The 72,089-nt window shown below is 43.6% G+C and overlaps 3 protein-coding genes across 8 annotated transcripts in view; 1 reads left to right on the forward strand and 2 right to left on the reverse strand.

The window, feature by feature from the left end:
- The window catches only part of cib3 (calcium and integrin binding family member 3), an 8,019-nt gene extending 615 nt beyond the window's left edge, over positions 1–7,404 (forward strand). Inside the window, exons 2-6 of one of the 2 annotated variants that reach the window (XM_039003548.1) lie at positions 712–746; positions 1,270–1,381; positions 1,828–1,975; positions 6,294–6,489; positions 7,383–7,404. In XM_039003548.1, the coding sequence (XP_038859476.1) occupies positions 712–746; positions 1,270–1,381; positions 1,828–1,975; positions 6,294–6,489; positions 7,383–7,404 (513 nt within the window). The remainder of the gene's footprint in view (positions 1–711; positions 747–1,269; positions 1,382–1,827; positions 1,976–6,293; positions 6,490–7,382) is intronic. The other variant, XM_039003549.1, reaches the window with a different exon arrangement.
- A 21,274-nt stretch (positions 7,405–28,678) lies between these two features.
- Positions 28,679–32,419, reverse strand: LOC120056133 (ras-related protein Rab-8A-like). 2 transcript variants are annotated; one of them, XM_039004331.1, is made up of 7 exons: positions 32,260–32,419; positions 31,518–31,578; positions 31,283–31,343; positions 31,081–31,158; positions 30,852–30,941; positions 30,505–30,621; positions 28,679–30,402 (listed from the first exon to the last, which is right to left on the reverse strand). In XM_039004331.1, exons 1-7 carry the CDS (start codon positions 32,381–32,383, stop codon positions 30,313–30,315), a joined length of 621 nt encoding a protein of 206 aa, XP_038860259.1. In that variant the 5' UTR covers positions 32,384–32,419; the 3' UTR covers positions 28,679–30,312. The 2 variants fall into 2 exon arrangements, with proteins under 2 accessions (XP_038860259.1, XP_038860260.1); XM_039004332.1 differs by lacking the exon at positions 32,260–32,419 and adding an exon at positions 31,831–32,192 and having other exon boundaries at positions 29,855–30,402.
- Positions 32,420–32,887: 468 nt separating this feature from the next.
- Positions 32,888–49,137, reverse strand: LOC120056134 (tropomyosin alpha-1 chain-like). 4 transcript variants are annotated; one of them, XM_039004333.1, is made up of 9 exons: positions 48,762–49,133; positions 44,403–44,528; positions 37,698–37,831; positions 37,236–37,353; positions 36,547–36,617; positions 36,006–36,081; positions 35,142–35,204; positions 34,382–34,451; positions 32,888–33,408 (listed from the first exon to the last, which is right to left on the reverse strand). In XM_039004333.1, the coding sequence occupies exons 1-9, from the start codon at positions 48,873–48,875 to the stop codon at positions 33,326–33,328; spliced, it is 855 nt and encodes a 284-aa protein (XP_038860261.1). In that variant the 5' UTR covers positions 48,876–49,133; the 3' UTR covers positions 32,888–33,325. The 4 variants fall into 4 exon arrangements, with proteins under 4 accessions (XP_038860261.1, XP_038860263.1, XP_038860264.1 ...); XM_039004334.1 differs by lacking the exon at positions 32,888–33,408 and adding an exon at positions 33,417–33,974 and having other exon boundaries at positions 48,762–49,137; XM_039004335.1 differs by lacking the exons at positions 44,403–44,528; positions 48,762–49,133 and adding an exon at positions 38,663–38,923.
- Between the last annotated feature and the right edge of the window lie 22,952 nt (positions 49,138–72,089).

Below are 72,089 nucleotides of genomic sequence, written 5' to 3' on the forward strand. Positions count from 1 at the left end.
TAGTGGGTACTGTAAGTTGTGGATTGGGGTACTGTAATTAGTGAATGGGGGTACTGTAATTAGTGAATGAGACACTGTAATTAGTGGAAGGGGGTACTGTAATTAGTGAATGGGGTACTGTAATTAGTGAATGGGGGGAATGCATAGATACAAAACACAGGTCTTGGCACACTTCTTTTGCAGCTCTGTTTGCTAAGAAAACAGACACAGCAAACATAGAAACGGTCAAGTGCTTTTAATGTGATGTTATGGACCACAGCTGTGTGATCGTATTCAGGTCTAACAAACCAAAGCTAGTGAGACAACCATAGCACAATGTTTAATCTGAGCTACAAGTTACTTTCTTAAAATGAAAAATGAAATTCTAATCAAAACCTCTTGAATTGTTGCAGCTGTGAATCAATATTTTTTTATAGTGTTTTGGGGCTCCCGAGTGGCGCAGCGGTCTAAGGCACTACATCTCAGTGCTAGAGGCATCACTACAGACCCTGGTTCAATTCCAGGCTGTATCACAACCGGCTGTGATTGGGAGTCCCATAGGGGCGGTGCACAATTGGCCCTTGCGTCGTTAGGGTTTGGCCGTTGGTAGGCCATCATTGTAAATAAGAATGTGTTCTTAACTGATTTGCCTAGTTAAATAAAGATTAAATAAAATATATATATATTTTTTTAAATGTGTTGCTTCTAATTAGTCTGTTGTTGCATTTGCAGGACTGCACATTCTTCACAAGGAAGGAAATTCTAAGGTGAGAGGAAGCTCCTACATTATGTTTCGTCTTTGCACAAGGGAGCTAGTTAAGTAATCAGTATAACTAACTAAGCCTAGGCAGAATATGACACTTAACCACTGATAAGTTCTTAACCACTTCCAAATGTAGCTGCTTGGATTTTGTTCAGTTCTGCATCGTGAAACCTTTCACTAGGATGAAAGTTATTCTGTACACACACACAAACACACATGTAACAGTAGACTGGGACATACATACTGTATGTTATCTGAGCTCACATGTCAAAACAAAAGCCTGAGACCAACGCTTCTGCTTTACACATTGCTTAGGATGTATATACCGTATCTACTGCACAAAAAACCCCTGCAGTTTCAACAAAGTTGTTTACTAGGCTATAACAGTACATTTATCTTTGTTCACTTCACAAATTGACCTGTTTTTCTTTGAAATCTCTTATTATCTGATTTGATATAGAAAGTGGATATTATCCAGTCTGCACATCTGATATACTTCAGGTTCAACTTTCTTTCCCCTCTCCTAGACTATTTGACCGTTATCGAGACTTGGCACCACAGCTCGTTCCTCTCGACTACACAGACCAGCCAGATGTGAGGCTACCATACGAGCTCATTGGCAGCATGCCAGAACTGAAGGTATACCCTCTGTCCCGTGTTTGCACACACATATTAGTGGATGAGTCCCAAATGACAACTTATTCCCTTTATAGTGCACCTGTTTCGACCAGAACCCTATCTAGGGCATAGGGTACAATTTGGAATGTGTCTATCCATTATTAATACACAACTAATTGACAGCAGTCTCTGAACGGTTGGCTATATGTTATCTGACTCTAATAAACCACAAGAAGGCCAGGGCGACCTACAGGGCACTGAGTACGACTGGGTCCACTATGAGCTTTCTTTACATACACACATCTCCTCACAATGACAACAGCAGAAACAACTGATATCAATGCAGTACTCCTGTATTTCCTATCCTGTCTCTTCTGACTTATTCCCTGTGATTGTGTTAGCTCCCCCCAAGTGAATGTCAAAAGCTTTAGCTCAGCGTGCTAACACAGTCATGTGTCTCTCCTCAGGACAACCCGTTCCGCCAGAGGATCGCTGAGGTTTTCTCGGAGGACGGAGAGGGAAACATGACCCTGGATGACTTCCTGGATATGTTCTCCGTGCTGAGTGAGATGGCTCCACGAGATCTGAAGGCCTACTATGCATTTAAAATCTACGGTTAGTGTGTGAGATGTGTATGCCTTTAATAACATCTACCAGCAGCAGGTCAGAAATACTTCTGGTTTGCTCCCAAAGCAGTTTTGGTTATGTGAAACAGTCTGCGCAGCAAGAAATAATATAATTTTACATAATCAGCACCTTGATGTTTGGTATTTGAAATTTGTGTATTTTATTAGGATCCCCATTAGCTGTTGCAAAAGCAGCAGCTACTCTTCCTGGGGTTCCACACAGAACAGGAAACATGACATGATACAGAACATTAATAGACAAGAACAGCTCAAGGACAGAACTACATACATAGCTACATATTAATACATACACACAAACTATCTAGGTCAAACAGGGGAGAGGCGTTGTGCCGTGAGGTGTTTCTTCATCTGTTTTTTGAAACCAGGTTTGCTGTTTACTTGAGCAATAAGAGATGGAACGGAGTTCGGTGCAAAAATGGCTCTGTAATACTGTGAATTTCTTCTGGATTTGGGGACTGTGAAAAGATCCCTGGTGGCATGTCTGGTGGGATAAGTGTGTGTGTCAGAGCTGTGTGTGAGTTGACTATACAAACAATTTGGGATTTTCAACACATGAATGTTTCTAAATAGAAAGAAGAAGTGATGCAGTCAGTCTCTCCTTAATTTGTAGCCAAGAGAGACTGGCATGCATAGTATTTATATAAGCCCTCTCATTTCAATGAAGAGCAAGACGCCCCGCTCTGTTCTGGACCAGCTGCAGCTTAACTAGGTGTTTCCTTGCAGCACTGGACCACACGACTGGACAATAATCAAGATCAGACAAAACTAGAGCCTGCAGAACTTGATTTTTGGAGTGTGGTGTCAAAAAAGCAGAGCATCTCTTCATTACGGACAGACCTCTCCCCATCTTTACAACCATTGAATCTACAGTCGTGGCCAAAAGTTTTGAGAATGACACAAATATCCATTTTCACAAAGTCCGCTGCCTCAGTGTCTTTAGATATTTTTGTCAGATGTTACTATGGAATACTGAAGTATAATTACAAGCATTTCATAAGTGTCAAAGGCTTTTATTGACAATTACATGAAGTTGATGCAAAGAGTCAATATTTGCAGTGTTGACCCTTCTTTTTCAAGACCTCTGCAATCCGCCCTGGCATGCTGTCAATTAACTTCTGGGCCACATCCTGACTGATGGCAGCCCATTCTTGCCTAATCAATGCTTGGAGTTTGTTAGAATTTGTGGGTTTTTGATTGTCCACCCGCCTCTTGACGATTGACCACAAGTTCTCAATGGGATTAAGGTCTGGGGAGTTTCCTAGCCATGGACCCAAAATATCTGTGTTTTTTCCCCCGAGCCACTTAGTTATCACTTTTGCCTTATGGCAAGGTGCTCCATCATGCTGGAAAAGGCATTGTTCGTCACCAAACTGTCCCTGGATGGTTGGGAGAAGTTTCTCTCGGAGGATGTGTTGGTACCATTCTTTATTCATGGCTGTGTTCTTAGGCAAAATTGTGAGTGAGCCCACTCCCTTGGCTGAGAAGCAACCCCACACATGAATTGTCTCAGGATGCTTTACTGTTGGCATGACACAGGACTGATGGTAGCGCTCACCTTGTCTTCTCCGGACAAGCTTTTTTCCGGATGCCCCAAAGAATCGGAAAGGGGAATCATCAGAGAAAATGACTTTACCCCAGTCCTCAGCAGTCCAATCCCTATACCTTTTGCAGAAAATCAGTCTGTCCCTGATGTTTTTCCTGGAGAGAAGTGGCTTCTTTGCTGCCCTTCTTGAGACCAGGCCATCCTCCAAAAGTCTTTGCCTCACTGTGCGTGCAGATGCACTCACACCTGCCTGCTGCCATTCCTGAGCAAGCTCTGTACTGGTGGTGCCCCGATCCCGCAGCTGAATCAACTTTAGGAGACGTTCCTGGCGCTTGCTGGACTTTCTTGGGCGCCCTGAAGCCTTCTTCACAACAGTTGAACCGCTCTCCTTGAAGTTCTTGATGATCCGATAAATGGTTGAATTAGGTACAATCTTACTGGCAGCAATATCCTTGCCTGTGAAGCCCTTTTTGTGCAAAGCAATGACGACGGCACATTTTTCCTTGCAGGTAACCATGGTTGACAGAGGAAGAACAATGATTCCAAGCACCACCCTCCTTTTGAAGCTTCCAGTCTGTTATTCAAACTCAATCAGCATGACAGAGTGATCTCCAGCCTTGTCCTCGTCAACACACACCTGTGTTAACCAGAGAATCACTGACATGATGTCAGCTGGTCCTTTTGTGGCAGGGCTGAAATGCAGTGGAAATATTTTTTGGCGATTCAGTTCATTTGCATGGTAAAGAGGGACATTGCAATTCATCTGATCATTCTTCATAACATTCTGGAGTATATGCAAGTTGCCATCATACAAACTGAGGCAGCAGACTTTGTGAACATTTATATTTGTGTCATTCTCAAAACTTTTGGCCACGACTGTATATGTTTTGACCATGACAGTTTACAATCTAAGGTAACGCCAAGTCATTTAGTCAGCTCAACTTGTTCAACAGCCACACCATTCATTACCAGATTCAGCTGAGATCTAGAACTTAGGGAATGATTTGTATCAAATACAATGCTCTTAGTTTTAGATGTTCAGGACCAGTTTATTACTGGTCACCCATTCCAAAAACAGACTGCAACTCTTTGTTCAGGGTTTCAGTGATTTCATTAGCTGTGGTTGCTGATGCGTATATGGTTGAATCATCAGCATATATGGACACACATGCTTTATTTAATGCCAGTGGCAGGTCATTAGTAAAAATAGAAAAGAGTAGAGGGCCTAGAGAGCTGCCCTGCGGTACACCACACTTTACATGTTTGACATTAGAGAAGCAACCATTTAAAGAAAACCCCTTTGAGTTCTATTAGACAGATAGCTCTGAATCCACGATATGGCAGAGGCTGAAAAGTCAAAACACATATCCTTTTTCAACAACAGGTTATGGTCAATAATATCAAAGGCTGCACTGAAATCTAACAGTACAGCTCTCACAATCTTTTTATGATCAATTTATTTCAACCAATCATCAGTCATTTGTGTCAGTGCAGTACATGTTGAGTGCCCTTCTCTAAAAGCATGCTTAAAGTCTGTTGTTAATTTGTTTACAGAGAAATAGCATTGTATTTGGTCAAACACCATTTTTTCCAACAGTTTACTAAGAGCTGGCAGCAAGCTGATAGGTCTGCTGTTAGAACCAGTAAAGGCCGCTTTACCACTCTTGGGTAGCGGAATTACTTTGGCTTCCCTCCAGGCCTGAGGACAAAGACTTTCCTCTATGCTCAGATTTAAGATATGTCCGATAGGAGTGGCTATAGAGTCAGCTACCATCCTCAGTAGCTTTCCATCTAAGTTGTCAATGCCAGGAGGTTTGTCATTATTGATCGATAACAATAATTTTCCCACCTCTCCCACACTAACTATACAACATTCTAACTTGCAATGCTTTTCTTTCATTATTTGTTTTTTTTATGCATGAATACGATGGCTTACTGTTCGTTGTTGACATTTCCTGTGAAGTTCGCCAATGAAGTAATCATTTCAATAATTGGCAACATCAAATAGTTTTGTGATAAATAAGCCATCTGATTCGATTAAAGTTTTGCAGTAAGTCAGCCAGTCAGATGTGCAGCCAGACTTATTAGCCACTCCTTTTGCCCCATCTCTGTGAATGATTGATAAGGGCATTATAGAGGGGCCCAAACAGGCTGTATGGACAGGGCAGGCCTGTACAAAAAAGGCCTTGCACGGTCTGTGTTGCTAGAGTCCCCCTAATTAACTGGCGATGACAGATGATGTTTCATGCAGGCGGCTACGCAGTGACACGACCACGGTCATGGGTCAATAAAATGCAAAGGAAGGCTCTGTTTGGAATTGTTTAGTTACAGGACAAAAAAGGAAGTCTATGCTTCCCGAAAAGCACCCTAGCCTAGTGTTTAGAGCGTTGGGTCAGTAACCGAAAGGTTGCTGAATCGAATCCATGAGCTGACAAGGTAAAAATCTGTTGTTCTGCCCCTGAGCAAGGCAGTTAACCCACTGTTCCACAGGCACCGAAGACATGGGATGTTGATTTAACGCAGCCCCCCACACCTCTCTGATTCAGAGGTTGGGTTAAATGCAGGAGACCCATATCAGTTGTACAAGTGACTAGGTATCCCTCTTTCCCTTTAGGTCACTACTACTACCAGGGACCAAAGTAAGCTGTAAACTAAAAGAGGGGAATGTGAACTTTAATCTTTTACTGATCATTTGAATAATGACATCCTACTACTGTTTCTGTTCCTCCTCCAATCCTCTTAGACTTCAACAATGATGACTTCCTGTGTAAGTCTGACCTGGAGAAGACGCTGAACAAGCTGACGCGGAATGAGCTAACGGAGGACGAGGTCAGGATGGTATGTGAGAAGGTGATCGACGAGGCCGACCTGGACAACGATGGACGTCTCTCACTGGAGGACTTCCAGCACATGATCGTCCGTGCTCCAGACTTCCTCAGGTCTGTGACCTGACAAGGGAAAAGTTCAACGTTAAACTTGAATTGCAGTAGTTGTAACCTACCCAATGGTCAAGCGTTTTTTTTCTAGGCAGTTCATTCTAGGCAGTTCACTTTCATTTAGCCAAACAACTGGGAACTCAGAAAAAACATGATCTCTGACTGGGAAAATCATGACATCAGTGATCTTTAGGTCGGAGAAGTCAGAGCTCTAGGATGATGTCAGAGTTTTTTACTTGTAATTCTGAGTTGGATGACTGTTCAAAACAATTTTTCGCAGTTGGGTGTTGTCTTGAACGCACTGAAGTCGGAGGTTTCCCAGTTCTGAGTTGTCTTGAACGCACTGAAGTCGGAGGTTTCCCAGTTCTGAGTTGTCTTGAACGCACTGAAGTCGGAGGTTTCCCAGTTCTGAGTTGTCTTGAACGCACTGAAGTCGGAGGTTTCCCAGTTCTGAGTTGTCTTGAACGCACTGAAGTCGGAGGTTTCCCAGTTCTGAGTTGTCTTGAACGTACTGAAGTCGGAGGTTTCCCAGTTCTGAGTTGTCTTGAACGCACTGAAGTCGGAGGTTTCCCAGTTCTGAGTTGTCTTGAACGCACTGAAGTCGGAGGTTTCCCAGTTCTGAGTTGTCTTGAACGCACTGAAGTCGGAGGTTTCCCAGTTCTGAGTTGTCTTGAACACACTGAAGTCGGAGGTTTCCCAGTTCTGAGTTGTCTTGAACGCACTGAAGTCGGAGGTTTCCCAGTTCTGAGTTGTCTTGAACGCACTGAAGTCGGAGGTTTCCCAGTTCTGAGTTGTCTTGAACACAGTGAAGTCGGACGTTTCCCAGTTCTGAGTTTTCTTGTATGCAGCATAACTCATTCAGAACAAATTCTAACATGTTGACTTTTCTTCCACAGCACCTTCCATATAAGGATATGAAGACTTAAGAGATGCCATGGACACTATCACCATGGATCCAAACATGTTCTCTACCAAAGATGTTATAGGGACCTTTAAAGTGTGCACTATGCAGGCTTAGGCTAGTTGTTTTTTTACTTTGATGTAGGCCGGAGACAGCCCACTGACCTGTTGACAGCTGAATAGTCTATTATTATAGACCTATTGTAGCTATCAGGACAGGGCTCATTAGCTATGACGGCCAACAGTTGATTTGTATTCTCTTCTATGAAGGCTCAGTTACACCGAGCTATAAAATAAACATCTTCCCCCATATTTCACTGAACCATGTAGGGCCAATGGAGGTTGAGGCACTGGGCCAATGGAGGGTGAGGCATCTGTGTCATGGATGAATTAACACTCCATTATAAAATCATGGGTTCAGCTAACAGTCAATTGTCCTTAATCATTCTGGATCCATTAATACAATGTCATTTAAAGAGGCAATCTGGGATTCAAACAACAACAAAGCAGTCATGCACCCCAACTATTTGTTGGTAAACAGCTGAGGGATGGAGCTGGAGAAATGTAACCACTCTCAAATTCATAGATGGAGCTATGGATGCGAGGACTGACCTATCCCATGAGATCAAAATGATAGTTTCAAGCTATACCGTGTTTGTTTACAATTATATTGTTTACATTTTTTTTTTGTAAAACAAGCTTGTATTTGGGGTTCTGATGGGGTAAGACAGTCGAACTAAGCTCACGAGGAATGTATACGTTTATTCTTCAAGAATCAGTGACTATATATTATAGATTATACTATATATTATAGATTATACTATATATTATAGATTATACTATATATTAAGATTATACTATATATTAAGATTAAAGTCCAAAAATGTATGTACCAATTCCAGATGACCCCTTTGAAGAAAAACAACTATGACTCACAGCTCTTTAAAATAATTATATTTTATTCAATGAAAAGTGCAGATATCTACAAAACTGTAGATCAATTTCAATATGATTGTATTAAGTACAGTACAATTCAAGTAGATCTCTTCTCTCTTTTGAATGTGATATATTAAAAACAGCATTTTATATTTTCTTAAAATGTAATTTCTTTCTCATGGTGTACCTCACAATCGACAATGGAATAAAGATGTGGTCATTAAAACAGGAATGCACGTGATATGCATTTAGGGGTGAACTCTGACTTTTCCTAAACCTACATTTCCACTTAGTCATGCATTGGTGTCAAGTGGAATTTAGGATTCGCCACGTACTGACAGGAAGAAAAAGGAGGGATGGATAACACAATTTAGAGGGAGTTTTGACAGAAAATGTTTTGACTTAAATGACACACACCTGTCTTTTTCTACACTGTTGTAAGATGTCAAGCTATCAAAATAAAAAGGTAACAGTAGTCTCCTTTGTGCTCACCTCTCCTGTCCGTAGCCGCTGGAAGTCGTTAGGGAGTGGCTGTACTGCAATTTCTGCCGGGACTGAAGAGACCTATATCTGTCCACTAATACAGGACTAGTAAAGACACAGAGCACTACCTTTGTGAATTTTTTTCAACTAAATGTATTTGAGTGTTTATCAGCATTTGTAACTTCAGTCTGATAATTATCTTTACAAAACAGTTAATCTGATAATAGTTGTGGAATATAAAGGTACTTGCCTGATATATGTTTTCCAGTTTCTTCAAATACTTTGCAAATGCAACTTATTTCTATGTGTAAACTGAAATGGTCTATTCAGTCCTTTTCTATTTTAGTAGACACTCTTAAACAGAGCAACTTACAGTAGTGAGTGCATACATTTTCATACTGGTCCCCTGTGGGAATTGAACCCACAACCCTAGCATTACAAGCACCATGCATGCTCTACTAACTGAGCCACATTATCACATCACATTACTGTATTGGTCATTGTTTTTCTTCATGGTGATAGAAAGTCTGCAGGTACAAACCTAGATGATTAGCCTACTGCATGTACAATACAATAATGTACATTTACATTGTGGTTTGTAAGGATGGTAAATTAATACAGCACAAAAATTGGTTGTTTTCCATGTTATTTGATCAAGAAAAATATATGTTTTGTCTTTGTCTATAACTTTGCACCTTTTGATGTAAATGTTTGATGACAGGTTTATTTCTTTCTGGGTTCCATTAGAATGACATCACAGAGAAAGAGACATGGTTGTGTTCTTTCTGGATTCCATTAGAATGACATCACAGAGAAAGAAACGGGGTTGTGTTCTCTCTGGATTCCATTAGAATGACATCACAGAGAAAGAGACAGGGTTGTGTTCTTTCTGGATTCCATTAGAATGACATCACAGAGAAAGAAACGGGGTTGTGTTCTTTCTGGATTCCATTAGAATGACATCACAGAGAAAGAAACGGGGTTGTGTTCTTTCTGGATTCCATTAGAATGACATCACAGAGAAAGAGACAGGGTTGTGTTCTCTCTGGATTCCATTAGAATGACATCACAGAGAAAGAAACGGGGTTGTGTTCTTTCTGGATTCCACTAGAATGACATCACAGAGAAAGAAACGGGGTTGTGTTCTTTCTGGATTCCATTAGAATGACATCACAGAGAAAGAAACGGGGTTGTGTTCTTTCTGGATTCCATTAGAATGACATCACAGAGAAAGAGACAGGGTTGTGTTCTTTCTGGATTCCACTAGAATGACATCACAGAGAAAGAAACGGGGTTGTGTTCTTTCTGGATTCCATTAGAATGACATCACAGAGAAAGAAACGGGGTTGTGTTCTTTCTGGATTCCATTAGAATGACATCACAGAGAAAGAGACAGGGTTGTGTTCTTTCTGGATTCCCTTAGAATGACATCACAGAGAAAGAGACAGGGTTGTGTTCTTTCTGGGTTCCATTAGAATGACATCACAGAGAAAGAGACAGGGTTGTGTTCTTTCTGGATTCCACTAGAATGACATCACAGAGAAAGAAACGGGGTTGTGTTCTTTCTGGATTCCATTAGAATGACATCACAGAGAAAGAAACGGGGTTGTGTTCTTTCTGGATTCCATTAGAATGACATCACAGAGAAAGAGACAGGGTTGTGTTCTTTCTGGATTCCCTTAGAATGACATCACAGAGAAAGAGACAGGGTTGTGTTCTTTCTGGGTTCCATTAGAATGACATCACAGAGAAAGAGACAGGGTTGTGTTCTTTCTGGATTCCATTAGAATGACATCACAGAGAAAGAGACAGAGTTGTGTTCTTTCTGGATTCCATTAGAATGACATCACAGAGAAAGAGACAGGGTTGTGTTCTTTCTGGATTCCATTAGAATGACATCACAGAGAAAGAGACAGGGTTGTGTTCTTTCTGGGTTCCATTAGAATGACATCACAGAGAAAGAGACAGGGTTGTGTTCTTTCTGGATTCCATTAGAATGACATCACAGAGAAAGAGACAGGGTTGTGTTCTTTTTGGATTCCATTAGAATGACATCACAGAGAAAGAGACAGGGTTGTGTTCTTTCTGGATTCCATTAAGAAGACATCACAGAGAAAGAGACAGAGCAGCTATGAAAGATACTGCTCTTACTGTTCTTATTCATACCTTTTTTGTTGTTGCCAAAGATGAGATACTAAAAAGAACCTTTGCTCGCCCTACAGACATCTATACTCAGCAAAAAAAGAAACGTCCTCACTGTCAACTGTCAATTTTCAGCAAACTTAATATGTAAATATTTGAATGAATATAAGATTCAACAACTGAGAAATAAACTGAATAAATTCCAGATATGTGACAAACAGAAATTGAATAATGTGTCCCTGAACAAAGCAGGGGTCAAAATCAAAAGTAACAGTCAGTATCTGGTGTGGCCACCAGCTGCAATAAGTACTGCAGTGCATCTCCTCATGTACTGCACCAGATTTGGCAGTTCTTGCTGTGAGATGTTACCCCACTCTTCCACCAAGGCACCTGCAAGTTCCCGGACATTTCTGCGGGGAATGTCCCTAGCCCTCACCCTCTGATCCAACAGGCCCCAGACGTGTTCAATGGGATTGAGATCTGGGCTCTTCGCTGGCCATGGCAGAACACTGACATTCCTGTCATGCACAGAACGAGCAGTATGGCTGATGGCATTGTCATGCTGGAGGGTCATGTCACGATGAGCCTGCAGGAAGGGTACCACATGAGGGAGGAGGATGTCTTCCCTGTAACGCACAGCGTTGAGAGTGCCTGCAATGACAACAAGCTCAGTCCGATGATGCTGTGACACACCGCCCCAGACCATGACGGACCCTCCACTGCCAAATCAATCCCGCTCCAGAGTACAGGACTCGGTGTAACGCTCATTCCTTTGACGATATACGCGAATCCGACCATCATGAGACAAAACCGCAACTCGTCAGTGAAGAGCACTTTTTGCCAGTCCTGTCTGGTCCAACGACGGTGGGTTTGCGCCTTTAGGCAACGTTGTTGCCGGGGATGTCTGTGGTGAGGACCTGCCTTACAACAGGCCTACAAGCCCTCAGTCCAGCCTCTCTCAGCCTATTGCGGACAGTCTGAGCACTGATGGAGGGATTGTGCGTTCCTGGTATAACTCGAGCAGTTGTTGTTGCCATCCTGTACCTGCAGGTGTGATGTTCGGATGTACCGATCCTGTGCAGGTGTTGTTACACGTGGTCTGCCACTGCGAGGACGATCAGCTGTCCGTCCTGTCTCCCTGTAGCACTGTCTTAGGCGTCTCACAGTACGGACAATGCAATTTATTGCCCTGGCCACATCTGCAGCCCTCATGCCTCCTTGCAGCATGCCTAAGGCACGTTCACGCAGATGAGCAGGGACCCTGGGCATCTTTCTTTCGGTGTTTTTCAGAGTCAGTAGAAAGGCCTCTTTAGTTTCCTACGTTTTCATAACGGTGACCTTAATTGCCTACCGTCTGTAAGCTGTTATTGTCTTAACGACCGTTCCACAGGTGCATGTTCAGTAATTGTTTCTGGTTCATTGAACAAGCATGGGAAACAGTGTTTAAACCCTTTTACAATGAAGATCTGTGAATCTATTTGGATTAGTTGGACAGGATTCTGAAAAAGGGACATTTCTTTTTTTGCTGAGTTTATATATATATAAAATAAAATTCACCTATATTTAATAAATGCCCAATGCACAAATTTTGTGAGAAAGAAAAATATAGAAATATTGTTTTTTATTAATATATTTTTTAATGATTTTTCAGGGGGTACTTTGTGCGGTTACACTCCTGTCTACCAATCTTCAGTATCAAACACCTGGCATATCATTGCATTGAAAGTACCAACATTTGAAAAATAATTATAAATTACTAATGTTCTTGTCTCAGTGCAAGAGAAACAAATCCCATACTCTTTCTTTAAGAGTGCCATCAAATTTCACATCAGTACATTTTTAAACAAAGAATGTATGAATTATTTGCGGGGCAACTATTTCCCAGATATATAACTCTCAAAATAACACATGAAAGCAAACAAATACACAAAAATGCAGAGGTCCAAATGTCATAATGCATAGCTCCAAACTTCTGTTTCTACTCTCCTGCCAACTGCTTTTGGAATTGTCATGTCAAACGTTTGCAATGGCTTGACAAGGACCATATTTCCATTGCACATTTTTATGCGAGAAAACGTCAGATAAAAACTGTAATGACAGGCCTAATGGAAACATAACATTTTTAAGTAAACTTTCCGAATGTCAACAAAACTAAATATGCTAGAGGTGGGATTTTGGTGTGTCTGTAAAATGTTTAAATTATTTATTTAACTAGGCAAGTCAGTTAAGAACAAATTCTTATTTACAATGACGGCCTACCAAAAGGCCTCCTGTGGGGACGGGGGCTGGGATAATTAAAAAAATGAAAAATACAATATAATGTAACGCTCTGGGTGTAGTGGGTGCGAAGTCAGGCGCAGGAAGCAGAGAGTTCAGGGTAGTGCTATTTAATGCACACACGGCGAACATAAGCCACCCCACGAAACACAGGGCGCACACAAAACAAATGCCCCAAACACGGGGACTCAAACAGTCCGGAGAAAAACCCACGAACAAAACACGTCAACATCGAACGTGCTCAGAGCAACACAAAACAATCCCGCACAAAGAGCAGGCGGGCCTACTGGCTAACATAGCCCGACTAATCAGCCTACACACAAAACAGGTGAACCCAATAATCAGAAAGGGGGAAAAAGGGATCAGTGGCAGCTAGTAGCCCGGTGACGACGACCGCCGAGCGCCGAGCGCCACCCGAACAGGAAGGGGAGCCACCTTCGGTAGGAGTCGCGACATATAAATAAAGGACAAAACACACATCATAACAAGAGAGACAACATAGCAAGGCAGCAACACATAACACAGCATGATAGCAACACAACATGGTAGCAGCACAAAACATGGTACAAACATTATTGGGCACAGTCAACAGCACAAAGGTCAAAAATTTAGAGACAACAATATATCACACAAAGCAGCCACAACTGTCAGTAAGAGTGTCCATGATTGAGTCTTTGAATTTTGAGTGTTTGTTGCAGCTCGTTCCAGTCGCTAGCTGCAGCGAACTGAAAAGAGGAGCGACCCAGGGATGTGTGTGTGTTTTGAGAACCTTTAACAGAATGTGACTGGCAGAACGGGTGTTGTATGTGGAGGATGAGGGCTGCAGTAGATATCTCAGATAGGGGGGAGGGGGGGCCTAAGAGGGTTTTATAAATAAGCATCAACCAGTGGGTCTTGCGACAGGTATACAGAGATGACCAGTTTACAGAGGAGTATAGAATGCAGTGATGTGTCCTATAAGAAGCATTGGTGGCAAATCTGATAGCCGAATAATAAAGAACATCTAGCCGCTTGAGAGCACCCTTACCTGCCGATCTATAAATTATGTCTCCGTAATCTAGCATGGGTAGGATGGTCATCTGAATCAGGGTTAGTTTGGCAGCTGGGGTGAAAGAGGAGCGATAGAGGAAACCAAGTCTAGATCCAACTTTAGCCTGCAGCTTTGATATGTGCTGAGAGAAGGACAGTGCACCGTCTAGCCATACTCCCAAGTAATTGTATGAGGTGACTACTTCAAGCTCTAAACCCTCAGAGGTAGTAATAACACCTGTGGGAAGAGGGGCATTCTTCCTACCAAACCACATGACCTTTGTTTTGGAGGTGTTCAGAACAAGGTTAAGGGTAGAGAAAGCTTGTTGGACACTAAGTAAGCTTTGTTGTAGAGAATTTAGCACAAAATCCGGGGAGGGCCAGCTGAGTATAAGACTGTATCATCTGCATATAAATGGATGAGAGAGCTTCCTACTGCCTGAGCTATGTTGTTGATGTAAATTGAGAACAGCGTGGGGCCTAGGATTGAGCCTTGGGGTACTCCCTTGGTGACAGGCAGTGGCTGAGACAGTAGATTTTCTGACTTTACACTCTGCACTCAGAGAGGTAGTAAGCAAACCAGGCCAAACACCCCTCAGAGACACCAATACTCCTTAGCCGGCCCACAAGAATGGAATGGTCTACCGTATCAAAAGCTTTGGCCAAGTCAATAAAAATAGCAGCACAACATTGCTTAGAATCGAGGGCAATGGTGACATCATTGAGGACCTTTAAGGTTGCAGTGACACATCCATAACCTGAGCAGAAACCAGACTGCATTAGACATCAAGAAAGCCAGTCAGTTGATTATTGACAAGTTTTTCCAACACTTTTGATAAACAAGGCAAAATAGAAATAGGCCTATAACAGTTAGGATCAGCTTGATCCACCTTTAAATAAAGGAACAAACTGCGGCTGCCTTCTAAGAAATTGGAACCTCCCCAGAGAGGAGAGACAGGTTTAAAAGGTCGGAGATAGGCTTGGCGATGATAGGGGATGCAACCTTAAAGAAGAAAGGGTCTAAACCATCTGACCCAGATGTTTTTTGGGGGTCAAGTTTAAGGAGCTCCTTTAGCACCTCGGACTCAGTGACTGCCTGCAGGGAGAAACTTTGTAGCGGGGCAGGGGAAAAAGAGGGAGAAGCATCAGGGATAGTCGCATTAGAAGGGGTGGGAGATGAGGAAATGTTGGACGGGCAAGGAGGCATGGCTGAGTCAAATAGGAATCCCGACTTAATGAAGTGGTGATTAAAGAGCTCAGCCATGTGCTTCTTGTCAGTAACAACCACATCATCAACATTAAGGGACATGGGCAGCTGTGAGAAGGGTTTATTCTCCAGGTCTTTAACCGTTTTCCAGAACTTCTTGGGGTTAGACCCACAAAGAGAGAACTGCTCCTTAAAGTAACTAACTTTGGCCTTCCGGATAGCCTGAGTGCACTTATTTCTCATTTGCCTGAACGATAGCCAGTCAGCTTGTGTATGCGTGTGCCGAGCCTTTCGCCAAATGCAATTCCAAAGGTGGAGTAACTCTGCAAGATCACAGTCAAACCAGGGGCCGAACCTGTTTTTAATTCTCATTTTCTTTATGTGGGCGTGTTTGTTAACAATACCACTGAAAATATACCAAAAGAAGGTCCAAGCGTCTTCGATAGGGATCAAGCTGATTCTATACCAGTTCATGAAGGAAGGCTTGCTCATTAAAGTTTTTTATCACTTCCGCATTCAACAACCCGGTCGCATTCCACTTCGCTCCGACAGGTAGTATCACATTTCACTTCATTTCATTACAGTACAACGGTTTGATTTGTTTGATCTTAGCTAGCTACATAGCCGTCTTTGTATCAAAGATAATTGTGTAGTTTAGAGCGATTTTCTAGGTTAGCTAGCCAGCTATTTTCGTCCTTTTAACGTAACGTAACGTAATCAACACTGCTAGCTAGCCAGCTAGCCACCGAATAGCAGCACTGTAGAATCTATTACATTCAACGGAACAACTGAACGACTTGATTAGTGTAGTGTTAGCTAGCTACACAGTTGTCTTTGCTGTCCTTGTATCTAAGATAACTGTGGAGTCTAGAGCAATTTTCGGTTAATTAACTAGCCAGCTATTTTCGTCCGCCGCGCTGCCGTTCCCCTACCTAGTCAATACTGCTAGTCAACACTGCTAACACTGCTAACACTGCTAGCTAGCCAACTTCTACCGAATAGCAGCACTGTAGAAACTATTACATTACAACGGAACGATTTGATTAGTGTAGTGTTAGCTAGCTAGTGTTAGCTAGCTACATAGTTGTCTTTGCTGTCCTTGTATCTAGGACAATTGTGTAGTTAGACTAATTATCTGGCCAGTTACCGAGGTTACCTAGCCAGCTATCGAGGTTACCCAGCCAGCTACACTTTCAAACAAAGTCAACAACGCAGCCACTGCTAGCCAGCCTACTTCAGCAGTACTGTATCATTTTAATCATTTTAGTCAATAAGATTTTTGCAACGTAAGCTTAACTTTCTGAACATTCGAGACGTGTAGTCCACTTGTCATTCCAATCTCCTTTGCATTAGCGTAGCCTCTTCTGTAGCCTGTCAACTATGTGTCTGTCTATCCCTGTTCTCTCCTCTCTGCACAGACCATACAAACGCTTCACACCGCGTGGCCGCGGCCACCCTAACCTGGTGGTCCCAGCCCGCACGACCCACGTGGAGTTCCAGGTCTCCGGTAGCCTCTGGAACTGCCGATCTGCGGCCAACAAGGCAGAGTTCATCTCAGCCTATGCTTCCCTCCAGTCCCTCGACTTCTTGGCACTGACGGAAACATGGATCACCACAGATAACACTGCTACTCCTACTGCTCTCTCTTCGTCTGCCCACGTGTTCTCGCACACCCCGAGAGCTTCTGGTCAGCGGGGTGGTGGCACCGGGATCCTCATCTCTCCCAAGTGGTCATTCTCTCTTTCTCCCCTTACCCATCTGTCTATCGCCTCCTTTGAATTCCATGCTGTCACAGTTACCAGCCCTTTCAAGCTTAACATCCTTATCATTTATCGCCCTCCAGGTTCCCTCGGAGAGTTCATCAATGAGCTTGATGCCTTGATAAGCTCCTTTCCTGAGGACGGCTCACCTCTCACAGTTCTGGGTGACTTTAACCTCCCCACGTCTACCTTTGACTCATTCCTCTCTGCCTCCTTCTTTCCACTCCTCTCCTCTTTTGACCTCACCCTCTCACCTTCCCCCCCTACTCACAAGGCAGGCAATACGCTTGACCTCATCTTTACTAGATGCTGTTCTTCCACTAACCTCATTGCAACTCCCCTCCAAGTCTCCGACCACTACCTTGTATCCTTTTCCCTCTCGCTCTCATCCAACACTTCCCACACTGCCCCTACTCGGATGGTATCGCGCCGTCCCAACCTTCGCTCTCTCTCCCCCGCTACTCTCTCCTCTTCCATCCTATCATCTCTTCCCTCTGCTCAAACCTTCTCCAACCTATCTCCTGATTCTGCCTCCTCAACCCTCCTCTCCTCCCTTTCTGCATCCTTTGACTCTCTATGTCCCCTATCCTCCAGGCCGGCTCGGTCCTCCCCTCCCGCTCCGTGGCTCGACGACTCATTGCGAGCTCACAGAACAGGGCTCCGGGCAGCCGAGCGGAAATGGAGGAAAACTCGCCTCCCTGCGGACCTGGCATCCTTTCACTCCCTCCTCTCTACATTTTCCTCTTCTGTCTCTGCTGCTAAAGCCACTTTCTACCACTCTAAATTCCAAGCATCTGCCTCTAACCCTAGGAAGCTCTTTGCCACCTTCTCCTCCCTCCTGAATCCTCCTCCCCCTCCCCCCCCCCTCCTCCCTCTCTGCAGATGACTTCGTCAACCATTTTGAAAAGAAGGTCGACGACATCCGATCCTCGTTTGCTAAGTCAAACGACACCGCTGGTTCTGCTCACACTGCCCTACCCTGTGCTCTGACCTCTTTCTCCCCTCTCTCTCCAGATGAAATCTCGCGTCTTGTGACGGCCGGCCGCCCAACAACCTGCCCGCTTGACCCTATCCCCTCCTCTCTTCTCCAGACCATTTCCGGAGACCTTCTCCCTTACCTCACCTCGCTCATCAACTCATCCTTGACCGCTGGCTACGTCCCTTCCGTCTTCAAGAGAGCGAGAGTTGCACCCCTTCTGAAAAAACCTACACTCGATCCCTCCGATGTCAACAACTACAGACCAGTATCCCTTCTTTCTTTTCTCTCCAAAACTCTTGAACGTGCCGTCCTTGGCCAGCTCTCCTGCTATCTCTCTCAGAATGACCTTCTTGATCCAAATCAGTCAGGTTTCAAGACTAGTCATTCAACTGAGACTGCTCTTCTCTGTATCACGGAGGCGCTCCGCACTGCTAAAGCTAACTCTCTCTCCTCTGCTCTCATCCTTCTAGACCTATCGGCTGCCTTCGATACTGTGAACCATCAGATCCTCCTCTCCACCCTCTCCGAGTTGGGCATCTCCGGCGCGGCCCACGCTTGGATTGCGTCCTACCTGACAGGTCGCTCCTACCAGGTGGCGTGGCGAGAATCTGTCTCCTCACCACGCGCTCTCACCACTGGTGTCCCCCAGGGCTCTGTTCTAGGCCCTCTCCTATTCTCGCTATACACCAAGTCACTTGGCTCTGTCATAACCTCACATGGTCTCTCCTATCATTGCTATGCAGATGACACACAATTAATCTTCTCCTTTCCCCCTTCTGATGACCAGGTGGCGAATCGCATCTCTGCATGTCTGGCAGACATATCAGTGTGGATGACGGATCACCACCTCAAGCTGAACCTCGGCAAGACGGAGCTGCTCTTCCTCCCGGGGAAGGACTGCCCGTTCCATGATCTCGCCATCACGGTTGACAACTCCATTGTGTCCTCCTCCCAGAGCGCTAAGAACCTTGGCGTGATCCTGGACAACACCCTGTCGTTCTCAACTAACATCAAGGCGGTGGCCCGTTCCTGTAGGTTCATGCTCTACAACATCCGCAGAGTACGACCCTGCCTCACACAGGAAGCGGCGCAGGTCCTAATCCAGGCACTTGTCATCTCCCGTCTGGATTACTGCAACTCGCTGTTGGCTGGGCTCCCTGCCTGTGCCATTAAACCCCTACAACTCATCCAGAACGCCGCAGCCCGTCTGGTGTTCAACCTTCCCAAGTTCTCTCACGTCACCCCGCTCCTCCGCTCTCTCCACTGGCTTCCAGTTGAAGCTCGCATCCGCTACAAGACCATGGTGCTTGCCTACGGAGCTGTGAGGGGAACGGCACCTCAGTACCTTCAGGCTCTGATCAGGCCCTACACCCAAACAAGGGCACTGCGTTCATCCACCTCTGGCCTGCTCGCCTCCCTACCACTGAGGAAGTACAGTTCCCGCTCAGCCCAGTCAAAACTGTTCGCTGCTCTGGCACCCCAATGGTGGAACAAACTCCCTCACGACGCCAGGACAGCGGAGTCAATCACCACCTTCCGGAGACACCTGAAACCCCACCTCTTTAAGGAATACCTAGGATAGGATAAAGCAATCCTTCTGACCCCCCCCCCCCCTTAAAAGATTTAGATGCACTATTGTAAAGTGGCTGTTCCACTGGATGTCATAAGGTGAATGCACCAATTTGTAAGTCGCTCTGGATAAGAGCGTCTGCTAAATGACTTAAATGTAATGTAAATGTTATCAAGCGTCTATGACAAATCAGGACAGGTCGTTTCACTGAGCAGCCATTACAAACACAGGGTGTAAAACAGTGATCACTAAGGTCATTACAGAAAACACCAGACTGATACCTATCAGGATTATTTGTGAGAATAACATCAAGGAGAGTAGCCTTTTCTGGGTGTTTGGAGTCATATTTTGTGGGATTGGTGATAATCTGAGAAAGATTTAGGGAGTCCCATTGCTTTAGGACTTGGTCAGGTGGTTTAAGCATGTCCCGGTTTAGGTCACCTAGCAGCACAAATTCAGACTTAGTGTAAGGGGCCAGGAGAGAGCTTAGGGCAGGTAGGGTACAGACTGGTGCTGATGGAGGATGATAGCACCAAGCAACAGTCAACAAAGAGCTATTTGAAAGTTTAATGCTTAAAACCAGCAAATCAAATTGTTTGGGGACAGACTTGGTGGAGACAACCGAGCACTGAAGGTGATCCTTGGTAAAGATTGCCACTCTCCCACCTTTGGAAGATCTGTCTTGCCGAAAAAGATTATAAGTAGAAAGGTTAACATCAGTATTCAAAACACTATTCCTTAACCACGTCTCAGTAATGACCAACACATCTGGATTGGAGCTGTGAACCCACACTTTCAATTGATCCATTTTAGGTAAGAAGCTTCTAGTGTTAACGTGCAGAAAACCCAGGCTTTTACGAGAGCAGAAATCAGTGAAGCATATATCAGAGAACAAATCAGAATTGGGCCTATCAACTATAGATGGGCCAGGGAGTACATGCACATTTCCAGATATCATCAACAGTAATACAATCAGGGCACGGCAGAGGACAGGGAGAGCTCTGCAGTGCTGATTTATGACATCTGAATGTGCATCAGATGGCAACAATATCATATTGTACAGAAATGTCATCAAGTAACATGAATACAAAGATGGCGAGAGGTGATTAGCATAGGATGGGAGGCCAAAAGTCTGTGTAACCAATAGAGAGTCAGAGTCCCAAGTGTGGGAACAAACATAGTCTGTCGCAAGGTTGGGTAAAGAAAGTTTGTAGTCAACAAAGTATTCAGGAGTCATGAAGTAAATAGCAAAAAAGCAAAATGCACAATAATTAAAAAATATATATTAGTAAGTTCAGAGTCACTCGCCCCAACAGTGCCTGTGTTCTGGAGGCAAGCGAAAGCTCGGGAGAGAGGGAGGAGTGTGTTGGAGGTACCTGTACCAGACACAGGGAGACAGGCCAGGGCAGACAGTGAAGAGAGGGGGGGTTGGAGGTACCTGTACCAGACAGGGGGAGACAGGCCAGGGCAGACAGTGAACAGATTGCCAGGTGGAATCCAAGCAGCAGTGCAGCATGCAATGGGAGTAGGTGTCACAACCACTTGAGAGAAGCTTTTATTTCTGGAGGCAGATTTCTTGTAGAAAATGCCAGTGAATGATCTTTGAACAGCAGGAGGGGGCTTCTGAGGATGCTTCAAAGACTCCTGACACTTGTTGGGCCCAAAGGCCTTTTACTTCACACCTTAGTGATAATTTAATTTATATCTGGCTCAGTTCCAGGTTGGAATGGTGTCCTCAGGTCTCTGCTGTTTGTTGGCTAGAGAACCCTCCGTAATGCTTGGAAAAATAAAACCTTGGAAGCAGTAATCTCTCCGGTTAATCTTGGTCAAAATTAGGTTGTAGGTTTGGAGTTTTGATCTGGAGCAAAGGCCATGGTGTGGACTGTAGCATCCTACATACAGTTGAAGTCGGAAGTTTACATACACCTTAGCCAAATACATTTAAACTCAGTTTTTCACAATTCCTGACATTAAATCCTAGTAAAAATTCCCTGTTTTAGGTCAGTTAGGATCACCACTTTATTTTAAGAATGTGAAATGTTAGAATAATAGTAGAGAGAATTATTTATTTCAGCTTTCATTTCTTTCATCACATTCCCAGTGGATCAGAAGTTTACATACACTCAATTAGTATTTGGTAGCATTGCCTTTAAATTGTTTAACTTGGGTCAAACGTTTCAGGTAGCCTTCCACAACCTTTGCACAATAAGTTGGATGAATTTGGCCCATTCCTCCTGACAGAGCTGGTGTAACTGAGTCAGGTTTGTAGGCCTCCTTGCTTGCACACACTTTTTCAATTCTGGCCACAAATTTTCCATAGGATTGAGGTCAGGGCTTTGTGATGGCCACTCCAATACCTTGACTTTGTTGTCCTTAAGCCATTTTGCCACAACATTGGAAGTATGCTTGGGGTCATTGTCCATTTGGAAGACCCATTTGCGACCAAGCTTTAACTTCCTGACTAATGTCTTGAGATGTTGCTTCAATATATCCACATAATTATTTTTCCTCATGATGCCATCTATTTTGTGAAGTGCACCAGTCCCTCCTGCAGCAAAGCACCCCCACAACATGATGCTGCCACCCCCGTGCTTCACAGTTGCTTGTGAGCCTCACCCTTTTTCCTCCTAACATAAAGATGGTCATTATGGCCAAACAGTTCTATTTTTGTTTCATCAGACCAGAGGACATTTCTCCAAAAAGTACAATCTTTGTCCCCATGTGCAGTTGCAAACCGTAGTCTGGCTTTTTATGGTGGTTTTGGAGCAGTGGTGAGCTGCCTTTCATGTCATGTCAATATAGGACTCGTTTTACTGTGGCTATAGATACTTTTGTACCTGTTTCCTCCAGCATCTTCACAAGGTCCTTTGCTGTTGTTCTGGGATTGATTAGTACTTCTCGCACCAAAGTACGTTCATCTCTAGGAGACAGAACGCGTCTCCTTCCTGAGCGGTATGACGGCTGTGTGGTCCCATGGTGTTTATACTTGCATACTGTTGTTTGTACAGATGAACGTGGTACCTTCAGGCGTTAGGAAATTTCTCCCAAGGATGAAACAGACTTGTGGAGGTCTACAATTTCTTTCTGACATCTTGGCTGATTTATTTGGATTTACCCATGATGTCAAGCAAAGAGGCACTGAGTTTGAAGGTATGCCTCAAAATACATCCACAGGTACACCTCCAATTGACTCAAATGATGTCAATTAGCCTGTCACAAGCTTCTAAAGCCATGACATCACTGTCTGGAATTTTCCAAGCTGTTTAAAGGTACAGTCTACTTAGTGTATGTAAACTTCTGACCTCAACTGTATATACCTGCCTAAAAATAATAATCTAATCTAATCCAAATCTATCCTTTTGCAATGAGAGAAATGTTGGTGGAAAAGATTTTACGAGCAAATATGGATATAATAACTATCATATCAATACACATTTTGGAGTCACGCGATTACATGCTATTTGTCCTCCTACTATGACTCGTCTTCGAGAAAGCATGCAGTTTATTAGGCTAGAGATTAAATACATTATGAATTTAACAGGGTGGTGAAAGTGTACAGTGATGAGCTTTCCAATAAATATCGAGGGTCTTATTCTGGTGACATGGCCACTGACGCTTGGCTGCCATTTGACAAATAAAAATAATCTCGGTCTTTTGTCCAGAATAATCTCATGCTGTAGGCTATACTCGCACTGTATCTGCGAGTTGTTGGCTAGAGTGCACGTTCTAATACCAGTGGGCATTCGCTATACAACACAACATTTTTAGTTTGAAAACAATCAGTAGAGTTGATAATGCGATGGAAACCCATTTCACTTGTAAACTCAGCAAAAAAAGAAACGTCCCTTTTTCAGGACCCTGCCTTTCAAAGACAATTCGTAAAAATCCAAATAACTTCACAGATCTTCATTGTAAAAGGGTTTAAACACTGTTTCCCATACTTGTTCAATGAACCATAAACAATTAATGAACATGCACCTGTGGAACGGTCGTTAAGACACTAACAGCTTACAGACTGTAGGCAATTAAGGTCACAGTTAGGAAAATTTAGGACACTAAAGAGGCCTTTCTACTGACTCTGAAAAACACCAAAAGAAAGATGCCCAGGGTCCCTGCTCATCTGCGTGAACATGTCTTAGGCATGCTACAAGGAGGCATGAGGACTGCAGATGTGGCCAGGGCAATAAATTGCAATGTCCGTACTGTGAGACGCCTAAGACAGCGCTACAGGGAGACAGGACGGACAGCTGATCGTCCACGTAGTGGCAGACCACGTGTAACAACACCTGCACAGGATCGGTACATCCGAACATCACACCTGCGGGACAGGTACAGGATGGAAACAACTGCCCGAGTTACACCAGGAATGCACAATCCCTCCATCAGTGCTCAGACTGTCCACAATAGGCTGAGAGAGGCTGGACTGAGGGCTTGTAGGCCTGTTGTAAGGCAGGTCCTCACCACACACATCACCGGCAACAACGTTGCCTATGGGTACAAACCCACCGTCGTTGGACCAGACAGGACTGTCAAGAAGTGCTTTTCACTGACGAGTCGCGGTTTTGTCTCATGGTGGTCGGATTCACGTTTATCGTCGAAGGAATGAGCGTTACACCGAGGCCTGTACATGGTCTGGTGGTGTGTCACAGCATCATCGGACTGAGCTTGATATCATTGCAGGCAATCTCAACGCTGTGCGTTACAGGGAAGACATCCCCCTCCCTCATGTGGTAGCCTTCCTGCAGGCTCATCCTGACATGACCCTCCAGCATGACAATGCCATCAGCCATACTGCTCGTTCTGTGCTTGATTTCCTGCAAGGCAGGAATGTCAGTGTTCTGCCATGGCCAGGGAAGAGCCCAGATCTCAATCCCATTGAGCACGTCTGGGACCTGTTGGATCGGAGGGTGAGGGCTAGGGCCATTCACCCCAAAAATGTCCAGGAACTTGCAGGTGCCTTGGTGGAAGAGTGGGGTAACATCTCACAGCAAGAACGGGCAAATCTGGTGCAGTCCATGAGGAGGAGATGCACTGCAGTACTTATTGCAGCTGGTGGCCACACCAGATACTGACTTTTACTTTTGATTTTGACCCCCCCTTTGTTCAGAGACACATTATTCAATTTCTGTTAGTCACATGTCTGTGGAACTTGTTCAGTTTATGTCTCAGTAGTTGAATCTTGTTATGTTCATACAAATATTTACACATGTTAAGTTTGCTGTAAATAAACGCATTGACTGTGAGAGGACGTTTTATTTTTTTGCTTGAGATTATTTTCTATTCAGCACATTGAACTGTTTTTATGTGCACTACATCAATCACTCAGTCTTTTATCAGGAACTATTCAATTTGATGGAAACATCTCTGGTGGGAAAATGCACGTATTGTTTTTATGTAGATTTTACAATATTCACATGAAAATCTGTCCCTAATTGGATGGAAAACTAGCACAAACAGATCTGGGACCAGGCTAGGTCCAAACCGGGAAGAGTATTAGTTATTATTAAGACATGGTTGAGAGGCGAGTGCAGCAGCAGGTCCCAGTACAGTAGATATAGAAAAAGGTGCAGGCTAGTTTAAAGGACACCCCTCCTGTCAATGTTGTACATGTATTATCATCATTTTAGCCTGGTTCCAGATCTGTTTGTGCCCCTGCCAACTTCACTGTCAAGCTAAACATGACGAAGACAAGGAGTTGGTATTATAAACACAAACAGACTGGCACTCAGGCTCTTTTTAACTCTTCAAACACAGACATTTAATAGAACAGGAAGGGACAAACTGGGAAGTGTTGGGGGTAAGAGGACTCAATGGGTAAACACTGTATCAATGTAGAACACAAGCAATGCTAGGTGTGTCTATCACATATACACACCATTTTATCCTAGCACTTCCAAAACATAGCCAAAAATATCACACTGTTTTTCAATGGATTTTTTCAATTCATAACTAAGGACATTTCTTTCAACGCATTATTCCAATGTTATAAACAGCGGCTGGTGGTGATATGCTGCCACCTAGCTGTCAAACAAGGTACTGACCCCCCCCCCAAAAAAACACACGACCACATGAAACCAAGACTCACCACAACAGACTAACAAGACCTTGATGAAGTTTTAGCTTGACTTCATAAGCCAAGAGAACGTCACATTTAGATTATACTCAAATTTGTCAGGGCAGTAACATACAACTAAAACCCTTTTACTAAACTGATACCAGGGCCTGTATTCATAAAGCGTCTCAGATCAGGATACTGATCTAGGATCAGTTTTGTCTTTAAATCATAACGAAAAAGACAACCTTATCTTAGGTCAGCATTAATATTCAGAGACATTTGTGACAACAGGCCCTGAACCATAGAACACAAGTCATATCAGAAGTAGCAAAGGAGAGGAAGCCATTTATAAAGGCGTAATAGACAAAACTAATCTAAAAATGTATCTACCAACCATTACCATAATCCAACAGATCACGTCATTCAATTAAATGGACAAAAATATGCTTGTCCTATATTGCAAAACCTACCACTTGGCACAGACTACACACAGGTTTACTGGTAAAGTGCAAAGGGATGGATTGCATTGGATCAGAAGGGGTTTGTCTGTTTGTCCGTCCACATTGTAACATGGTTGTTTGTACTAGCAGACAGCCACTCCAGTTTAGAGTAAATACGCTGACTGTTTCACTAGCTAACTACCAAAGACGTCATATAGCTGGGAATAAACATGAGCTTATAAATGGATGTTGTTGCTGTAACTTGACTGAAAAAAAAAAAGAAAATACACTATCGCAGCTTTCAAAATGGCACCCTAATTTCTATACAGTGCACTCGTTTTGACCAGGTCCCATAGGGCTCTGGTCAAAAGTAGTGCACAAGAGAATGGAGTGCCATTTCAGACACTACTTATCAGTCTGTCTCTCCACTACCAGGAACCAATGCTCAGGTTGGCTACGTGTCAACGCTCTATTGGCCTCAAACTCAACTCTGGATCTCGAAGCCAGTTCTACTGCATTTTCATTTTCATCATTGTCCTCAGGGACTGATTTAGACCTGGGACACCAGGTAGGTGTAGAACAGAGGCACCGGACCTCGTAGGGTAAGAATTGAATGCCCCTGCTCTACTGGGTCACATCAACAGATTTCACACAAGAATGTTCTAGAGTAGAAAAAGTAGCCCCAGGCGTTAAGAGCATAGCTGTGGGAAGCTAATAGGAGACTATTAAAGGCCCAGTGCAGTACACTTGTGAATACACACACACATACATACAGTACCAGTCAAAAGTTTGGACACACCTACTTATTCAAGGGTTTTTCTTACGTTTTTTTTTTATTATTATTATTTTTTTTACATCGTAGCAAAATAGTGAAGACATCAAAACTATCAAATAACACATATGGAATCATGTAGTAACCAAAAAAGTATTAAATCAAAATGTATTTTAGATTCTTCAAAGTAGGCAGCCTTTGCCTTGATGACAGCTTTGCGCACTCATGGCATTCTCTCAACCAGCTTCAATTAACAGGTGTGCCTTGTTAAAAGTTAATTTGTGGAAATAATTTCCTTCTTAATGCGTTTGAGCCAATCAGTTGTGTTATGACAAGGTAGGGGTGGTATACAGAAGATGGTCTTTTACCAAATAGGGCTAAGTCATTATTTTGGCAAGAACAGCTCAAATAAGTAAAGAGAAATGACAGTCCATCATTACTTGAAGACATGAAGGTCAGTCAATTTGGAAAAGTTTCTTCAAGTGCAGTCGTAAAAACCATCAAGGGCTATGATGAAACTGGCTCTCATGAGGACCGCCACCGGAAATGAAGACCCAGAGTTCCCTCTGCTGCAGAGGATACGTTCATTAGAATAACTGCACCTCAGATTTCAGCCCAAATAAATACGTCAGAGTTCAATTAAAAGACATCTCAACATCAACTGTTCAGAGGAGACTGCGAGAATCAGGCCTCCATGGTCAAATTTATGCAAAGAAACCACTACTAAAGGACACGAATTAGAAGACTTGCTTAGGCCAAGAAACACAACCAATGGACATTAGATTGGTGGGAATCTGTCCTTTGGTCTGATGAGTCCAAATGTGAGATTTTTGATTCCAACCGCCGTGTCTTTGTGAGATGCAGGGTAGGTGAATAGATGATCTCAGCATGTGTGGTTCCCACCATGAAACACCGAGGTGTGATTTGCTGGTGACACCGTCAGTGATTTATTTACAATTCAAGGCACACTTAACCAGCATGGCTACCACAGCATTCTGCAGCAATACGCCCTCCCATCTGGTTTTCGCTTAGTGGGACTTTGATTTGTTTTGTTTTTCAACAGGACAATGACCCAACACACCTCCAGGGTGTGTAAGTGCTATTTGACCAAGAAGGAGAGTGATGGAGTTCTGCATCAGATGACCTGGCCTCCACAATCACCCGACCTCAACCCAATTGAGATGGTTTGGGATGAGTTGGACCACAGAGTGAAAGAAAGCAGCCAACAAGTGCTCAGTACTTCTCCTTCAAGACTGTTGGAAAAGCATTCCAGGTGAAGCTGGTTGAGAGAATCCCAACAGTGTGCAAAGCTGTCATCAAGGCAAAGGGTGGCTACTTTGAAGAATCTAAAATATATTTTGATTTGTTTAACACTTTTTTTGGTTACTACATAACTATGAAATAACACATGGAATTTTGATGTCTTCGCTATTATTCTACAATGTAGAAAGAAATATACAAATAATGAAAAACCCTTGAATAAGGAGGTGTGTCCAAACTTTTGACTGGTACTGTATGTATGTATATAAAAAATGTCTAAATATATTTTTTAATTCTCCTTTTTCAGGGGTATGGTTAAGAGGCTGTGTGTTTGTGTGTGTTCAAGAGAACACCTGGGACTGGCAGTAAACAAGTCAAACACTTGGATTCAGTACAATAACTTTGTTCAGGAAGAGAGGCCTGTTGCAAGCCTCTCATGTATAGAATAGCATCAAATTATTATCTTGGAATGTAAACAAAACGGAATATCATTCAAATTGAATTTTCTTTTAGTCTGCGTAATTAAATTATTTTGCGATCAATCTTTCCTGAAGGATTGTGAATCTTCAAGTCATATTATATTCATTTAAAAACTCTTGTTTCATCAAAACAATAAGCTTATCAGTCTCTGGCTCATGTTAACAATGTGGCTAGGGGAAGAGAGGCCTACAAATAGTATATAAACATCCACACATCATGTTCCCAATTCCAAACCTTTGGGTCATTCAAGCGATTCTAACTGAAAAGTAAATGGGGCTCCAACTTTGGCAGGTGTGAAAAATGGAAAAATGTTGTATGTACATAGAGACTAATGTGAAACAGAAAGAAGAGCCCATCTTTTCTGTGTGACATGTCATTTGAACCTTCTTTTAGAAAAACAAGTGGTGTTTTCACCGGTTGGTCAGTCTGTCCGACCCGTGGTGAGAGAAAACAGGAGGTTGGTGGGCCGCTGGAAGAACAGCAACATTACCAGGTGTCACGGGGCCATTGTGGATGGAGTCGCGGTCACAGTACTCCAGCTACCCCAGGGCGTGATGTTGGGAGAGGTGGACAGTGAGGGAGAGAGAGAGCAAGAGAGGCAACTTGTCCTAATTCTCTCCTTACCAATTACCATTGGCCCTAAGTCTTCGATGTTCACGAACAGCGAGCTCCAAAAGTATTGGGACAGTGACACATTTTTGGTTGTTTAGGTTCGGTACCCCAGTGCAGACTGTCAGCATTAATTTGAGGGTATTTTCATCAATGTCAGGTGAACCGTTTAGAAATTACAGTACTTTTTGTACATAGTCCCACCCCATGTTAGGGGACCTAAAGTATTGGGACAAATTCACTTAAATATTTATTAAAGTAGTTCAAAGTTAAGTATTTAGTCACATATTCATAGCACACAATGACTACGTCAAGCTTGTGATTCTACATATTTGTTGGATGCCTTTTGCTGTTTGTATTGTGCAGTCACTTTTATTGTAAATAATAATAGAATGTTTCTTAACACTTCTACATTAAATGTGGATGCTACCATGATTACGGATTATCCTGAACGAATCGTGAATAATAATGAGTGAAAAAAAACTACAGATGCATCCAAAGTGCTGGAGTACAGAGACAAAACAACCTAAAATGTGTCACTGTCCCAATACTTCTGGAGCTCACTGTATATGCAAGGTGTAAACAACTGCATATATATATTCAAACACTTCAGATACACAAACATCTAAGGGTTAGGGCCGAGGGGAAGAGGTGGGGAGTGAATTGGGACTGGCTGAAGGGAATAAGGTAGAAGGAGAGGGGGTGCTTGGAACAAGCACAGTCCAGTTGTGTCCAGCCAGCCAGCACCTCAGCATATCCCAGCCAGGGCAGGCGGAGGGTAGGTAAGGCCTTTGGTATGCATCCCAAATGGCACCCTATTCCCTACATAGTGCACTACTTTTGACTAGAGTTCTATGGGCCCTGGTCAAACATAGCATACTATATAATGAATAGTGACCCATTTGGTATACAGCCATGGTCTGGTCCTCACAGTAGGGCACAGCGGAAGAAGCTGCTCTTCTTCTGGGGCTGAGAGATCTTCACCTTGTGGCTGCTCCCCTGAGGACAGCTGCCCTCCTGCAACAAAGATGGACAGTTCACTTTTTCAAATCAATGTCCAGCATTTTTTAAATCTTTTTAAAAAGTTCCTTCTAAAAACCTAAATGAGGTTGAATTTACCAATTTTGTGTCCATCTTTGATTTGATGTCTCTGGCAAGTGTCAAAAACGAGTTTTCCACATTGATGTTGGCCTTTGCACTGGTCTCCATGAACTTAATACCGTACTCCAACGCCAGCTGAGAAATGGGGGGAGTAATGCATTGACTGTTGTTACTATCATCATTTCTACACACTTTCTATCTGGTTTTGGTAATTCAAGCAGGTCTTTGTTGTTGTTGTTGTTGACCTAGACAACATGGTAGGGCTTAAGCTTGAAAAGTGCTCTATACCATCCAAGCCCTTTAATGTCGTACGGTACACGACCAGAACGGAGCTGGTGATTCATCACGATTGCAGCAGAACTCACCTTCTCTCCCCTGTCTTTGGACACCTGCCGTTTGTCATTGATGTCACATTTGTTACCGAGGACCATCTTTTCAACATCAGCCGATGCATGCTAAGGAGATAAGAGTAGTTTAACACTACAATACATACAGTATACTACATACGGTTGGCTTTGACAAGAGTACACTGAATATTTACTAGTCAGTATGGTATTCGTGTTGAAAACAGAATAGAACTTTAAGCAAACATACCTCCTCTATATTCCGTATCCAGTTCTTTATGTTTTCGAAGGACTTCTCGTTGGTGATGTCATAGACTAGCATGATACCCTGTGACGAGAAACAATGAAACGTCAAAATGAAAGACTACGACCAGAAAGTCAACACCTCAACGTTGTGAAGAAGACGACACATAACAAAATATGAAAACGTAACAAGCATGTTGTTTACCCACCATCGCTCCTCTGTAGTACGCTGTTGTGATTGTTCGAAATCGCTCCTGCCCTGCTGTGTCCCTGCAAAAACACAGTTAGTTAGGCCTTGCCAAGTTACATAGACAGTCATACATTTCCTTTTCGAATAGTTACCCAGCTATAACTGCAAGGCAAAATGCTTTGGGTGTAAGCCTACACGTTTTCTTTCCTGTACGAAAAGCAGTCGTGATGCTCGAGGTGACATGGAGGGCTTACCATATCTGTAACTTTATCTTCTTGTTGTCTAGTTCTATCGTTCTAATCTTAAAGTCAATGCCTACAGGAGAAACATAAGATAAGAGGGGAATCTTGAAATTAGACACCTAGCCATTACACACAATAGCTATGACTGTAGCTCTAGTTATACCCCAATCAATGCAATACAAAATGTAAAAGGAGAATGTTCATGTTAATGTGGCATCAATAACTAGCTGCCAGGCTAACAAGCTCTAAAGCTAACTAGCGAGTTCGTTAAATAAGGTTAGCTAAGTTATTTGTACACAGTTATGAACATTTAGTGGCTAGTTACCGTTCATAACGGTAGCCAGAGCAGATAGCTAACGTTAGCTTGTTAGTTTGGATTTCAGCTGCGAGTTACAGAGGTAAGCAACGTTAGCGAGTAGGGCTAACTGTTAGCTAGTAACGTTACTAGTAAGCTACAGGAAGTTAGCCAACAGGCTAGCATTCAAAATATACCTAACGTTAGCTAGCATTAGCTATATAGCTTGCTATAATGTCCGTAGTAGCTATTACACAGCTGATGCCATTGTTACTCGTCACCTAGTCAATATAATGCAATGCGTTTGTAGCTAGCTAAATCAGCAAGTTAACTTGAATCAATTTCGCCTAATAAGCTACAGTTAACAGCATATACTAGTAACGTTAGCTAGCTGCTTTCTGGTCGGGATGACTGTCGTTTTGTAAACATTGCATTGTGGCTAACCAACGTCACACCTACCTATGGTGGAGATGAATGTGGAGTTAAAAGCATCCTCTGAGAACCTGAACAGCACGCAGGTCTTCCCGACACCGGAGTCTCCGATTAGCAGTAACTTAAACAAATAATCGTATGTCTTCGCCATACTTGATATTGCGGAAATCCCGCCCGGCGAAAAGCTGCGCGCTGCCGCGTAGTTACAGGACGGCGACGCCCCCTTCTGTCACGTTATGACCTTACTCCTCCTCGAGAGGTCAGTATCCCCAAAAATTATTATGATTGAATGACTAATTCAACGTTTATCACACCTACTAGCAAACATAACATTGTGATGTAACATATATGTGTTCATTATTTTAATCAAACTCCGATTGCTGATTTATTACACAAAATGTCCACAGACAAACATGTGCATGAGCACCCATGCACACACACTATGTCTTACTATATTTGTGAGGACTTTGGGGACAAACAATTGATTCCCATTCAAAATCCCATTTTCCCTAACCCCAACACTTACCCTAATCCCAAAAATAGCCTTTTTACAAGTGAGACCCAGCAAAATGTCCTCACTTTTCTGAATTTATGTTGGTTTACTATTCTTGTGAGGACTTCTGGTACACAGTATAGTAAAACGTACACACACAGATTAAAAGTTGTATTATACATTTTTATTATAGCTAACCACAGACATTTCAACCCCCAAAATGTGTTGTTATTTTGCAGAATATGTCTGTGAAACAACTGGTCCATGGTAGCTATACAACTGATACAAGCATTCCTATATAGAGTCAGAGAGGAATCTTTGATAGTGTTTTGGCATCCAGCTACAGCTGTCAGTATATGCTCATTGTACTTATGAACTGTACTCATGACAGTAGGAAAGGACGTCAAAACATAAAAGTTACCGGTAGTATACTAAAATAGAGAATGAAAAACAAGAATTACAAATAGTGGTAGGAAAGTACATGTCTTTTCACGGTTGAGACGTTAAAACTGGACATGCCATTAGAAATATGGCGTTTAAAAAAAAAAAATCATGGAATGTTGATTCTTCTTCTTTGGCTTCTAATTATGTTTAATTTCTTTACAAACTATTCAGCTCTATCAGTGTTTGGTCCAGGACTTGATGCATATCCAAGTTTTCTTCTTTTGCACTGGATAAATGTTCTGTAATAAAAAGTTGTAATATTCAAACTTGAGAAATTCGGTCCCCTTTGATATCTCTTTATGAGATTTACTGGGACACAGACATTGCGAAGACAAAACGTGTAATGACTGCACCTGTAAACTGTTTTGTTGTTCTTTAGTTGATAGTTAAATAAAAATAAATATTGATCAGCAGAAAAGGAGAGGATAAAAGCAGTAAAGTTGAGGTAGCAGATTTGCAAAGTAAGGATTCAAGGAGAGGAAGTGCATAGAACAGGTCAAATTTTATTGAAACTTTGATTTTACAGAAAAGGTCTCACAACAAGACAGAAAAGGCACGAAGAGAAGATAAAATAAGAGAATGCAATAGAAGAGAGGAGAAGATAAGAGAGGCGAAGAGAGAAGAAAATAAAGGAAGGGAGGAAAAGAGAAAAGACGAGGCGAAAAGGTGAACGCGTCCCATTTCGATTGGGCATAAGTGAAGTGTGAAAGGTTAAAGGTAATCTATATGGCGGTCATGTCAGTGAGGGCATGGTCCAGCTCCTCACTGATGGCCTTGTACTTCAGCTTCTGAGAGTACAGTTCATCTAGAGGTCAGCAGATCAGAGGAAATGAGCAGGCGTGGCAGGATGCAGCAGGGTCAGAAGAGCAGAGAGAACAGCACAGAGACCATAGAGGAAAAGGGGAGGGAGACAGAGAAAGAGGGGGAGAGCGAGAGAGAGAGGGGGGGTGGAGAGAGAGAGGGGCAGGGAGAGAGAGATGGCAGGGAGAGAGAGACAGAGAAAGAGGGGGAAAGAGAGAGAGAGAGGGGGGTGGAAGGAGAGAATAAAAGAGGGAAATTGAGAGATTAGGGTCAAATAATAATACAGCAGTAGAGAGAAAAAAAAGACAGTCTAGAGATCAGTGTTAAATCCAGATTGTTTGACTATGCTCTGAGGAACCACAGTGCGCATAGACATAAACAGCCATGAAATGCACTGTGTGTGAACTGTACCTTCTAAGTCATCAATGGTCTTTTCCAGTTTAGCCACCGATCTCTCTGCAAACTCAGCACGAGTCTCAGCCTAGAGAGACAGGACAGAGGACCGGTTATAGCCAGTAACGACAGATATCCGCTTACACACTATATGTGTGAAATAGGACCAATATACACGGAGTATAACAAACATTAGAAACGCCTTCCTAATGTATGAGTTGCATCTCAAGCGCCACACAATTGGCCAAGCGGCGTCTGGGTTAGCGGAGGGTTTGGCCGGGGTAGGCCGTCATTGTAAATAAGAATTTGTTCTTAACTGACTTGCCTAGTTAAATAAAGGTTAAATAAAAATATAAATAAAAGTTTGGGAGCCGAAGTCTATCCCTCTTCGTTGGGTCATTGGTCAACAGTAGGGATTCTTCAATGAAGTGTGTGTTGTCGTTCAACGATAGACGACTTGTTATCAGTTACATTTTTCCACTGTGAAATACCAAACATCTCAATTCGATGTAAAATTGCGCAACTATGACGTCAAAATTAAAGACAGATTTATCGAGTTATCTTCGATTAATTCAGACTATTTTAAAGGAAGTGCATACTGGCTACGGCGTCTCAAGATGGACAAACAGTACTAGTGCCGTTTTTTCCTCGTTTTTCAAACAATGGTCTTTTAAGGGAGTATGTGAGCACACTTGTTCGGTTCGCTTAGCCGAGTTCGGCTGGGGCATGCTGAAGCCTTAAGGACAACATGCCACCACAGACAGACAGCTGTCCTCACCTCTTTCAGTTTGTCACTCAGCACTTTGATTTCGTCCTCATACTTGTCTTCTTTTTCTGAATACTGCAGAGACAAAACAACATATTTATTAAATGGAACTAATGTTACATGTCATTAATATTATTCAGTAGCAGATTTCAGAGCTGATATTTTGCAAAAGTATCGTTCAGACAGGGCACGAAGAAACAGAACAAAATGGGGGCAGAGGACACTCACCTTAACAGACTGAGCCTCTAGGGACAGAACAAAATGGAGGCAGAGGACACTCACCTTAACAGACTGAGCCTCTAGGTGTAACAGTATAACTTTAAACCGTCCCCTCGCCCTGACCTCGGGCGCGAACCAGGGACCCTCTGCACACATCAACAACAGTCACCCACGAAGCATCGTTACCCATCGCTCCACAAAAGCCACGGCCCTTGCAGAGCAAGGGGCAACACTACATCTAGGTTTCAGAGCAAGTGACGTAACTGATTGAAACGCTACTAGCGCGTACCCGCTAACTAGCTAGCCATTTCACATCCGTTACACTCACCCCTTTCAACCTCCTCCTTTTCCGCAGCAACCAGTGATCCGGGTCAACAGCATCAATGTAACAGTATAACTTTAGTACGTCCCCTCGCCCCGACACGGGCGCGAACCAGGGACCCTCTGCACACATCAACAACAGTCACCCACGAAGCATCGTTACCCATCGCTCCACAAAAGCCACGGCCCTTGCAGAGCAAGGGGCAACACTACTTCTAGGTTTCAGAGCAAGTGACGTAACTGATTGAAACGCTAGTAGCGCGTACCTGCTAACTAGCTAGCCATTTCACATCCGTTACATAGGGACAGAACAAAATGGAGGCAGAGGACACTCACCTTAACAGACTGAGCTTCTAGGGACTTGAGGTTGTTAGTTACATTCTTCAGTTCTTCCTCCAGGTCACCACATTTACTGTAGAGGAGGACAGAGGGAATCAACTTACATCAACAAGGCAATCTTGGCCCAAGGTTGATTTGACACTAGCCTGCAGGGGTGGGCAATTCCAGTCCTCGTGGGCCTGCAAGTTGTTTTTCAACGGGACCTCCTACACATTTTTAAAAATGGGTTTTATAGTAAAGACATGTAATTTTACATGCCATACTATTTATGGCCAGACAGCATCAGATACATGGGTTATCCATACTGAGACAGAGGGGGCGCTGTTTTGCTTGCTCAGATGCTTTATCTGAGATTGACGCGTCTTCCTGTCGGCTCGCATCTCGGTCAAATAAATTATCAATATTTACATACTTTATTTGGACACGCAACGATGTACGTTAGGGTCGGCCAGGCCCCCTAAGGCCCGCCCCTAACGCCACCCTGTAGTCTGACTAACATAGTGGACACACATCTAGTGTGATGAGTATTGGTACTTACAGCTCAGAGATCTCTGCTCGCTCTTCGGCCCTCTCCAGTTCCCCTTCTAGGATGACCAGCTTACGAGCAACCTGAAACAGAACAGCACAAACCATGGGTCAGAAGGGATCTCTTGGAGACTAAATTCAACATGAAATCAATAATCGTGCCTCATTACATTGACTCATCTGAAAATGTATGATGTCATGAACGGCACCTGAGGTCTTCCTGACTACAACAACTAACCAAGAAAAACTCTGTGTTATACTGGTTATGACCAGCTATACTAGGGCCTTACGGATTAGACCCAGAGGTTTTCCTGGTCAGGGGAAACTCTTGGCCTAGTGGTTAGAGTGTTGGGCCAGTAACCAAAAGGTTGCTGGATCAAATCCCTGAGCTGACAAGGTAAAAATCTGTTGTTCTGCCCCTGAGCAAGGAAGTTAACTCCACTGTTCCCCCCTGGGCCCCTGCACCTCTCTGATTCAGAGGGGTTGGGTTAAATGCGGAAGACACATTTCAGTTGAATGCATTCAGTTGTACAACTGACTAGGTATCTCCCTTTCCCTAATAACAAACTATGCTGTGACTCCAGGGTGAAGTTTTCACTGGGTACAGATCTAGGATCAGCTTCCATTTAGTGGGGAAAATGCAAAAAAGACCCAAGATCAGCATCTAGGGTCACCTTCACCCTACTATTCTGTGATTCTTACCTCCTCGTACTTCCTGTCAGCCTCCTCAGCAATGTGCTTGGCCTCCTTCAGCTGCATCTCCTGGATCTCCATCTTCTCCTCATCCTTGGAGGCTCGGTTCTCTATCACCTTCATGCCTCTGGAGCAACAGCAACACAGGGTTAGCTACAGTATAACCTACCGTATGTGAAGACCAAGAAAAATGGTAGATAAGCTATCTACCTGTAAGCTAACTCTGTGATTCCCATTATATCAAGAATAACTGTGTATAACTACACCCCCACCCCCCCTCCATACAGAGGAAGTCCGCAAAGTGTGGAGGCCACTTTCTCCTTTGTCCAAAAGAAACACAATCCCTCCTTATACCAGTCCATACCCATAGATAAACATGGACCCATAGAAAAGCACTGTAGCGCTGTCCTATCTATATAATGACAGAGCAAATGGTGGGACAATGGTGACTTTCTGTAGTCCTGATCTGACCTCTCACTCTCGTCAGCAGCCTTCTCTGCCTCCTCTAGTTTCTGCAGGGCAGTGGCCAGCCTCTCCTGAGCCCTGTCCAACTCCTCCTCCACCAGCTGAATCCTACGGTTCAGAGCAGCCACGTCGCCCTCCGCCTGCAGGGGGGGGGGGGGGGGGGGGGGGAGGGGACGACACAGGTCACAGGTCATGATAAAGATCAGAGGAAACAAGACAAAAAAAAGAATAATAAATGCCCAATGGTACAGAACAACAGGTGATGAGGTGAAACAGGGAGCCTGCAGATTGCCTGTCGTCACTGTTCATCAGTACTCAAGTCAGTCCTCAACCCACACTGTGTATTACCCAAGAATAAAGGACTCGTTCAGAAGAATAGGGGGAATCATGATGGGAATGGTTGAATCTTGGTAAATTGTACACGCCTGTGCAACATCCCCTCCTCAACAACGTACTGTAAACAGTCAGTCAGTGTGAATAGTTGGCTGTCTGGGATGGCTGCTTATCAATCTGCTTCCTGTGAGACGCCCATTGTAAAAGATAACCCTGACGTCTGTCTGTCTGCTTCTCTCCTGGCTGGTCCCTTCATTCAATAGGAACAACTAACCTCTGCTTATTCAAGACAAGGCATTTGACAAGCCTATCATTGTTAGCTATTCAATATAATGCTATAACAAATTAGGGGGGTAGCCACGACTGGGACTCAAATCCGGGTCCAGCAACTGTCAAGCCAAGAGGGCCAAACCCCTTGATGAGGTCTCTAGGTGTTGGGTTAAGGTCGCAACATCACCCTTCCTTCCGACATTACAACCAGAATATGAATGAACTCAATACATGCCTCACTGACTGACTTTTTAGTCGATATAATTTTAGACTACTTTAAATGTGTTTCCTGCTAAAGAAGAACGGAGGAAAAGTAAAATAAACGTGGCAAACAGGTAATGATAAAACTGTAGCCACAACATTCTCACGTTTTCGCGCAATTCCCGTTCATCGTCCAACTGTTTCTGTAAAAGTATCGTGTGCTCTTCTGCATCGTCCGCTTGCTGTTGAAGCGCCTGGATTTTCCTTTTCACCGCGTCCAATGATCCACCTGTCATTATCGAACTAAGTGATCGATCTAGCCTACTAGATATACTGTAAATTGGATATCAATTTTAAAATACGTTTAAGAAGTAGAGGGCAGGGAAACGGGCTGGAGGTTTCAGGAAAGTTATGGCTGAAATCCTCCAATCCCGAGCAGTCTCAGATGACATCATGATTAGATTAACCAGAGGGAGGGAGGTTTTCGTGCATGAAGGTCCTGATCTTTGTTCCCATGAGAGGGTGTGGATTTATTGCTGGTTTTAATGTCTATGGTTTTTAGCTTTCACTTCAGTTTCAGTGCAAGGTGTGTGTAGGTTTATGTCTGCAGTTATGTACACCCTGAACTGATTAGAGAGAGAGAGCGAGTACGCGAGATAGAGAGTATGAACTTCTTTAGAACTTCTGTGAGTGTAATGTTTACTGTTAATTTTTATTGGTAATTTCACTTATGTTTATTATCTACTTCACTTGCTTTGGCAATGCTAACATATGTTTCCCATGCCAATAAAGCCCCTTGAATTGAATTGAGTATGCTAGAGAGAGAGAGTGTGTGTGTGTGTGTGCAGGGCCTGGATTAATGCAGGGGTTTACCGGGCTGAAGCCCTTGAATTGAGTATGCTAGAGAGAGAGTGTGTGTGTGTGTGTGTGTGTGTGCAGGGCTGGGTTAATGCAGGGGTTTACCGGGCTGCAGCCCCTGGGCCCAGGCCCTTGGGGGGCCCAAGAGGCAGCAAAAAAAGAAGAAGAAGAAAACAAAAATGATTAAGAAAATATATTAAATAACTGATTCATAAAATTAAATACAAAAACGCATAATAAATAATATATTGGGTAACTGATTCATAAAATTAAATACAAAAACGCATAATAAATAATATATTGGGTAACTGATTAATAATAATAAAAAATGTATAATAAATAATATATTGAGTAAGTGATTAAATCAAATTTAAAAAACTGCATAATAAATAATATATTGTGTAACTGATTAATAAAATAAATAAAAAACTGCATAATAAATAATATATTGGGTAACTGATTAACAAAACATAATACATAATGAATAAATGTGACTGGAAGTTTTATCACAAGCACATACAAGTATCTGCCAAAATAAAGGAAACACCAACATAAAATGTCTTAACAGGGTGCTGGGCACCACGAGCTGCCAGAACAGCTTCAATGCTCCTTGGCATAGATTCTACAAGTGGACCTAAACTAAATGTTGCTTCATTGTCAGAGTAGCCACTCATTTCAGTAAAAAAAAAAACCCTGGGGCCTATGATTTCTTAATCCGTCCCTGTGTGTGTGTGTGTGTGTGAGAGAGAGAGAGATTCATATAAGTGCATAGTAAAGTAGGTGTGATGGGCAAAGTAAACTTATCTCTAAATATGGTTTCATATCTGTAAAAACAATCTTTATAACATGTATACTGGACAAAGAAATGGTTGGAATGTTAACTGATTTATTTGCTGAAAAAACCTGAAGCCATTGGACGGCAACACATTCCACAGGCTAGTGTTTCCTATCCTTCTTTCTCCTTCTCCCCTGGAGTTGGATGACACGGATCTACGGTTGAATATGAACACAGGAAGAAGATCAATCATTCTAATCATTCCAATCAAATCAATGCGCCGAATACAACAGGTGTAGTAGACCTTACCGTGAAATGCTGACTACAACAGGTAAACTTACCGTGAAATGCTGACTTGCAAGCTCTTAACCAACAATGCAGTTTTAAGAAAAATAAGAGTTAAGAAAATATTTACAAAATAAATTAAAGTAAAAAGAAAGTAACACAATAAAATAACAATAACGAGGTTATATACAGGAGGTAACGGTACTGAGTCAATGTGCGGGGGTACAGGTTAGTCGAGGTAATTGAGGTAATGTGTACATGTAGGTAGGGGTAAAGTGACTTATCCTGAGGGGGAAAAGGTGTTGTTGTGCCCTCTTCACGACTGTCTTGGTGTGTTTGGACCATGATCGTTTGTTGTGATGTGGACACCAAGGAACTTGATGCTCTCGACCCGCTCCACAACAGCCCCGTCGATGTTTATGGGGGCGTGCTTGGCCCACCTTTTCCTGTAGTCCAAAATCAGTTCCTTTGTCTTGATCACGTTGACGGAGAGGTTGTTGTCCTTGCACCACACTGTCAGGTCTCTGACCTCATCCCTATAGGCTCACCGTTGTCGGTGATCAGGCCTACCACCGCTGTGTCGTTGGCAAACTTAACGATGGTTTTGGAGTCGTTCTTGGCCATGCAGTCATGGGTGAACAGGGAGTACAGGAGGGGACTAAGCACGCACCCCTGAGGGGCGATATTAGCGTTGACATTTTCAGTCAAAACACCTCAAAATAAGACATGGTATCAAAAATAAGGTGAAACGAGCTGAAACGAGCCACTTATGATTCCCCACAGTTTCTTGTCATTCTTACTAGCAATCTGGCCATTCAGAATCACAACATGTTGACTGTGTCTGTGACTGTGTCTGTATCTGTGTCTGTAACTGTGTCTGTAACTCTGTGTCTGTGTCTGTAGCTGTGTCTATGGTACTGTGTCGGTATCTGTGTCTGTAACTGTGTCTGTGACTCTGTAAATGTGTCTGTAGCTGTGTCTGTGACTCTGTAACTGTGTATGTGACTCTGTAACTGTGTCTGTGACTCTGTAACTGTGTCTGTGGCCATGTATGTGTCTGTTGCTGCAACTGTGTCTGTAACCGTGCCTGTGACTCTGTGTCTGTAGCCGTGTCTGTAACTGTGTCTGTAACTATGTGTCTGTGTCTGTAGCTGTGTCTCTGTTATTGTGTCGGTATCTGTGTCTGTAACTGTGTCTGTGACTATGTGTCTGTAGCTGTGTCTGTAGCGGTGTCTCTGGTATTGTGTCGGTATCTGTGTCTGTAGCTGTGTCTGTGACTCTGTAACTGTGTCTGTAGCTGTGTCTGTTGCTCTGTAACTGTGTCTGTGACCGTGCATCTGTCTGTTGTTGTAACTGTGTCTGTGACCGTGTCTGTAGCCGGGTCTGTAAACGCGCATGTGTCTGTTGCTGCACCTGTGATTGTGTTTGTAGCTGTGCATGTAACTGTGTCTGTGGCCATGCCTGTAACTGCATCTGTAGCTGTGTATGTAACTGCGTCTGTAGCTGTGTCTGTAACTGTGTCTGTAGCGGTATCTGTAGCGGTGTCTGTAGCGGTGTCTGTAACTGTGTCTGTGGTCTCCTTACCAGAAGCATTTCCAGTATAGTCTTCAATAGCCACAGCAGTGTGAGGTTCTCTGTTTGTTTTAGCTGCATTCCTCACATTTCTGTGTTGCTGCATGTGGGTAGTGGAGCTGAGAGCTGAGGCTGAGGATGTGTCCCAAATGGCATCCTAGTCCCTATACAGTGCACTACTTTTGACCAGAGCCTTATGGGTAAATATATATATATATATATATGAAATAGCAGCCCCTGAACCTTTGTTTCAGACCTGGGAGAAGACCGTAACGCAGTTTAGTAGATGCTATCTTTGAGAAAACCTCATAGAGAGAGAGGAGACTGTTGATTTTGTTCATATATGGGAGTGAAGGTTGGAAAGTCACATTGACTGTACTTCGTTGATTTATTGAGTGTTTCTGCTGATGAAAGAGACCCTGCTGGGGTCTGAGGGAAGGCAGTTGGTTGGGCTGTTGATGAAAGAGACCCTGCTGGGGTCTGAGGGAAAGCTGTTGGTTGGGCTGTTGATGAAAGAGACCCTGCTGTGGACTGAGGGAAAGCAGTTGGTTGTTTCTGTTGATGAAAGAGACTCTGCTGAGGGAAAGCAGTTGGTTGTGCTGTTGATGAAAGAGACCCTGCTGTGGTCTGAGGGAAAGCAGTTGGTTGGGCTGTTGATGAAAGAGACCCTGCTGTGGTCTGAGGGAAAGCAGTTGGTTGGGCTGTTGATGAAAGAGACCCTGCTGTGGTCTGAGGGAAAGCAGTTGGTTGGGCTGTTGATGAAAGAGACTCTGCTGTGGTCTGAGGGAAAGCAGTTGGTTGGGCTGTTGATGAAAGAGACCCTGCTGTGGTCTGAGGGAAAGCAGTTGGTTGGGCTGTTGATGAAAGAGACCCTGCTGTGGTCTGAGGGAAAGCAGTTGGTTGGGCTGTTGATGAAAGAGACCCTGCTGTGGTCTGAGGGAAAGCAGTTGGTTGGGCTGTTGATGAAAGAGACTCTGCTGTGGTCTGAGGGAAAGCAGTTGGTTGGGCTGTTGATGAAAGAGACTCTGCTGTGGTCTGAGGGAAAGCAGTTGGTTGGGCTGTTGATGAAAGAGACCCTGCTGGGGTCTGAGGGAAAGCAGTTGGTTGGGCTGTTGATGAAAGAGACCCTGCTGTGGTCTGAGGGAAAGCAGTTGGTTGGGCTGTTGATGAAAGAGACTCTGCTGGGGTCTGAGGGAAAGCAGTTGGTTGGGCTGTTGATGAAAGAGACTCTGCTGTGGTCTGAGGGAAAGCAGTTGGTTGGGCTGTTGATGAAAGAGACCCTGCTGTGGTCTGAGGGAAAGCAGTTGGTTGGGCTGTTGATGAAAGAGACCCTGCTGTGTTCTGAGGGAAAGCAGTTGGTTGGGCTGTTGATGAAAGAGACCCTGCTGTGGTCTGAGGGAAAGCAGTTGGTTGTTTCTGTTGATGAAAGAGACTCTGCTGTGGTCTGAGGGAAAGCAGTTGGTTGTGCTGTTGATGAAAGAGACCCTGCTGGGGTCTGAGGGAAAGCAGTTGGTTGTGCTGTTGATGAAAGAGACTCTGCTGTGGTCTGAGGGAAAGCAGTTGGTTGGGCTGTTGATGAAAGAGACTCTGCTGTGGTCTGAGGGAAAGCAGTTGGTTGGGCTGTTGATGAAAGAGACTCTGCTGTGGTCTGAGGGAAAGCAGTTGGTTGGGCTGTTGATGAAAGAGACTCTGCTGTGGTCTGAGGGAAAGCAGTTGGTTGGGCTGTTGATGAAAGAGACTCTGCTGTGGTCTGAGGGAAAGCAGTTGGTTGGGCTGTTGATGAAAGAGACTCTGCTGTGGTCTGAGGGAAAGCAGTTGGTTGGGCTGTTGATGAAAGAGACCCTGCTGTGGTCTGAGGGAAAGCAGTTGGTTGGGCTGTTGATGAAAGAGACCCTGCTGTGGTCTGAGGGAAAGCAGTTGGTTGGGCTGTTGATGAAAGAGACCCTGCTGTGGTCTGAGGGAAAGCAGTTGGTTGGGCTGTTGATGAAAGAGGCTCTGCTGTGGTCTGAGGGAAAGCAGTTGGTTGGGCTGTTGATGAAAGAGACTCTGCTGTGGTCTGAGGGAAAGCAGTGGATGTCATTCCACGTGTTCTTTTTCTGACCTGATCTCTCTAAATGATCAGGAAAAATGAATGATGTTTAATCTTGGGTCTTTTGATGACACAACCAGACTAGATCAGAGTCTGTTGTCCAACAGTATTCAAAGATGTCTGAACAAACTTGCCAAGACCAACCAAAGTTCTCTAAACCATGTGTGTGCGTGCACTGGTGCAATGCTTGAGTATAAAGGAAGGTGTTTTATTGCTTAACCTTGGATGTGATATGATACATTTAAAACATCTGTATGCGTCTGAAATAGGATTATTTGAGCGTTACAGTGACAACCCGGCAGTATCTCTAGTACTGTACTGTACTCACGTCAGTAGCCTTCTTCTCTGACAGCTCCAGTTTCTCCTGTGCGTCCTTCAGAGCCTCAGAGTATTTATCCAACTCATCTTCTGTCCCCTTCAGCTTCTTATGCAGCCCCAGCAGCTCATCTTCCAACTGGGGGCACACAGAGTCAGAGGGAAGCAAAGAATCAGGGAAGGGTGTTCACATATCAACATTTTATACAACAGACAAACCTGTACTTCTTTGTCACAGACAGGACAGATTAGGTGACAGAGTCAGGAAATGTTCAGATATGCGTTCTGTCAAACAGAATCATGTCAGCTCTATAGAAGACAGAATCACGTCAGCTCTATAGAAGACAGAATCACGTCAGCTCTATATAAGACAGAATCACGTCAGCTCTATAGAAGACAGAATCACGTCAGCTCTATAGAAGACAGAATCACGTCAGCTCTATATAAGACAGAATCACGTCAGCTCTATAGAAGACAGAATCACGTCAGCTCTATAGAAGACAGAATCACGTCAGCTCTATATAAAACAGACTCACGTCAGCTCTATAGAAGACAGAATCACGTCAGCTCTATATAAAACAGACTCACGTCAGCTCTATAGAAGACAGAATCACGTCAGCTCTATATAAGACAGAATCACTTCAGCTCTATAGAAGACAGACTCACGTCAGCTCTATATAAGACAGAATCACGTCAGCTCTATAGAAGACAGAATCACGTCAGCTCTATAGAAGACAGAATCACGTCAGCTCTATAGAAGACAGAATCACGTCAGCTCTATATAAGACAGAATCACGTCAGCTCTATAGAAGACAGAATCACGTCAGCTCTATATAAAACAGAATCACGTCAGCTCTATATAAAACAGAATCACGTCAGCTCTATAGAAGACAGAATCACGTCAGCTCTATAGAAGACAGAATCACGTCAGCTCTATAGAAGACAGAATCACGTCAGCTCTATAGAAGACAGAATCACGTCAGCTCTATATAAGACAGAATCACGTCAGCTCTATATAAGACAGAATCACGTCAGCTCTACATAAAACAGATGTATATCTACAACATTGTGCCTCCAGTTGGGAACTCAGGAGAAAAGACCTGCAACGGAAAAGAATAACCAACCACTCAGTATTTTGTAGCTAGAAATGTAGAATTGAATTAACTCCAACTTTGCATGGATATTGCTAATGTTTTGGTGGTGGTTCTGAAGAATAGAAATGCATAAAGTACTTGTTGTTGTTGGATTCAACTCTACTTGGTCCTGCAGTGCTTTATAGCCATGAACTGTGATCCCAGTAGATGGCAGAAGGATACAAGTGTTCACTGCCCCGCTGGCCTTTGCCTCACAGGCTACTGACGGTGCTCTGGTCAAACGCAGTGCACTATATAGGTAATACGGTGCCCTTTGGGACAAAGCCCCAGAGACTCATAGAATACCAGAGGAAAGCATCAACGCTCATCACTGTTTAACTCTATCCAACCAATTGTCTAAAGAGGTCCGTGTAATCCACCATGATTCAGGCAAACGGAACCCTCCATATCTAAAATGGCTGAGGGTATTGTGGATAGTGCTACTGACGACTGCCTGCCACTACGGTGCTCACACTTACGCACACGGTTCTAAGAATGTTGTGTTGTTAGTTCGATTACATCCAAAATGGAAGTCTGCTCCCTATATAGTGCACTACTTTTGGCCAATACCTACAGGGCTCTGGTCAAAAGTAGTGCACTATAAAGGGAATAGGGTGCCATTTGGGATACATCCTTAGTATCTCCTCTGGTATGTTCTTGAACTTTAGACAGATCAGACAGAGGAATGTTGGTGAGTGGATCTGCACCCCAGAGGCATGTAAAGTCACACCAAAGTGAGGAGCAGAGCGACAGCTGACATAGCTAGCTTTTTATTCCTGGTACCCCTGTTGTTCCTGTAGAACGCGCGGGGGGGGGGGGGGCTAATCCTTCTGGAGCTCTATGGCTCTCTTATGATCTATCTATGATCAGTCGTCATGCAGCCTGCTGCTGGAAGCCAAATGGACAGGGGGACCCCTAACCCCTTAGCCTGGAGATACAAAATGATTAGATCTGGTAGCTTTAATGATTCATAGATTGATTCACCACGTCTTCAGATGGGCTGCATGGAATTTGTTATCACATTGGAATTTTCAACCATATTAACAGATAAGCTGGGTGGAATTTGGGCCATATTTGATCCTTCATGTCTACAGGAGTGTCCGGGAGGTAACGGGGAAGGGGGGGGGGGGGGGGGGGTTGGGATGCAGAGGAACTCACTCACTGCTCCTTTCTCTCTCCCTGAGGGCTCATCCCTCTCTCCATCTCTCTCTCCATGAGGGCTCCATCTCTCTCTCCATGAGGGCTCCATCTCTCTCTCCATCCCTCTCTCCATCTCTCTCTCCATCCCTCTCTCCCTGAGGGCTCATCTCTCTCTCCATCCCTCTCTCCATGAGGGCTCCATCTCTCTCTCCATCCCTCTCTCCATCTCTCTCTCCATCCCTCTCTCCATCTCTCTCTCCATCTCTCTCTCCCTGAGGGCTCATCTCTCTCTCCATCCCTCTCTCCATCTCTCTCTCCATGAGGGCTCCATCTCTCTCTCCATCCCTCTCTCCATCTCTCTCTCCATCCCTCTCTCCATCTCTCTCTCCATCTCTCTCTCCATCCCTCTCTCCATCTCTCTCTCCATCCCTCTCTCCCTGAGGGCTCATCTCTCTCTCCATCCCTCTCTCCATGAGGGCTCCATCTCTCTCTCAATCCCTCTCTCTATCCCTCTCTCCATCCCTCTCCCCATCTCTCTCTCCATCCCTCTCTCCATCCCTCTCTCCATCCCTCTCTCTATCTCTCTCTCCATCCCTCTCTCCATCCCTCTCTCCATCCCTCTCTCCATCCCTCTCTCCATGAGGGCTCCATCTCTCTCTCATCCCTCTCTCCATCCCTCTCTCCATGAGGGCTCCATCCCTCTCTCCATCCCTCTCTCATCCCTCTCTCCATGAGGGCTCCATCTCTCTCTCCATCCCTCTCTCCATCCCTCTCTCCATGAGGGCTCCATCCCTCTCTCCATCCCTCTCTCCATCCCTCTCTCCATCCCTCTCTCCATGAGGGCTCCATCCCTCTCTCCATCCCTCTCTCCATCCCTCTCTCCATGAGGGCTCCATCCCTCTCTCCATCTCTCTCTCCATCCCTCTCTCCATCCCTCTCTCCATGAGGGCTCCATCCCTCTCTCCATCCCTCTCTCATCCCTCTCTCCATGAGGGCTCCATCTCTCTCTCCATCCCTCTCTCCATCCCTCTCTCCATCTCTCTCTCCATCCCTCTCTCCATGAGGGCTCCATCCCTCTCTCATCCCTCTCTCCATCCCTCTCTCCATGAGGGATCCATCCCTCTCTCCATCCCTCTCTCCATCTCTCTCTCCATCTCTCTCTCCATCAGAGGAAAGGAGAACCACCCTCAGTACAATCAGCTAGCTGTTCTATGTCTCAGAGCTTATTTTAATCAATCAATTTCAAGTTGCTCTTTTCCCCCGGACTAATTTTACTTTGCTTAAACTACTTTATACTCTGTGAGGAGTATAGATCATCCACAAATGTATTCCATCACACTCTGCCTTGGGCTAGTTTCTCAAATTCCTTCCATGAGAAGAACTGCATTTATTTATATCTCAGAAATTACATTTATGATGATATATACAACATCTATTTACTAATGATCATTTCCACCCATGGGTCTAATACATTGGATCCGAAATATGACATTCAAGCACACAGCACAAGGTTAACAGCATCACGTTCATTATCAAGTACTTCAACATTAGCCTATATTACAATAGATTTAAAAAAGTACCCATGTATATTTTACCACTCTGTACAATTCATCACTTGTATCCATTAGCTGCTTTCTGTCTCCCGCTCCTCAACTCTCCCCTCTCTCCCTTTCCCCCTCCTCAACACTTCCCTCTCTCCCTTCCCCCTCCTCAACACTTCCGTCTCTCCCTTTCCTCCTTCTCAACACTTCCCTCTCTCCCTTTCCCCCTCGTCAGGTCTTCCCTCTTCCCTCTCTCCCTTTCTCCCTCATCAGCTCTTCCCTCTTCCCTCTCTCCCTTTCCCCCTCCTCAACTCTTCCCTCTCTCCCTTTCCCCCTCCTCAACTCTTCGCTCTCTCCCTTTTTGGAGTTGCAAAATTCCAGTAGCTTTTCAAAATTCCCAGGTTTTCCAGAAATCCTGGTTGGAATATTCCTGCAATCAGGAGAGAATAAGCAGGAAATCTGGGAATCCTCCATCCAGGATTTCTAGAAAACTCTACTCTCTTTACAGTCCTTCCCTCACCTTATCTTTCCTCCCCCTTCTCAATATCCTTCCCTCACCTGTTTGCATTTGTCCTCAGCTGATTTCTTGTCGGTCTCTGCCTGCTCCGCTCGGTCGATGGCGTTCTCTTTGTCCAGCTTCAGCATCTGCATCTTCTTCTTGATGGCTTCCATGGTTGACGGTTGTTAGGGGTCAGTGGCTACAGAAACTGGGGAAACTTTTCAAGTTTGGGACAGGGAGGTCTAGTTAGACACTTAAAGACAAACCCTCTCACAGAGAGAGAGAGAGAGACTAGTCCTTTCTAAATTTCCAAGTCCACCAGAGCCAATACGCCAGCCGATACAGAGAGAGAGCGAGAGAGAGAGAGGAGAGAGCAGAGGATGCAGACTGGAAACCAGGGCTGATATAAGTGATTTAAACATGCCTGGAGGTTTTGAAGAGACAGCCCCATGCAGTCCCCAGTGACATACACCACTACCCCCTTCCACCACTCCCCCCACCCGCCTGATTAGCTAGCTAACCTCAGCAGCCACAGTACCCCCCCCCCCCCCCCCCCCCTCTACCCCTCCCTCTCCGGTCTGAAACTCCCCACTCACTCCTCTTAAGGCTGTCTTAAGAACGTAACTGACACTCTGGTGATATTCACCCGCTCTCCTTATTTGGAAGCATGTTCTCGTTTCCTTTTTTTTCTTCTTAAGGGGACGGGTTGGAACGGAGAGAGAAAGATCTTGAGGAACGTAGAGAGAAAGATCTTGAGGAAGGGAGAGAGAAAGATCTTGAGGAACGTAGAGAGAAAGATCTTGAGGAAGGTAGAGAGAAAGATCTTGAGGAACGTAGAGAGAAAGATCTTGAGGAACGTAGAGAGAAAGATCTTGAGGAACGTAGAGAGAAAGATCTTGAGGAACGTAGAGAGAAAGATCTTGACCATGTGTGTTCAGAAGAAAAGCATCATCGCTGAGATAACACACACCTGTCTGGAGAAGAACCTATGGCACCACAGACACAGTGTATTATTCACAAAGAAATAACCCTTAAAAGGCGTGCATAACAGATTAACGCTTGGTCTACGCACCACACATACGACAAAACATCTACAATTAGCATTGTGTGCGTGCAAGGTTTTCCCCCCTTTTTCTTTAAAGATAAATAACCGAAATGTAAGTTTCAGTCTCTGTCTGAACAACACTAGGCTTGGGGATCTGTAAGCATTTTATTCAAGGCTTGGGTTTCCTCCCTCACTGAGGAATGCTGAAATTGATGTTGATACCAGCGTTGGTTGGGGGAGACATAGTTATCATTCTACCGTGGATTAAAAAGAGCCAGACGGAAAAAGACCCAGCCAAGGAAATGGGGTTGAATTTCTGTATGTGTGCACATATTATCTTCAAAAGGATTTACATTCAAGGCTGTAAACTAAAACTCCAAATGAATACAATTACCCTACTTTCTTATTGAGATCTCTTTAATTACTGCTCGGTTGACCAACCCATGTGTATGTTTTGAATATTTGCTGTATTTTATGAAGAGCAGCATCACTGCTATAGTTTAGTAAGGTGATTTCCTCCCTGTGTCTGGAAATGGGTTTGTAACTAACTAACTAAGCAGGTGGCCAACGGCTGTTTTTAACCGTTTGTCGGCACGGCGATGTGATGTGCTGTAAAGAAAGTGTGAGGATAGGTTGATTTCACCACACGTGACAGAAGGCAGCTGGGAACTACTGTCTCTGATGACTAGGGACAGAAAAACTCAGTCAGCTGGGAACTACTGTCTCTGATGACTAGGGACAGAAACACTCAGTCAGCTGGGAACTACTGTCTCTGATGACTAGGGACAGAAACACTCAGTCAGCTGGGAACTACTGTCTCTGATGACTAGGGACAGAAAAACTCAGTCAGCTGGGAACTACTGTCTCTGATGACTAGGGACAGAAAAACTCAGTCAGCTGGGAACTACTGTCTCTGATGACTAGGGACAGAAACACTCAGCCAGCTGGGAACTACTGTCTCTGATGACTAGGGACAGAAACACTCAGTCAGCTGGGAACTACTGTCTCTGATGACTAGGGACAGAAACACTCAGTCAGCTGGGAACTACTGTCTCTGATGACTAGGGACAGAACAACTCAGTCAGCTGGGAACTACTGTCTCTGATGACTAGGGACAGAAACACTCAGTCAGCTGGGAACTACTGTCTCTGATGACTAGGGACAGAAACACTCAGTCAGCTGGGAACTACTGTCTCTGATGACTAGGGACAGAAGAACTCAGTCAGCTGGGAACTACTGTCTCTGATGACTAGGGACAGAAACACTCAGTCAGCTGGGAACTACTGTCTCTGATGACTAGGGACAGAAACACTCAGTCAGCTGGCAGCTACTGTCTCTGATGACTAGGGACAGAAACACTCAGTCAGCTGGGAACTACTGTCTCTGATGACTAGGGACAGAAACACTCAGTCAGCTGGGAACTACTGTCTCTGATGACTAGGGACAGAAGAACTCAGTCAGCTGGGAACTACTGTCTCTGATGACTAGGGACAGAAACACTCAGTCAGCTGGGAACTACTGTCTCTGATGACTAGGGACAGAAACACTCAGTCAGCTGGGAACTACTGTCTCTGATGACTAGGGACAGAACAACTCAGTCAGCTGGGAACTACTTTCTCTGATGACTAGGGACAGAAACACTCAGTCAGCTGGGAACTACTGTCTCTGATGACTAGGGACAGAAACACTCAGTCAGCTGGGAACTACTGTCTCTGATGACTAGGGACAGAACAACTCAGTCAGCTGGGAACTACTGTCTCTGATGACTAGGGACAGAAACACTCAGTCAGCTGGGAACTACTTTCTCTGATGATTAGGGACAGAAACACTCAGTCAGCTGGGAACTACTGTCTCTGATGACTAGGGACAGAACAACTCAGTCAGCTGGGAACTACTGTCTCTGATGACTAGGGACAGAAACACTCAGTCAGCTGGGAGCTACTGTCTCTGATGACTAGGGACAGAAACACTCAGTCAGCTGGGAACTACTTTCTCTGATGATTAGGGACAGAAACACTCAGTCAGCTGGGAACTACTGTCTCTGATGACTAGGGACAGAAACACTCAGTCAGCTGGGAACTACTGTCTCTGATGACTAGGGACAGAAACACTCAGTCAGCTGGCAGCTACTGTCTCTGATGACTAGGGACAGAAACACTCAGTCAGCTGGGAACTACTGTCTCTGATGACTAGGGACAGAAGAACTCAGTCAGCTGGGAACTACTGTCTCTGATGATTAGGGACAGAAAAACTCAGTCAGCTGGGAACTACTGTCTCTGATGACTAGGGACAGAAACACTCAGTCAGCTGGGAACTACTGTCTCTGATGACTAGGGACAGAAACACTCAGTCAGCTGGGAACTACTGTCTCTGATGACTAGGGACAGAAAAACTCAGTCAGCTGGGAACTACTGTCTCTGATGACTAGGGACAGAACAACTCAGTCAGCTGGGAACTACTGTCTCTGATGACTAGGGACAGAACAACTCAGTCAGCTGGGAACTACTGTCTCTGATGATTAGGGACAGAAAAACTCAGTCAGCTGGGAACTACTGTCTCTGATGACTAGGGACAGAAACACTCAGTCAGCTGGGAACTACTGTCTCTGATGACTAGGGACAGAACAACTCAGTCAGCTGGGAACTACTGTCTCTGATGACTAGGGACAGAACAACTCAGTCAGCTGGGAACTACTGTCTCTGATGATTAGGGACAGAAAAACTCAGTCAGCTGGGAACTACTGTCTCTGATGACTAGGGACAGAAACACTCAGTCAGCTGGGAACTACTGTCTCTGATGACTAGGGACAGAAACACTCAGTCAGCTGGGAACTACTGTCTCTGATGACTAGGGACAGAAACACTCAGTCAGCTGGGAACTACTGTCTCTGATGACTAGGGACAGAACAACTCAGTCAGCTGGCAGCTACTGTCTCTGCACAGCAAATTATCCAGTGTTAATTCAACACTGTGCTTAGTGCTGACGCAGTTACACTCTGTCAGTGTTAGGGAATGAACACTTTCAGTGTTATGCAATAACACCTCCTATAGTATTTTTAACCACTACACCAAGAGGTCCGTATCTTGACAAGGTCACTCAGTGCTGAGTTAAGACATTACACTAATATTTATATTCAAGTCTTTATTGTCACATACTCTTATGTAAACATTTACAAAAACTTCAGAACTGGTAGCAGACACTCTCAATCTTTAATTAACATAACCACTTAAACTGGTACAACACTTCCACTCACGGGTGGCCAAAAATAACTAATTGAAAGTCACGCCTCCAACAAGCCTCACATTCCAATATAATTTCCCATTGTGCCTTGCTTTTTTGAGTGAATTGTAGAGTTACTACCCATGACTGTATTTGTTTGTGACAGAGACATGGTTGTTGAATGTATTAGTTTTCAGTCTTGTGGACTTCACCATGTGAGTTTCTTACCATAGTGGTGTTAGGAATCTCCTGGTTTACAGGCCACATCAAGCCTGCAAGTCACATTATGCAGACAGATCCAACAGTTGGAAATTGTATTCACTTGCAACATTCAGAATGACTGTCAGGGTTAGGAACACTGATAAAGGAGACTACCTAAACCATTCAGAATGACTGTCAGGGTTAGGAACACTGATAAAGGAGACTACCTAAACCATTCAGAATGACTTTCAGGGTTAGGAACTGATAAAGGAGACTACCTAAACCATTCAGAATGACTGTCAGGGTTAGGAACTGATAAAGGAGACTACCTAAACCATTCAGAATGACTGTCAGGGTTAGGAACTGATAAAGGAGACTACCTAAACCATTCAGAATGACTGTCAGGGTTAGGAACACTGATAAAGGAGACTACCTAAACCATTCAGAATGACTGTCAGGGTTAGGAACACTGATGAAGGAGACTACCTAAACCATTCAGAATGACTGTCAGGGTTAGGAGCACTGGTAAAGGAGACTACCTAAAACAAACCCTAACCCCAAACCCTAACCCTAACCCTAAACCATTTAAACTGGAACAACCATCTCCGTAAAGGGTGTAATAAATATAACTAACTGATCGGATTAGTTTAGAATTATTTTATTTATTATTTGTATTTTTTTACTCTGTCCGATTTTAAACTTACTCATTAAAGATCTAATACTAGAATGCACAAGGTGCCATTTCTAATTTGGGTAGTGCATCATCAGTTCCTCTTGTCATGTCAGTCATTGTAGACCTTAGAGAGATATTTATAGGTCCATGCAGCTCCATATAGAGAAAGTTGTCGGGGTCAGAAAGGTCCAGATCAACTAGCCCATGTCAATTAGGTGTTTTTAGACCATAGATATTGTTGTCATTTTTTAGTCACTCAAATATCACATGAATACACATTAGACATGGCAAAATGTGTAGAATTGCAGGAATATTATCTTTAGGGTTAAAATAGACGTGGTGTGGGCACGTGTGTGCAAGGGGGTGGGGGGCATATTTCTACCATTGTGTACCTATTTAACATACATCACCATGAAGATAATTATATTTACATCCATAATTATGTATTTCTGTAACGGAATTCTTCGTCCTCCTCTGACGAGGAATAAGAAATGTCGGACCAAGATGCAGCGTGGTAAGTATCCATTTTAATTAGAATACTTGAAACAAAATAACGAATCAACGAACGAACACGAAACAGTCCCGTATAGTGAACAAACACAGAAACCGGAACAATCACCCACAACCCACAATACAAAACAGGCTACCTAAATATGGTTCCCAATCAGAGACAACGACTAACACCTGTCTCTGATTGAGAACCAAATCAGGCCAAACACAGAAACAGACAAACTAGACATACAACATAGAATGCCCACTCAGATCACACCCTGACCAAACAAAACATAGAAACATACAACGCAAACTATGGTCAGGGCGTGACAATTTCTCTATAGTACAGATCAGGGTCCCATGATGTGATTCTGTTACGGTTACCGTAATTCATTCACCTACTGTAGTTCAGTAAGCAAATAAAAATAGATCAGACTCAAAGTGTCATGTTATAGCTAAAAGAAATGTCCACAGCTCGAGGTGATTTAAATCACAATAAAGACAATGGATCTTCGTCAGATCATCGAAAAACGTTGTCTGATTAAATCACCACGGGAGCATACCAGAGTTGCGGACATTCGTTTTTTCTTCTTCGATACGTTCTTCTGTCCTGCACCTGATAAATTTGATGTGCAGATCCCTGCAGGACATCTTTGGGTTTTAATTCAGAGCAGATGTTCAACACAGTTTTTTAGAAAACTTGATCGAAAATTTTAAAAAACGGACAGAGATTTTACCGTAATTCTGTTACCAAGCTTTGCACTTGCACAGTTCTTCCAGTAAATGTGTGATTATTTTTTTTTTTTTAAATTTGAATTAACCTTTATTTAACTAGGCAAGTCAGTTAAGAACAAATTCTTATTTACAATGACGGCCAAACTCTAACCCAGACAACGCTGGGCCAATTGTGCGCTGCCCTATGGGACTCCCAGTCACGGCTGGTTGTGATACAGCCTGGAATCAAACCAGGATCTGTAGTGACACCCCTAGCATTGATATGCAGTGCCTTAGACTGCTGCGCCACTCAGGAGCCCGAAAATGTCTGTGTAAATTGTTCAAAGTAGTCCTTGTGCAATAGAGTTGTATGGCTTGTTTAACATTGAAATCAGTGGTTTTGGTTTGGCATCCATTTTAAAGTTAAAAATAATCATAGCGTAATTCCATGACCGTGGAATTGACACGAACACTAACAGCTGCTCTGTCTAAAAATAAAGGGTGGTGAAATTATAGAACAGTGTTGTCACAACGGTAATAAAAAGTTGTTTTTTGAGATTTTGTTTTAAGCCAAAACGTAACCCTAACCTTAAACATTCAGATGTAATGCCTAACCTTAAGATTTCGGAGTTAATGTCTAAACTTAAATTTTTATGTTTGGAACAACATATAAATTTGATGTTTGAGAACCACGGTCTGTGAGCTTTTTGAAAATAGACTAATACCCCAGTGGATAAAATGAATTCTGACTTGAAACTGTATGAGCATGTTGAATATAGACTAATACCCCAGGGGATACAATTAAAAGAATGTAATGTTATGTTTGATAAATATGATGATGATGATGATGGTCAGAGAGGAAGACAATGTACACCAACTATTGATGGTTAGGGTTTGGGTGAAAGTATAGCAGAACACACACACACACACGTTTGCGCACTTGCACGCACTTGCACGCACACACACACACACACACACACACACACACACACACACACACACACACACACACACACACACACACACACACACACACACACACACACACACACACTTACTCTCTGTATATCTGGTTACCCTGTAGTAGCATCTGAATACATCACTAAGGTACAAATCCCCCACAACTACTAAAATCGACATGAGTGAGACATGAGTCTATAGTTCATGTCCTGAGGAAATCTGTGACCCTCTAAAACTCAGATTACATTGTTGAGGGGAATCTTTGACAGCCATTGTAGTGGATGGATACGGACAGTGCATTTGGGAAGTATTCAGACCCCTATACTTTTTCCACATTTTGTCACGTTACAGCCTTATTCTAAAATGGATTAAATATTTCCCCCCCCTTACCAATCTACACACAATACCCCATAATGACAAAGCAATTATATATTTTTTTAAATGTTTGCAAATATATTAAAAACAAAAAATGGAAATATCACATTTACATAAGTATTCAGACCCTTTACTCAGTACTTTGTTGAAGCTTGGCACACCTGTATATTTGGGGAGTTTCTCCCATTCTTCTCTGCAGATCCTCTCAAGCTCTGTCAGGCTGGATAGGGAGTGTTGCTGCACAGCTATTTTCAGATCTCTCCAGAGATGTTCGATCAGGTTCAAGTCCGGGCTCTGGCTGGGCCATTCATGGACATTCAGAGACTTGTCACGAAGCCACTCCTGTGTTGTCTTGGCTGTGTGCTTAGTGTCGTTGTCCTGTTGGAAGGTGAACCTTCACTCCAGTCTGAGGTCCTGAGCACTCTGGAGCAGGTTTTCATCAAAGATCTCTCTGTACTTTTCTCTGTTCATCTTTCCTTCAAACCTGACTAGTCTCCCAGTCCCTGCCGCTAAAAACATCCCCAAAGCATGATGCTGCCACCACCATGCTTCACCGTAGGGATGGTATTGGCCAGGTGATGAGCGGTGCTTAGTTTCCTCCAGACGTGACGCTTGGCATTCGAGCCAAAGAGTTCAGTCTTGGTTTCATCAGGCCAGATAATCTTGTTTCTCATGGTCTGAGAGTCCTTTAGGTGCCTTTTTGGTACCCTTCCCCAGATCTGTGGATCGACACAATCCTGTCTCGACGCTCTAGGACAATTCCTTTGACCTTATGGCTTGGTCTTTGCTCTGACATGCACTGTCAACTATGGGACCTTATATAGACAGGTGTGTGCCTTTCCAAATCATGTCCAATCAATTGAATTTCCCACAGATGGACTCCAATCAAGTTGTAGAAACATCTCAAGGATGATCAATGGAAACAGGATGCATCTGAGCTCAATTTCGAGTCTCATAGCAAAGGGTCTGAATACTTATGTAAATACTGTATTTCTGTATTGTGTGTAGATTGATAAAAAAAGAAGAAAGTCCGTAACGTGACAAAATGTGGAAAAAGTGAAGGGGTATGAATACTTTCTGAAGGCACTGTAGATTAATAAATGTGTCTCTGTCTCTGTCTCTGTCTCTGTCTCTGTCTCTGTCTCTGTCTCTGTCTCTGTCTCTGTCTCTGTCTCTGTCTCTATCAATTCAATTCAATTCAAGGGGCTTTATTGGCATGGGAAACATGTGTTAACATTGCCAAAGCAAGTGAGGTAGATAATCTCTCTCTGTCTCTGTCTCTGTCTCTGTCTCTGTCTCTCTCTCTGTCTCTCTGTCTCTCTGTCTCTCTGTCTCTGTCTCTGTCTCTGTCTCTGTCTCTCTCTCCCTCCCTCCCTCTCTTTCCATCTCTCTCTCTCTCTCTCTCTCTCTCTCTCTCTCTCTCTCTCTCTCTCTCTCTCTCTCTCTCTCTCTCTCTCTCTCTCTCTCTCTCTCTCTCTCTCTCACACTCTCCCTCTCTCTCTCTCTCCCTCTCTCTCTCACGCCCCCCCCCCCCTCTCTCTCCCTCCCTCCCTCCCTCCCTCCCTCCCTCCCTCCCTCCCTCCCTCCCTCCCTCCCTCCCTCCAGTCCAAAGGTTATGCTCTACAAACCTCCTCCGTCTTGGAATGGAACGGTCAGCAGCACTGGAGTTTACTGCACAGTGAGCAATGAACAGTATGGCAGTCCACAACTCTAGATTACAGTAACTCAAGTTTACAACAATACCTCAGAGGACATAACTGGTGACATAGCTGTAGCTATTATTTGGATCTTTGTGTGATGTGTTGAGTATTCAAGACAGTTCAAGTTTTCAAATGTTCAAAAAGTTTCTGTTAATTTCTGTGTTGATTTGCTTTCCGGTTGACATACAGTGACTCTACATCATCTGACATTGCTGTCAAAATAGGTTCCAAAAGGGTTTTCAGCTGTCCCCCATAGGAGAACCCTTTTTTGTTTCCAGGCAGAACCCTTTTGGGTTCCATGTAGAACCGTCTGTAGAAAGGGCTTAAATGGAACCCAAAAAGGTTCTACCTGGAACCAAAAAAGGGTTCTTCAAACGGTTCTCCTATGGGGACAGCCGAAGAACCCTTTTAGGTTCTAAATATAACCTTTTTTTCCTAAGAGTGTACAGCCAATATCAGAGATTTGTAACATGTAGTATGTACATTATGGGATGTTGTATCACATTCCTACAGGATGGACAGAGAGTGAGTAGAGAGGTGGGTGGACCCTTTTAGAGAGAGCGAGAGAGAGAAAGAGAGGGAGGGAAATAGGGAAGGAGAGGTTGGGAGGGAGAGAGCGAGAGAGAGAGAAAGAGAGAGAGAGAGAGGGAAGGAAGGAAGGAAGGAGAGAGAGAGAGAGAGAGAAGGAGGGAGGGAGGGAGAGAGAAATCCGAACCCTCCCACAGGAAATGCAGCTCAAATCCTCTTCTCCTTGTATGGTAAAAACTCCCCTAAAAGCAGCCAGGTCGCCTTGGGACCACGCAGTCCAGCCAAAGTACAGCTAAGTTTATACACAAACGCTATGGGAATGGATACACTGTGTGTATGTATGTTTGTGTGTGTCTCAGATCAGTTACATTTCAAGTTTCATAAAGTTGTTCTATCAACATGATGATGGGTAAACACAAGAATACAGAAAAGGTTATGACACCCTCCCCTACCAAACACACACACACACACACACACACACACACACACACACACACACACACACACACACACACACACACACACACACACACACACACACACACACACACACACACACACGCACACACACACACACACACACACACACACACATATACACAAACACACACACACACACACACAAAGACACCACACACAGGTTTGGGAACCCACTGGCCACTCCATTTGTGCTCAAGTTTGATGTCTGGAACATTTGATATTATCAGCCTCGGGATCAGGGGCCTAATTTCTGGAGCCCACCTCAGCCACTTTTGATGAAACACAGCCCTGTATCCCAGTTGTGATACAGCCCAGAACCGAACCAGGGTCTGTAGTGATGCCTCTAGCACTGAGATGCAAAGGCTTAGACCGCTGCGCAACACGGTAGTTCTCTCAGTAACACTTTGCCCCCCTCTGCCACTTTTGATGAAGCACAGCCCTTTCTCCTAACTCCAGGGTAGACCTCTAGTTTATGACTGTTGGAATGGAATGTACAGGGACTACATTCACCTGGGATGCACTTGCCACCGCTTTCCAGAGAGTCCTGGGTTAAGCCCGGTCCTGAACTAAAAGGTTCCTACAGTATACTAAAGCCCAGGCTAGACACGTTGTATTGTATTTCTATTCAGGACGGTCATCTCCCTCGGGGGAGGCCCTCCGTCCGTCATCATTCCAATCACTTCTATTCTGAGGCAATGGCGTAGGTTGGGAGAGCTTGAGACGGTGGATTAAAGCAGCATAGTGGTGAAATATCATCCTGTTCTTCTCCTCGTGTCTCCCTGAGGTAACTCAGGTTTCTATCCTGTCTTAAGTGTGTGTGTGTGTGTGTCTGTTTTTCTGTCTGCCGTCTTTCCGCGTGTCAGTCAGGACTCAGCTTCAGCTCTGAAGTAAGCTTAAAGACTGACTGGGGACTGGCATAGGTCAACAGACACTTCATGTTGATGTTTACATTTTCGTCCAAGGTGCAGACAGAAGCAAGTTAGCTTACTCCAGAGGGCAATCAGGGTAAGCTCCCTCTGACCACTGACAGCTGGGCAGTAGGCTTTCACTAATTTCTATACCATCTCTCTTGTGATATATAGACAACATGGCCCTCTAGTGGTCAGATGTGTTACTCTCCTTAACATTTAAATCCAAGCGTTCTGTGATGACTGGTCAGCAGCAGAGGGAGATGTAGGATACAAGAGAAAACTAAGGACACAACATTCTCAAGTCAGAGTGCTCCCCAGCCATCCCACTGTGTAGTTTGTCCAGTTGGATTCAGATTTGAATAGTAGTTGCAGGGCACTCATCAACATGTAGTAACAGGACACTCATCAACATGTAGTAACAGGACACTCATCAACGTGTAGTAACAGGACACTCATCAACATGTAGTAACAGGACACTCATCAACGTGTAGTAACAGGACACTCATCACCATGTAGTAACAGGACACTCATTAACATGTACTAACAGGACACTCATTAACATGTACTAACAGGACACTCATCACCATGTAGTAACAGGACACTCATCAATATGTAGTAACAGGACACTCATCAATATGTAGGAACAGGACACTCATCAACATGTAGTAACAGGACACTCATCAATATGTAGTAACAGGACACTCATTAACATGTAGTAACAGGACACTCATCAACGTGTAGTAACAGGACACTCATCAACGTGTAGTAACAGGACACTCATCAACGTGTAGTAACAGGACACTCATCAACGTGTAGTAACAGGACACTCATCAACGTGTAGTAACAGGACACTCATCAACGTGTAGTAACAGGACACTCATCAACGTGTAGTAACAGGACACTCATTAACATGTAGTAACAGGACACTCATCAACATGTAGTAACAGGACACTCATTAACATGTAGTAACAGGACACTCATCAACGTGTAGGAACAGGACACTCATCAACGTGTAGTAACAGGACACTCATTAACATGTAGTAACAGGACACTCATTAACATGTAGTAACAGGACACTCATCAACGTGTAGTAACAGGACACTCATCAACGTGTAGGAACAGGACACTCATCAACGTGTAGTAACAGGACACTCATTAACATGTAGTAACAGGACACTCATTAACATGTAGTAACAGGACACTCATCAACATGTAGTAACAGGACACTCATCAACGTGTAGTAACAGGACACTCATCAACGTGTAGTAACAGGACACTCATCAACGTGTAGTAACAGGACACTCATTAACATGTACTAACAGGACACTCATTAACATGTAGTAACAGGACACTCATTAACATGTACTAACAGGACACTCATCAACATGTAGTAACAGGACACTCATCAATATGTAGTAACAGGACACTCATTAACATGTAGTAACAGGACACTCATCAACATGTAGTAACAGGACACTCATCAATATGTAGTAACAGGACACTCATTAACATGTAGTAACAGGACACTCATCAACATGTAGTAACAGGACACTCATTAACATGTAGTAACAGGACACTCATTAACATGTAGTAACAGGACACTCATCAACATGTAGTAACAGGACACTCATTAACATGTAGTAACAGGACACTCATCAACATGTAGTAACAGGACACTCATCAACATGTAGTAACAGGACACGCATTAACATGTAGTAACAGGACACTCATTAACATGTACTAACAGGACACTCATCAACATGTAGTAACAGGACACTCATCAATATGTAGTAACAGGACACTTATTAACATGTAGTAACAGGACACTCATCAACGTGTAGTAACAGGACACTCATCACCATGTAGTAACAGGACACTCATCAACATGTAGTAACAGTAAGTAAGTAAGTAGTAACTCCCCTCCTGCTCCGTGGCTCGACGACTCATTGCGAGCTCACAGAACAGGGCTTCGGGCAGCCGAGCGGAAATGGAGGAAAACTCGCCTCCCTGCGGACCTGGCATCCTTTCACTCCCTCCTCTCTACATTCTCCTCTTCTGTCTCTGCTGCTAAAGCCAATTTCTACCACTCTAAATTCCAAGCATCTGCCTCTAACCCTAGGAAGCTCTTTGCCACCTTCTCCTCCCTCCTGAATCCTCCTCCCCCTCCTCCCCCCTCCTCCCTCTCTGCGGATGACTTCGTCAACCATTTTGAAAAGAAGGTCGACGACATCCGATCCTCGTTTGCTAAGTCAAACGACACCGCTGGTTCTGCTCACACTGCCCTACCCTGTGCTTTGACCTCTTTCTCCCCTCTCTCTCCAGATGAAATCTCGCGTCTTGTGACGGCCGGCCGCCCAACAACCTGCCCGCTTGACCCTATCCCCTCCTCTCTTCTCCAGACCATTTCCGGAGACCTTCTCCCTTACCTCACCTCGCTCATCAACTCATCCTTGACCGCTGGCTACGTCCCTTCCGTCTTCAAGAGAGCGAGAGTTGCACCCCTTCTGAAAAAACCTACACTCGATCCCTCTGATGTCAATAACTACAGACCAGTATCCCTTCTTTCTTTTCTCTCCAAAACTCTTGAACGTGCCGTCCTTGGCCAGCTCTCCTGCTATCTCTCTCAGAATGACCTTCTTGATCCAAATCAGTCAGGTTTCAAGACTAGTCATTCAACTGAGACTGCTCTTCTCTGTGTCACGGAGGCGCTCCGCACTGCTAAAGCTAACTCTCTCTCCTCTGCTCTCATCCTTCTAGACCTATCGGCTGCCTTTGATACTGTGAACCATCAGATCCTCCTCTCCACCCTCTCCGAGCTGGGCATCTCCGGCAAGGTCCACGCTTGGATTGCGTCCTACCTGACAGGTCGCTCCTACCAGGTGGCGTGGCGAGAATCTGTCTCCGCACCACGTGCTCTCACCACTGGTGTCCCCCAGGGCTCTGTTCTAGGCCCTCTCCTATTCTCGCTATACACCAAGTCACTTGGCTCTGTCATATCCTCACATGGTCTCTCCTATCATTGCTATGCAGACGACACACAATTAATCTTCTCCTTTCCCCCCTCTGATAACCAGGTGGTGAATCGCATCTCTGCATGTCTGGCAGACATATCAGTGTGGATGACGGATCACCACCTCAAGCTGAACCTCGGCAAGACGGAGCTGCTCTTCCTCCCGGGGAAGGACTGCCCGTTCCATGATCTCGCCATCACGGTTGACAACTCCATTGTGTCCTCCTCCCAGAGTGCTAAGAACCTTGGCGTGATCCTGGACAACACCCTGTCGTTCTCAACTAACATCAAGGCGGTGACCCGTTCCTGTAGGTTCATGCTCTACAACATTCGCAGAGTACGACCCTGCCTCACGCAGGAAGCGGCGCAGGTCCTAATCCAGGCACTTGTCATCTCCCGTCTGGATTACTGCAACTCGCTGTTGGCTGGGCTCCCTGCCTGTGCCATTAAACCCCTACAACTCATCCAGAACGCCGCAGCCCGTCTGGTGTTCAACTTTCCCAAGTTCTCTCACGTCACCCCGCTCCTCCGCTCTCTCCACTGGCTTCCAGTTGAAGCTCGCATCCGCTACAAGACCATGGTGCTTGCCTACGGAGCTGTGAGGGGAACGGCACCTCCGTACCTTCAGGCTCTGATCAGGCCCTACACCCAAACAAGGGCACTGCGTTCATCCACCTCTGGCCTGCTCGCCTCCCTACCTCTGAGGAAGTACAGTTCCCGCTCAGCCCAGTCAAAACTGTTCGCTGCTCTGGCACCCCAATGGTGGAACAAACTCCCTCACGACGCCAGGTCAGCGGAGTCAATCACCACCTTCCGGAGACACCTGAAACCCCACCTCTTTAAGGAATACCTAGGATAGGATAAAGTAATCCTTCTAACCCCCCCCTCCCCCCCTTAAAAGAGTTAGATGCACTATTGTAAAGTGGTTGTTCCACTGGATATCATAAGGTGAATGCACCAATTTGTAAGTCGCTCTGGATAAGAGCGTCTGCTAAATGACTTAAATGTAATGTAATGTAACAGGACACTCATCAACGTGTAGTAACAGGACACTCATCAACGTGTAGTAACAGGACACTCATTAACGTGTAGTAACAGGAAACTCATTAACATGTAGTAACAGGACACTCATTAACATGTAGTAACAGGACACTCATTAACATGTAGTAACAGGACACTCATCAACATGTAGTAACAGGACACTCATTAACGTGTAGTAACAGGACACTCATCAACATGTAGTAACAGGACACTCATCAATATGTAGTAACAGGACACTCATCACCATGTAGTAACAGGACACTCATCAACATGTAGTAACAGGACACTCATTAACATGTAGTAACAGGACACTCTTTAACATGTAGTAACAGGACACTCATTAACATGTAGTAACAGGACAACATGTAGTAACAGGACACTCATCAACATGTAGTAACAGGACACTCATCAACGTGTAGTAACAGGACACTCATCGACATGTAGTAACAGGACACTCATCAATATGTACTAACAGGACACTCATCAATGTGTAATAACAGGACACTCATCAACATGTAGTAACAGGACACTCATCAACATGTAGTAACAGGACACTCATCAACATGTAGTAACAGGACACTCATCAATATGTAGTAACAGGACACTCATCAATATGTAGTAACAGGACACTCATTAACATGTAGTAACAGGACACTCATTAACATGTAGTAACAGGACACTCATCAACATGTACTAACAGGACACTCATCAACATGTAGTAACAGGACACCCATCAACATGTAGTAACAGGACACTCATTAACATGTAGTAACAGGACACCCATCAACATGTAGTAACAGGACACTCATCAATATGTAGTAACAGGACACTCATCAACATGTAGTAACAGGACACTCATTGACGTGTAGTAACAGGACACTCATCAATATGTACTAACAGGACACTCATCAATGTGTAATAACAGGACACTCATCAACATGTAGTAACAGGACACCCATCAACATGTAATAACAGGACACTCATCAACATGTAGTAACAGGACACTCATTAACATGTAGTAACAAGACACTCATCAACATGTACTAACAGGACACTCATCAACATGTACTAACAGGACACTCATCAACATGTACTAACAGGACACTCATCAACATGTACTAACAGGACACTCATTAACATGTAGTAACAGGACACTCATCAACATGTAGTAACAGGACACTCATTAACATGTAGTAACAGGACACTCATCAACATGTAGTAACAGGACACTCATTAACGTGTAGTAACAGGACAGTCATTAATGTGTAGTAACAGGACACTCATCAACATGTACTAACAGGACACTCATCAACATGTAGTAACAGGACACTCATTAACATGTACTAACAGGACACTCATCAACATGTAGTAACAGGACACTCATCAACATGTAGTAACAGGACACTCATTAACATGTACTAACAGGACACTCATCAACATGTACTAACAGGACACTCATCAACATGTAGTAACAGGACACTCATTAACATGTAGTAACAGGACACTCATCAACATGTAGTAACAGGACACTCATCAACATGTAGTAACAGGACACTCATTGACGTGTAGTAACAGGACACTCATCAATATGTACTAACAGGACACTCATCAATGTGTAATAACAGGACACCCATCAACATGTAGTAACAGGACACCCATCAACATGTAATAACAGGACACTCATCAACATGTAGTAACAGGACACTCATTAACATGTAGTAACAAGACACTCATCAACATGTACTAACAGGACACTCATCAACATGTACTAACAGGACACTCATCAACATGTACTAACAGGACACTCATTAACATGTAGTAACAGGACAACATGTAGTAACAGGACACTCATTAACATGTAGTAACAGGACACTCATTAACATGTAGTAACAGGACAACATGTAGTAACAGGACACTCATTAACATGTAGTAACAGGACACTCATTAACATGTAGTAACAGGACACTCATTAACGTGTAGTAACAGGACAGTCATTAATGTGTAGTAACAGGACAACATGTAGTAACAGGACACTCATTAACATGTAGTAACAGGACAACGTGTAGTAACAGGACACCCATCAACATGTAGTAACAGGACACTCATCAACATGTACTAACAGGACACTCATCAACATGTAGTAACAGGACACTCATTAACATGTAGTAACAGGACACTAATTAACATGTAGTAACAGGACACTCATTAACATGTAGTAACAGGACAACGTGTAGTAACAGGACACCCATCAACATGTACTAATAGGACACTCATCAACATGTAGTAACAGGACACTCATCAACATGTAGTAACAGGACACTCATTAACATGTAGTAACAGGACACTCATTAACATGTAGTAACAGGACAACGTGTAGTAACAGGACACCCATCAACATGTACTAATAGGACACTCATCAACATGTAGTAACAGGACACTCATCAACATGTAGTAACAGGACACTCATTAACATGTAGTAACAGGACACTCATCAACATGTAGTAACAGGACACTCATCAATATGTACTAACAAGACACTCATCAATGTGTAATAACAGGACACTCATCAACATGTAGTAACAGGACACTCATCAACATGTAGTAACAGGACAACATGTAGTAACAGGACACTCATTAACATGTAGTAACAGGACACTCATCAATATGTACTAACAAGACACTCATCAATGTGTAATAACAGGACACTCATCAACATGTAGTAACAGGACACTCATCAACATGTAGTAACAGGACACTCATCAATATGTACTAACAGGACACTCATCAATGTGTAATAACAGGACACTCATCAACATGTACTAACAGGACACCCATCAACATGTAGTAACAGGACACTCATCAATATGTAGTAACAGGACACTCATCACCATGTACTAACAGGACACTCATTAACATGTAGTAACAAGACACTCATCAACATGTAGTAACAGGACACTCATCAACATGTAGTAACAGGACACTCATCAACGTGTACTAACAGGACACTCATTAACATGTAGTAACAGGACAACATGTAGTAACAGGACACTCATTAACATGTAGTAACATGACACTCATTAACATGTAGTAACAGGACACTAATTAACATGTAGTAACAGGACACTCATCAACATGTACTAACAGGACACTCATTAACATGTAGTAACAGGACAACATGTAGTAACAGGACACTCATTAACATGTAGTAACAGGACACTCATCAACATGTAGTAACAGGACACTCATTAACATGTAGTAACAAGACACTCATCAACATGTACTAACAGGACACTCATCAACATGTACTAACAGGACACTCATCAACATGTACTAACAGGACACTCATCAACATGTACTAACAGGACACTCATTAACATGTAGTAACAGGACACTCATCAACATGTAGTAACAGGACACTCATTAACATGTAGTAACAGGACACTCATCAACATGTAGTAACAGGACACTCATTAACGTGTAGTAACAGGACAGTCATTAATGTGTAGTAACAGGACACTCATCAACATGTACTAACAGGACACTCATCAACATGTAGTAACAGGACACTCATTAACATGTACTAACAGGACACTCATCAACATGTAGTAACAGGACACTCATCAACATGTAGTAACAGGACACTCATTAACATGTACTAACAGGACACTCATCAACATGTACTAACAGGACACTCATCAACATGTAGTAACAGGACACTCATTAACATGTAGTAACAGGACACTCATCAACATGTAGTAACAGGACACTCATCAACATGTAGTAACAGGACACTCATTGACGTGTAGTAACAGGACACTCATCAATATGTACTAACAGGACACTCATCAATGTGTAATAACAGGACACCCATCAACATGTAGTAACAGGACACCCATCAACATGTAATAACAGGACACTCATCAACATGTAGTAACAGGACACTCATTAACATGTAGTAACAAGACACTCATCAACATGTACTAACAGGACACTCATCAACATGTACTAACAGGACACTCATCAACATGTACTAACAGGACACTCATTAACATGTAGTAACAGGACAACATGTAGTAACAGGACACTCATTAACATGTAGTAACAGGACACTCATTAACATGTAGTAACAGGACAACATGTAGTAACAGGACACTCATTAACATGTAGTAACAGGACACTCATTAACATGTAGTAACAGGACACTCATTAACGTGTAGTAACAGGACAGTCATTAATGTGTAGTAACAGGACAACATGTAGTAACAGGACACTCATTAACATGTAGTAACAGGACAACGTGTAGTAACAGGACACCCATCAACATGTAGTAACAGGACACTCATCAACATGTACTAACAGGACACTCATCAACATGTAGTAACAGGACACTCATTAACATGTAGTAACAGGACACTAATTAACATGTAGTAACAGGACACTCATTAACATGTAGTAACAGGACAACGTGTAGTAACAGGACACCCATCAACATGTACTAATAGGACACTCATCAACATGTAGTAACAGGACACTCATCAACATGTAGTAACAGGACACTCATTAACATGTAGTAACAGGACACTCATTAACATGTAGTAACAGGACAACGTGTAGTAACAGGACACCCATCAACATGTACTAATAGGACACTCATCAACATGTAGTAACAGGACACTCATCAACATGTAGTAACAGGACACTCATTAACATGTAGTAACAGGACACTCATCAACATGTAGTAACAGGACACTCATCAATATGTACTAACAAGACACTCATCAATGTGTAATAACAGGACACTCATCAACATGTAGTAACAGGACACTCATCAACATGTAGTAACAGGACAACATGTAGTAACAGGACACTCATTAACATGTAGTAACAGGACACTCATCAATATGTACTAACAAGACACTCATCAATGTGTAATAACAGGACACTCATCAACATGTAGTAACAGGACACTCATCAACATGTAGTAACAGGACACTCATCAATATGTACTAACAGGACACTCATCAATGTGTAATAACAGGACACTCATCAACATGTACTAACAGGACACCCATCAACATGTAGTAACAGGACACTCATCAATATGTAGTAACAGGACACTCATCACCATGTACTAACAGGACACTCATTAACATGTAGTAACAAGACACTCATCAACATGTAGTAACAGGACACTCATCAACATGTAGTAACAGGACACTCATCAACGTGTACTAACAGGACACTCATTAACATGTAGTAACAGGACAACATGTAGTAACAGGACACTCATTAACATGTAGTAACATGACACTCATTAACATGTAGTAACAGGACACTAATTAACATGTAGTAACAGGACACTCATCAACATGTACTAACAGGACACTCATTAACATGTAGTAACAGGACAACATGTAGTAACAGGACACTCATTAACATGTAGTAACATGACACTCATTAACATGTAGTAACAGGACACTAATTAACATGTAGTAACAGGACACTCATCAACATGTACTAACAGGACACTCATTAACATGTAGTAACAGGACAACGTGTAGTAACAGGACACCCATCAACATGTAGTAACAGGACACTCATTAACATGTACTAACAGGACACTCATCAACATGTAGTAACAGGACACTCATTAACATGTAGTAACAGGACACTAATTAACATGTAGTAACAGGACACTCATTAACATGTAGTAACAGGACAACGTGTAGTAACAGGACACCCATCAACATGTACTAACAGGACACTCATCAACATGTAGCAACAGGACACTCATCAACATGTAGTAACAGGACACTCATTAACATGTAGTAACAGGACACTCATCACCATGTAGTAACAGGACACTCATCAACATGTAGTAACAGGACACTCATTAACATGTAGTAACAGGACAACATGTAGTAACAGGACACTCATTAACATGTAGTAACAGGACACTCATCACCATGTAGTAACAGGACACTCATCAACATGTAGTAACAGGACACTCATTAACATGTAGTAACAGGACAACATGTAGTAACAGGACACTCATTAACATGTAGTAACAAGACACTCATCAACATGTACTAACAGGACACTCATCAACATGTAGTAACAGGACACTCATTAACATGTACTAACAGGACACTCATCAACATGTAGTAACAGGACACTCATCAACATGTAGTAACAGGACACTCATTAACATGTAGTAACAAGACACTCATCAACATGTACTAACAGGACACTCATCAACATGTAGTAACAGGACACTCATTAACATGTACTAACAGGACACTCATCAACATGTACTAACAGGACACTCATCAACATGTAGTAACAGGACAACATGTAGTAACAGGACACTCATCAACATGTAGTAACAGGACACTCATTAACATGTACTAACAGGACACTCATCAACATGTAGTAACAGGACACTCATTAACATGTACTAACAGGACACTCATTAACATGTAGTAACAGGACAACATGTAGTAACAGGACACTCATCAACATGTAGTAACAGGACACTCATTAACATGTAGTAACAGGACACTCATTAACATGTAGTAACAGGACACTCATTAACATGTAGTAACAGGACACTCATCAACATGTAGTAACAGGACACTCATTAACATGTAGTAACAGGACACTCATCAACATGTAGTAACAGGACACTCATTAACATGTAGTAACAGGACACTCATTAACGTGTACTAACAGGACACTCATCAACATGTAGTAACAGGACACTCATTAACGTGTAGTAACAGGACACTCATCAACATGTAGTAACAGGACACTCATTAACGTGTACTAACAGGACACTCATCAACATGTAGTAACAGGACACTCATCAACATGTACTAACAGGACACTCATCAACATGTAGTAACAGGACACTCATTAACATGTAGTAACAGGACACTCATTAACATGTAGTAACAGGACACTCATCAACATGTACTAACAGGACACTCATTAACATGTAGTAACAGGACACTCATTAACATGTAGTAACAGGACACTCATCAACATGTACTAACAGGACAGTCATTAATGTGTAGTAACAGGACAACATGTACTAACAGGACACTCATTAACATGTAGTAACAGGACACTCATCAACATGTAGTAACAGGACACTCATTAACATGTAGTAACAGGACACTCATCAACATGTAGTAACAGGACACTCATTAACATGTAGTAACAAGACACTCATCAATATGTAGTAACAGGACACTCATTAACATGTAGTAACAGGACACTCATTAACATGTAGTAACAGGACACTCATTAACATGTAGTAACAGGACACTCATCAACATGTAGTAACAGGACACTCATTAACATGTAGTAACAGGACACTCATTAACATGTAGTAACAGGACACTCATCACCATGTAGTAACAGGACACTCATTAACATGTAGTAACAGGACACTCATCAACATGTAGTAACAGGACACTCATTAACATGTAGTAACAGGACACTCATTAACATGTAGTAACAGGACACTCATCAACATGTAGTAACAGGACACATCAACATGTAGTAACAGGACACTCATTAACGTGTAGTAACAGGACAATATGTAGTAACAGGACACTCATTAACGTGTAGTAACAGGACACTCATCAATATGTAGTAACAGGACACTCATTAATATGTAGTAACAGGACACTCATTAATATGTCTAGTTGTATCTTGTCTCCTGCTCTATGTTTGCTGCTTTTGAGGACATGTTGGGTTGGTTTGGGTTGTGTTGGTTTGGGTTGTGTTGTGTTGGGTTGTGTTATGTTGGGTTGTGTTGGGTTGGGTTGTGTTGGGTTATGTTGGGTTGTGTTGTGTTGGGTTGTGTTATGTTGGGTTGTGTTGGGTTGGGTTGTGTTGGTTTGGGTTGGGTTGTGTTGGGTTGTGTTGGGTTGTGTTATGTTGGGTTGGGTTGGGTTGTGTTGGGTTGGGTTGTGTTGGGTTGGGTTGTGTTGTGTTGGTTCGGGTTGTGTTGGTTTGTGTTGTGTTGTGT

The sequence above is a fragment of the Salvelinus namaycush genome, chromosome 11 (genome assembly GCF_016432855.1).
Source record: "Salvelinus namaycush isolate Seneca chromosome 11, SaNama_1.0, whole genome shotgun sequence".
Lineage (NCBI taxonomy): Eukaryota > Metazoa > Chordata > Actinopteri > Salmoniformes > Salmonidae > Salvelinus > Salvelinus namaycush.

Coding starts and splice junctions, on each gene's coding strand:
- LOC120056134 (XM_039004333.1), bottom strand. CDS start 48,875: ATGGAAGCCATCAAGAAGAAGATGCAGATGCTGAAGCTGGACAAAGAG. Junction 44,529..48,761: donor CTGAGGACAAATGCAAACAG/GTGAGGGAAGGA, acceptor GTGTGCCCCCAG/TTGGAAGATGAGCTGCTGGG. Junction 34,452..35,141: donor TGAGTGACAAACTGAAAGAG/GTGAGGACAGCT, acceptor CTGTCTCTCTAG/GCTGAGACTCGTGCTGAGTT.
- LOC120056133 (XM_039004331.1), bottom strand. CDS start 32,383: ATGGCGAAGACATACGATTATTTGTTTAAGTTACTGCTAATCGGAGAC. Junction 31,344..31,517: donor AAGATAAAGTTACAGATATG/GTAAGCCCTCCA, acceptor GTGTTTTTGCAG/GGACACAGCAGGGCAGGAGC. Junction 30,942..31,080: donor GGATACGGAATATAGAGGAG/GTATGTTTGCTT, acceptor TTATCTCCTTAG/CATGCATCGGCTGATGTTGA.